The sequence below is a fragment of the Durio zibethinus genome, chromosome 19, assembly GCF_047325235.1.
Source record: "Durio zibethinus cultivar Kanyao isolate XHJ-2024 chromosome 19, ASM4732523v1, whole genome shotgun sequence".
Taxonomy (NCBI): Eukaryota; Viridiplantae; Streptophyta; class Magnoliopsida; order Malvales; family Malvaceae; genus Durio; species Durio zibethinus.
The window spans coordinates 10,488,595-10,560,683 of NC_143180.1; the positions used below are offsets into that span (position 1 = coordinate 10,488,595).

General features: G+C 28.7%; 1 pseudogene; it reads right to left on the bottom strand.

Moving 5' to 3' along the window:
- Positions 1-19,569: 19,569 nt before the first annotated feature.
- On the bottom strand, positions 19,570-33,140 carry LOC149513438 (serine carboxypeptidase-like 51; annotated as a pseudogene).
- Between the last annotated feature and the right edge of the window lie 38,949 nt (positions 33,141-72,089).

The window sequence follows — 72,089 nt, forward strand, 5'->3', positions numbered from 1 at the left end:
CGGGTCGGTAATTTTCTTTAACCACTTTATTTGTGTGCTCCAGTTTCTTTGCCACAAATAGTCATGGAACAAATGTTCAATCCCAACCATTCACAAAGCTATAAGAGAAAGAGAGTTAAGATGTATGATTCATTCCCAATAGCTTACGCTGAGCTTTTCACCTTACTGGCCAAAAATCATATGATCTATGTTGTTCTTACAAGACCCAAAAATCTTTTTTATCTGAAGTGGTATGATCCCAATGCTAAGTGTGAATTCCATGGTCAAAAGACATTCCATAGAAGATTGTACTACCTTCAAAGATATAGTTTAACCTTTGATTGATGTAGATCCCATTAAGTTTAAAAAATTGATTAGTGATCTTGATGATTGATAGTGGTGGAATTATGGGTAAATAATGCTAAATTTGAAACGCCAAGTAAGGAACTTTTGTTTCTGTAACTTTGAATGTTATCTCAAGAGCACCATTGGGAATATGAATTTTTTTAGGTTAAGTCTGTATGTTTGCATTGCATAAGTGGACATTGTGCATCATAGTGTTTTATCGATTTATATTATCATCTGAGGTCTTTTTATTTCCTTTAAGTTTTGGATATTGTAGGGTTTCTTTGAAAGAAAATAAGTAAAGAAGGGAAAAATGCTAGATGTGATTAAAGCCCCACATAGTTAAATCCTATAGTTATAGAAAAAGAAATGCCATAAAAAAAAGGAAAAAAAGTATAGACACCTTATTTCATCCAAGGTTTTTTTTAATTTAATTTTAAGATTTTAGTATTTTGTTTAGTTTAGGATTATTTATTTTGTTAATTAATTGATTTATGATTTAAAAAAAAAAAAAAAGAAAAGGGGAAAAGTTTGATTTGGTTTGAAGTCTAGTATTCTAATTGAAAAAGGGAATGTATTGATTTGAGAGGTAGACCTAGATTAAAAATCTAAAATTGACATTATTAGGAGATTGAAACTAAGAAAACCTTTTCTTATTGTGATTTGGATTGGAAGCCTATAAAAAGACCCCATTGGGATCAATTAGAAACAATTAAGAATCAATCAGAAAAATCAAGAGAGAAAGAGTAAAAAAAAATTAAAAGTATTTTTAGTATTTTTTGGTGCTTTGGATTTAGATAATTAGGATTTTCTTTTGGTAGTTTTATGTTGGGGAAATGAGTTAAGAAGAAACACAATTACAAAGGCCCACATCCTTTGGAAATAATTGTGGCTTAATCTTTGGTACTTACTTTTTTACTTGTCTTTTTCTTAAGTTCTAGTTATCTTTGTATTTTATCATAAGTGTCTATTTATTTATTTATTTTATTTATTTGACTATTTATGCATTTATTTATTTGTAAATATTTTTTTTTTAAAAAAGGAAACAAATAATTTATTAAATAAAATAAGAAAAACCTTACCAATATATTGGAGAGTTCAAATTTTCTCAAAAAAATGCTTAAATAAAAAGAATTTTACAAACATATTGGAAGATTCAATTTTTTAATAAATTGTTTTAATAAAACAAAAAGCCTTACCAACATATCAAAAGGCAATTTGATTTTTAAAATAAGGTTTTACTAACATATTGTAGAACTTTATTAATTTTTTATAAAAAATAAATTTCAAGAGAAAAAATAGTTTTCAATAAAGCCTTACCAACATATTGGAAGGCAATTTGATTTTTAAGATAAAATTTTACCAATATATTGAAAAACCTTATGATTTTTAAGTAAAAATTAATTTTTAGAAAAAAAAATAATTTTCATAAAATCCTACCAACATATTGGAAGATAATTTCTTACAGAAAATCTTACCAACATATTGAAAGATGTTTCTGAAAATAAAGAGTTTTTTTTACAAAATTATATTTTGAATCTCCAATAATGGAATCATTGTAAATAGCAATCTCTATGTAAATTCTTAAGTGAGAAATTCTTTTTAAATTTTACTAACATATTGGAGAATTTAGAAAAGATTTTCAATATCATGATTCCCACAAAAATATTAGTTATCACAAATAAAAAGCTTTTTACAAAAATTAAATGAATCTAACAATGGAGTATCTTTAAAGCAAGAAAAATAGTCTCCTTGAATACTCCTAAGGTAAAGGAATGTTCTTGAATTATTACTAACATATTAGAGTAATTTACGGATAATTTCTAATTTTAAATTGTTTGGTAAGTTTTTTAGGCTCTTGGATAACACATAATCAAGTTGGTACCATTTTTTGGGTGGGTGATGTGGTAGTGCTATAACCTTCCTCATACGTAACCAAACTCCTGAATCTAGTCTTGGTTTCATAGACATAAATCTTTCTTTTAAAGACACTTGAGTTAAACTTAGGATTTCTTTGTAAAATGGGACAAATTCAGTTAGGTGGTCAATCTCACCTAATTAAAAAAATTGGTGACGACTCTTTTTCTAGCAATAAGCCTATGGATCTATATGTTATGACAGTTTGACGACTCTACTAAGGATAGTTAAGAGTCAAGCCAATAAACTCATGTCATCCAAAGTGTAAGTTACAATTAAGAAAATTTTTTTTGAATGTTTTGTCTAAAATTAAGAATTTTTCTTTGAATGTTTTGTCTATTTATAATTGTATCTTATTCTGCCATTCACTTGCATCTACATAACATAAGTTTTACACTTAAACTGTATCCCATAGGAGAGAGTTAAGTACCTACACTCTAATGAGATTTTATATCTCTGCCCGGGCTAGTGAAACACTCTCACTTCAATTGAATCCTTTCCATTTGTAGCATATGATGGGCGATGATTAGGGTGCCTTACTAGTCTATAAAGGATAATGATGTAAGAAACAATTTGGGAACCTTTAGATTTAACTTAAACCACATGTGGTTAACCCTAAGAAACCAATCCTAGGTTAGAGCCATGTCCACTCATTGTTAGAATGTAACCCAAGTTAGAACACATGAAAGAACTTTGGTAGTGTCATTTGCATGAGTTTTGTGATAAAGTTAAAAGAGTTTGAGTTTTATTCACTTTTTTATGTGTTGTTATGCAACATTCATACATTTATTCATCCATGCATCATTGAATTTTTATGTATCTAGCATTTAATGCATGTAAGAATTTGGGAACCTTTAGATTTAACTTAAACCACATGTGGTTAACCCTAAGAAACCAATCCTAGGTTAGAGCCATGTCCACCTATTGTTAGAATGTAACCCAGGTTAGAACACATGAAAGAACTTTGATAGTGTCATTTGCATGAGTTTTGTGATAAAGTTAAAAGAGTTTGAGTTTTATTCACTATTTTATGTGTTGTTATACAGCATTCATACATTTATTCATCCATGCATCATTGAATTTTTATGTATCTAGCATTTAATGTATGCATTCATCAGTCATGCATCATTATGAGGCAAACATTAACTTATATATCCATCAATGCAGTCATTTGTTCATTCATGCATCATTATGAGACAAACATTAACTCATGCATCCATTTATGTAGTCATTTGTCAATCCATGCATCATTAAATTGTTATGTGAATGCATTTGTTTATCCATTCATGTATCATTGAATTGTTGTGTATCACATTCAATATGTGCATTCATTTATTCATTCATGCATATAGAAGAATGTTTTCAACAATTTAGGATGATTCCTAGCATCTAGTAATATATCATCTTAATTATGGTAAAAAGGTTCGAGGATAGGTCAATCTCCGTATCAAGCTAGAATTATGACAAAAAAACAAGCTCTTCACTTTTAAAATATGGAAAGGGCATAAGAAGAGATGAAAAGGCAATTAAAAGATATGGCTGAATTACTGAAGAATTTGAACAAAGAAAAAATAGTGGCTGAATAGATTGATGATTCAATACACCTACCTGGCTTTGGCATATATTCCAAATAGACATCTTAAGAGGCTTAATATCAAATGTCATTTACGAAAAGCTACCCCTACATGCATATTGACATGCTTATAATTGTTGCTCCTATTCACTTAGCTCTTATTTTTTATTCAACTCAAGTTCAAAATCTAGATAATCCAAAAGAATAAGAGACATTGAAACAAACATCATTTAAACTAAGAAAGGCTTTGAATCTTAATAAAAAATGGATCTTATTGAATAAAGCCTTCAAGTTATTGAAGGGATGGATTTTTATGGTTTAATGAATGCTGTTGAACTATGTTTAGTTCCTAATGTGGTCATTCCACCCAATTTTAAAGTTTCTAAATTTGAAAAGCATTATCAAACCGAATGCCTCATAATGCATGTCACTATGTACTGCCATAAGATGGTCGGATATGCACATGATGAAAAGTAGCTTATCCATATTTTTTAAGATAGCCTTATTATATCTACTTTAAGGTGGTATGTCCAATTGGATAGGTCTTGCATCTGTGGTTAGAAGGAACTAGCAAGGGTGTTCATCACACAATAAACATTATAGATTTAGCTCCAGATCGTTTGTCTTTACAAAGCATGAAAAAGAAAGGCACTGAAAGCTTTAAAGAATATGCTCAAAGGTGAAGGGACGTTGTTGCCCAAGTTCAACTACCACTCACTGATAAAGAAACCACGATTCTATTTGTCAATACTTTTAAAGCTCCATATTATGAAAAATGATTGAAAATGCTACTAAGAATTTTATAGATATGGTGATTTCTAGGGAGATGATAGAAAATGCAATTAAGAACAGCAAACTTAAAAGAAGTGGTATAAATGATGTAAAGAGAGATGATGCATCAAAGAAGAAGGAAGAAGATGCTCAAGTTGTGATTTATGAAGGGCAACAGGCTGGAGGCTTCACCCCATGTCAACCTTATTCCATATACCCACTTTCTTAAGCTTCTGTAAACAACCTCTCCCAAAATCCTTATCTTTGCCAACCTATGCAACAATTAGGCTTTTATGCAAATCCTTGTCCTCAAATAACAGTTACTCAATTTGCAATCTAATCAGAAAGCAAGCTAAAAAGGTCAAACAATAATCAAAAGAGAATTTCAATCCTAATTCTTGACCTCTTGCCTTTACTAATAAAGCACCAATTTCTCACCCATATGCCTTTAAAAACAACCCCAAATCCATCAATAAGAAATTATGATTTGAATAGTAGATATGATTATCACATTGGGGCAAATATATTTAATAAATATATTTTAAGTTTCACCCATTTCATAACAAGTGTATTTTAGGTATCAAGTTATTTAATTCTTTTTTTTCTTTGTGAGATCCATTTGAGACCAAAGGTAACTATGTGTTTTCTATTTTTCTATTTTATTTTTTTCTATTATTTTTCATTTTTATGTATTTAACAAATATTTGTTAAGATTTTTAGTTCTTTTTGTTTGATTCACTTGATACTAATGGAATGTCACATGTCAAGTCATTTACATTTTTTTCTCTTTTTCTTTTTTTTATAAATTTTTAAATTCATTTTTTCTTTTTTCTCCATTCAATATTTCATAAAATTTTTAATATTTTACATATTTTCAATGTTGGACCCATTTGATATTATATATTAAAAAATTATTTTTCTCATTTATTTTCTTTTTTCATTTGATAAGTTTTAAAGAATAGGATATTACGAAAGTGTCGATTTTACATCTAGATTTGATTTTTTTTCCTTTATTGTTTGTTGTCATTCATTTTACATTTGTTTTTTTTTTTAAATCCATAATATAAATTTTGTAAAAAAAAAAATTGATCATTTAGATATATGTGTTATATTAATAAAATTATTTTTTAATATTTAATATTTCAAAATTTTTTATTTTTCAACAATATTTTTTAAAAATTTATATATCTTTAAAATTAATATTTTAACGCTAGAGCCACCTTTTACCAATCTTTTTTTTTTGCTTTTAGCTTTTTATTATTATTTTTCTCTTTTTGGAAATTTTTATAAATATTTTTTAATGATTTTAAATTTATCTTTCTTTGAGATCCACTTGATATCAAGCCCATGCGACATGGTTTTTTTTAATTTTTTATTTATTTAATAAATATTTTAAAGATTTTAAATTTTTTTGTGTGATCAACTTGATACCAAATATATATATATATATGTATATATATAACATGTCAAATCATACGCTTTTTTATTTTTCTTTTTACTTTTTACTTTTTTTCATTTTTTAATAATTAATAAATATTTTTTATATTTTAAAATTTTTTAAAATGAGGCCAATTTAATATTATTGATTTTTTTCCTTTTATTAGTTGATAATTTTAAAAATGGCATTACCAATGTATCTTCATCACATTGAGATTTGATTTTTGTTTCTTTTTTGTTTCTTTTTTATCTTTTTTTTTATCTTTTTTATTTTTTAATCCACAATATAAATATATAATATATTAATAATTTAATTTTATATTTTGTATATATATTCTATTAATAAAATTATTATTTAATAATTTAATTTTATAAATTCACATACCATTCTCATTTTGGTTTCTTTTTTTTTTTCCATCATTTCTTTGTCTATACTTTAAATCTTGCATATGTATAGAGGTTTAATGGGGTGCCACATAACACTCCAATGTATTTCTTTTGTTTCTATCTTTTTTTTCTTTTTTATTTAATTTTTTCCTTTTCCTTTTTTTAATATTTAATCAGTATTTTTATATTTTTAAATTTTTATGTGTAAGATCCATTTGAATTATTGATTAAAATGTATATTTTCTTTTTTTATTCTTTTTTATGTGCGGAGATTGTATTTGATGGGTTTTGACTTGTCTAGATCTAATGGGTGCTTTTTTAATTTGGGATCAAATTTTTCGAAAATAAAAGTCAGGTTAGATGTGAGTTTAAGGTTTTTCGCCCCATCCAAACATATATAAGTATATGTTTATTATTTATTTTAATTATATATTTGTATTATATTAATAATAACTATTTAATACCTTAATTTAATAAATTCACGTGCCATTGCTATTTGGCTTTTTTTTTCCTTTTCTTCTGTTCTTTCTTTTTTTTTTAAGTTTATAACTTTTTTTATTGGATAAATTTTGAAATTAAAAAAAAAAGCATGGGATATAGGTATCGCAAAACAACCTATATTCCGAATATGCGTGAGTTTTTAAAAATCGAGATGAGATTGAGGTTTTTTCTTTTTTAAGATTAGAGTCATGCTGGGGGTGGGTTTAAGGTGTTTCGTCCTGCCCTAAATATATATAAATTATATTTTTAAATATTTATTTACTTTTCTATTTATATATGTATTATATTAATAAAATTATTATTTAATATCTTAATTTAATAAAAATAACATATTTATGCATAATTAAGATGTAATCCATTCATTATATAAATTTTACTAATTTTTATTTTTGTTTAATCCTTATTAAAGGTGCCAACGAGGCATTGTTAGAATTTTCCACAAGTGAGCTACTACTAATTGGTGATTTTAATTTAATAAAATCGGCTTATAGATTTAGTTCTAATACTAGACAAACATGAAAGCCTAATTAATTTAATATGATCACTTAAATGTGGATTATGCACATCTTACTAGGTCGGTGTGGTATGGCGGTTGTGTAGGTCTTTGACCCAATAAACCTTTAATGGGGAGGTTACTAGAGTTATTTAAATATATGGCTAAGGTCCCCTTTCATTTCATATATTCGATAACTATTCATTGAGAAACCGCTAACAAGAGAAGAGCAAAGAGGAAGACCATAGCCACTTTAGGGATCGTTTCTCTTTTGCAATTTCATGATAACTACTTAAATAGGTATGCCTAATCTCTTCGATTGATGTATGGTGTTCTAATTTTCACACAATGATCTTGGATTATTGCTTACATGTGGTATCAGAGTATGATGTGTGAAATTAGGACCCTAATTTCATGTTAATTTAATTGATTTTAGGTGGATTACTTGTTTAAGGCAAAATCTTAAGATTGCCACAATCCTACTTTCTAATATTGTTTTCCCAAAATTGATTTAGGGCTTTTGTTCTCTTCTACATGAAAACATCAAGGTTTAAGTCATCTTATAGGGAGAAACATCAAGGTTTAAAATTTTTTATTGAAGATTTGAATCAAATTTAAGATTTTATTAAAACCTTGATATTTTGTGTTTTAATCCAAATTGACACTTGATTATTGTTACCCATATGTTTTAAGATTGAAACATATGTTTTAATTGCATAAAATTTGAGTTTTCATTGATAAATTGAGAGGAAACCATAAATGGGTTATTTATGGGTTTTCCATCTAAAAACTTTGGCTCAAATTGATGTTGATTCATGGTGTTTTGATGCAATTTGAAGTATGGGCTTTGTAAATATATATGTTATTTAAAGTTTGGAAGATTCAATTGCATAAAAAAATCAAAGGAAACCATGAAAATTTAAAAAAAGCTTGAAACAGGTTAAATACGGGTTTAACAATCAAGTTTCTTTTGGTCAATTGATCTTGTTTTTGTAGTTTTTGTAATTTTTGATGCGGTTTTTCACATGGGTTTGATAAAACAATAGCTTAATTGAGTTTTAGAACCTTTAATTTCATGAAAAACACAAGAAAGCATCAAATTGACTTTAAAAAATAGAAATATATCCAAATCAAGTCAAATTTGACCCATTTGGGTCGAGTCAAACCATATAGATGAAGAAGATGAACATTGCCGAGTCATGAGTAGTATTAATTCTGAAATTTTATGCCTATTTATTTATATTTTATGCACATGAATTTTGTTATTTTTTTATAATAAAATATTTGGGCACGTTGTAATTCCATTGGAGGTATGTACTCTCCCTATATATTGTTTAAAATTTACATACTCTCAACCTAAAGTTATGTATATAATTGAATAAATTTAGTTAATTTTGTTTTTATTAATTTTTTGATATCCATTTAAAATGCAACATGCACTATTTTGAAAGGCAAGTTAGGTTTAAACTCTACAAGGTTTTAGTACAGCTAGTATCAAATTGGTAATTTATTACATAATTTCTTTTGATTATTAGATATTATTGAATTATTATTTATATGGATAATTGGAGTTTAAAATTATTACCTTGATTTTTTTCCCATGACTATGTTGACATTATGTCTCATCATTAATTTGAGAAATTTATATTGTGATGGATGATACATAAGAATAAATTATGGATTTAATATTGATTTATTAATGAATTTCAAGACACTTGGATTTTGAATGCAATAAATTAAATTTGATCTAGTGAAACACATTTGGTTTAATTATCTTATAAGAAGATATCATATTTATAATGATCCATCGAGATACACATTAATTATTAGTGTCTCACACAAGAATGATCAACTCTTTAAGTATTTAATGACCCAAAGAGATACATCATGGTTAAGTATCTCACGATGAGTGATCAAATTGCATACATTTAGTTAAGTATGCAAAATAAAGTTATGAGCAATCTAAATTTCTCAGTATGAAAATATACAATTGGTTAATGTGAATGTTTGGCTGCCAGAGTGGCTCACTCATTGAGACTTGAAAGATTTTTCATGTGCATGAACAGGAGTATTTTCAAATTACCTTATACAATCGCCTAACCAAAAAAGGTTATTATGCTTGGTAATTTAGAGTGGACATGAAGCATCATAGTTGAGAATATGCTGGTCTAAAAGGTTTGTCTACCCAAAAGGGATAGACTTTCAAAAAATTAGGATATTTTCCTGAGCATGCTGAAGCATTTAGTAGTTTAAGCAATAATGAAGGTTTAAACAAGATCATGAAAGGGATGAGTAATCATGAAAGTGTCTAATTGCATGTCACATTCTCTGCCCAAAGAGGAGTTTGCGATTATGCACTTGGACTTTTCAATTTAATTACAAATAACACATCATGGGCTAGTGCTATATGTATGGATTGTTGCTCATATGAGAAAAATTGCATTCTTTTGTCTTGAGTATTAAAGTTGATTTGGTGATAAAAATTAAGTTTCTCTAATTCAAAGTGATAAAAGTGATTTAGAGTCTAATTAAGTCATGGGTATTTTCTTGGACATAATCATTAAGTATTAAACATTTTGTTGATTATTGTCCAATTTTTATAATGTTGCATTTTGTGATTATAAAAATCTTTTACCTAAGACAATTTGTGAATCCCTTAAATATTATCTAGTCATATGAATCCATGAGAATGATTGTCACATGCATAATCAATAAGTTTGTTATATTATTTTGTTTCAATTTATCATCGTTTGATAAAGTGATTTTATGAAAGATCATGCTTATGCAACATGTGACGTGTGAAATTAAGTTTGGTTATTTTGAGAGCATGTGTTACGTGTGATAAATAAGTTTAGTATACTTATAATGTTTTAGTTTAATATATAACATAATTATGATTTGGAATTTTACACATTAAGTTTAAAGCCTGATAAAGTGCATAATGTGATATATATTTTTGAAACTCTTATTTTTCATGAATATATGAAACAGTATTATTGGTTATAATGATTTATGAAAGACATCAGATGTCATGCTAATCTACTACAGTAGTGGGAAAGTATTGTTGTTAAAAATTATGCAATTATATTATGAGAAATAACATGTGTTATAATTGCATAGTGAATTTATTTCACATAAATTGTCAGACTAGCTTTTAAAATCTTTTGCTTTTACAAAATACTTACTAAATCAAATATGCTCTCATAAGATATTAATTGTTTTATAATATTAATATTATAATATGTTAAGAGAGCAACAAGGTTATTTTTTAGCAAGTATTTGGAGCACGTTTTAGATATCATGAAATTTGGTAAACATTACTATAAAGATCTTGGATAATAAAAAATAAATGAGTTGTGAAAGCAAATAGATATGAATAAAAGTTCCAGTCTATAAAAGTAGACAAAATTAGTTTTGCAATTTTCAATATATTAAAAGTTTTGACTGAATGTGATATTGTTACAGCTTGCTAGGTTAATTAGCCTTAATGTTTTTTGTCACAACTCATATTTGGTAATATTGAAAATATTATATTCTTTACATGAACATGAGATTGGTTTATACCATAATCATTGTTTGTATATGTTTGTACAGAAAAAAAATGAATTGTTGACATTCATCATATACTATATATTGAGATTTATGGTATGAAAATTATAGATTTTGATTAATCTCATATATAAAGTATTTGCATTGGAAGATATTCTTCGTGGCCAATCAAATTTTTTATTTTGAAATTTCTTGTAGTCATGTTTGAAAGATTGAAATGTCATAATAAAGTATTATTAATTGTTAAGATAATTTACTTGGTAGTATGACATGCTAAGTATTTATATTGATTGAAAAGGTAATTATGGGCATGACTTGAAATTTTCAAGGTGTATAAAATGATAATGGGCATTCTAAGTTTTGATTTTTTAGTGATCTATAGAGGTACATTTAGATTAGTATCTTGCTTAGAATGATCATTGGTAAAAACAAACACAAGAACTATAATAATAATGAAATTTCTTATGTTGTTATGGATTGTCTCTGAGTTACTACATGTGATTACTTGCCTAAAATTGGTGATTATATGTTTATAATTTAGAGATAATTGTGAAACATTTTATGAAGTGAAAATATACATAAACCAAGAGAATTTATCTATCTAAAGGGGATATAATTTTGGAAGTCTTTGCATTTTTCATTATTTTAAAATGTGATCACACAAAGTTATGATATATTTTCTTTAAAAAAATGTCCAAGATTAAATTTATGATAGGGCACCTTGATTGTTTTGATAAAACTAGTAAAGATATTAACTTAATTAAAGTCTTATCTACTTAAATCATTGATTGGCCCTTGTACTCAATTTTAATATGTTAGGAAAGATGTCATCATAAGTTAATATCTGCCATGAGTGATAAGTTCTTGCATGTTTTATTCAACATAGTAAATGTATAAATTTTAATCACTTTAATTTATCAAATCATACATTTGTTGTTTAGTGTTTTATAATAGCCAAGAAGGTTAGCTTCCATGTAGGAAAGTTTTAGACCTTTTATGATATCTTATTTGTTTAAAGTAAAATTAAGAGTTGTTGAAATATAATTTTTTATTAATAAATATTTATTTTGGTTGTTTAACTCTCAATTGAGATATTGGTTTGATTATTTTGGTTACCATTATCAAACCTAACACTTATCAATTTTATAGGGCATATTGTTGTCATTTGTTGACAATGAGTTTTTTCTTTTGATGAACTCACACATGAGGGGGAGAATATTGTTTTACACTTCTCACACGTGTGAGAGTTTTGAGAAATGAAGTCATGTGCAAATAAGTAAACTATTTATTTTGTTTTTAATTGGTTCAGTTCCTTCCTTGATAATCATCCCCAAATTTTGTTGATTTAATTTTTAGAGAAAACAAGAATTTTAAAATCTTCTCTTGTTTCAATTCCCTTGTTTTGAATTATATATGAACTAATTTTTAAAGTTATTTTAAAGAATGATAATATAAAGGTTTTGACATTTTTTACAAAACTATTCTTTTAAAAGAAGTGAAAATTAGTGGGAGTTTTTTTGTATATATTTTAAAGTAGTAAGAACTCATAGATGCCCTAAAGTTTTTGTTTTAGAGATATCATATGTGTTAAGGTCAGTGGGAGTTAATAGGTTATTGATTAAGACATGCTTTAGATAGAAAAGATTGATAATTCAATGAATTCCAAATTTATTGAAAATGATCTCATGTTAAAACATTGAGATTTTATGTTGAATGAATGTATGAATATGAAATTTTGTTCATGATATGTTAGTAATTTGTAAGTGGTTTATTAAAGAGACATCATGAAAATCTAAGAATAATAGTGGTTATCACATTTGACATAAACGTAGACAATACATAATTTGTTAGGGCTCCATTTATTAAAATGCTTTTTATTATTATTCAAAGTTTAATTGGATCATGTTTGTGATTCATTGGATTGGTGGGAGTTATTGTGATTTGATTATATGATGACATATTTTCTCTATGCAAAGATAATGGGATTACTAAGCTCATAATATGGATATCTATAGGTATGGAAAATAGAACTTGTTAAGGTTTTGGGTTGATTATGGCAATTGATGCATTATAAATTTGCTTTTGAAACCATTATTGTTTTGAGTTTCTTTAAATAACCATTATAAATGCATTGGGTATGATTGCTAATTACCTAAAATATATAGATTGAAATGAATAAGTCCATGAGGTAGCATCAACTTAAGTAGACATAATTGTTTTATATATACATCATAGTTAATTTATATATACATTTATTATTGCATGTGCACATCTCATATTAACATGTCAAATTACAAAATCTTAAGACTTTGTATCTATTTAAGTATGACTTTAATGTCATCTAGGTATGTCTCATAAATGATACCAATAAGTAACCTCAAGGATAAAGAAGAGACATACAGGCACATCTAGATGCCATGAAGATTTCTTAGCAAGTTTATAGATATCAGCAAAAGGACTGACAATGAAAATAACACATTAAGATCACATTTAGGTGTTATTTTCCTGCTACACAACCACACTGAGATCCATTATCAATAAAGTTTTTGGTATTTATAACCATAGATTGGTCTTATGTCAATAAGGGGCATATTGGCTGCCATGATTCAATATTGGATAATTTTATTAGATAGGGTCATTAAGACGTTATCTCGAGGGCTAAATTGTTTCTAAAATTGTAGTCATATCAAAGTAAAGTAAATCAGCCTCGAGTCTTGTTTTTAAGTTAAGTTTTCTTAAAATCAAACAACCCAATTAATATTGACCAAGTGGAAGAATGTTAGAATTTTCCATAAATAGGCTACTATTAATTAACGATTTTAATTTAATAAAATTGACTGATGGATTTAGTCTTAATACAAGACAAACATGAGATCCCAATTAATTTAATGTGATCATCTAAATATGGGCTTTGCACATTTTACTGGATTGGTGTGGTATAGCAATTGTATAGGCCTTTGGCCTAGTAAACCTTTATAGGGAGGTTACTCGGGTTATTTAAATATAAGACTAAAGTCCCTTCTTCATTTCATATATTAGGTAACTATCAATTGAGAAACTGTTAACGAGAGAAGAACGAAGAGAAGACTATAGCCACTTTTAGGATCGTTTCACTTTCACGATTTCATGATAACTACCCAAACAAGTATACCTTATCTTTTCAATTAATGTATGGTGTTCTAATTTTCACATAATGATATTGGGTTAGTGCTTACAAGCACCTTACGTCATTTTTTTTTCTATTTTTTAGCTTTTCAACTTTTTTATATTTTTGATGGTTTTCACTTTAATTTAGATAAATTTTGTGAAAAACCGATGCCCTAATTAGGTTTTTTTTTTTACTTTTTTTGTTTTTTAATTAAATAAATTTTATAACAAAAAGATATGATGGATAGAGATGGCAAAACATTCGTATTCAATGGGTTTCAATTTGACCCAATTTGATAACATGGTGATTTTTTTTATTGGGTTTTTTACTTTTTTCATTTTTTTGTTTGTTTTTATTAGATGAATTTTTTAGAAGTAATGTCACTAGAGGTATTCACGTAACACCCCTATTTGTTTTTTTTATTTTCTTTTTTTTGTGTTTTTTATTAGATAAATTTTACAACAAAATAAGCTGGTTTATGTTTATAAAAGTTTTGAGGACCGTTAAATGAATTTTTTTTTAAATTTAAAATAGAGGCAATTGTCACTAATTTTTTTAAAGGTGTGATTGGCCACCTAAAAATTTATCTTTTCTAATAAAACAATAAAAACTAGTTTAAAGTTTATTAAAAAGATATTTTATTATAGGAAAATAGTGTTAGGTTCAGGGGTCAATTATGCATGAAAAAATATTAGAACCTTTACAGCATAACCCTAAATGAAACTTGAAATCCTAAACTAAACCTTGAAGCTTTAGTTGAAACCTTAAATAAAACCTTGAAACTATAAGTCTACCCAAAACCCTGAAACCATTATAAAATTTAAGGATTTGTATGAAAACTTCCCATGAAATAATTTATTCCCGAATGCTGCCTAAGTGATAGTGTGTTTAGGAAAATTTATTTCATTAATAATTTTCACATAATTCCATGTTTTAAAATAATAAAATTAGATAAAGAATAAAAATAAAATTAGATCTTAAATATAAATAGCCGCACCTAAACTCTACCTAGAGGTTGGAGAGTTCAGGTGATCTTTTTATATTTAAGAACCCAATTTCTAAATTCTCATCTTATCATCATTTGCTTATAATTCATTTTTAGATTAATGTTTGCATTCATTATGCATTTATATTTATTTTAATTATTGATGTTTAATATTAATTATATCATTCTTATTTTTACTGCATCAAAAGTTCTTTGAAAAATTTGTTTTAAAAAATTAATATAATAAAATTAAAATAGCATTTTGAGAAAGATAATTTTTAGTACTCTGCCTAGATGTTGGAGAGTTACTAATAATTATCATTTGCAAAGAATGTTGCTTTTACTTTTAAAGGAATTTTGTGGTGAATCTCAAATGGAAATGATTACTTTTGGATTTTGCCTAGATGTTGAAGAATTATAAGACATTTTTTTAATTTAAAGATTTTCACAATATTCCTATATAAAGATTTTTAATTATTTTTCTCTTTTTTTTAAGAAAAGGAAACTATTATTAAATCTTAAATGAAAACCATATTTATCCAAACCTATAGTTAGCATATGATTAATTCATACCAATTTTATGGGTGTTATAGGGGTGCTAATCCTTCCTCATGCATAACCGACTCTTGATCTCAATCTTGTTTTCACAGATCGAAAGCATCTTTTTAATAAATTTTAAATCCATTTTACTATTTTATTAAAAAAAAATTTTGTTTGGCTAATCATGCCTTAAAAAAAAAGATTAGTGACAACTCATTGTGTTTTCATGATTTTAAATTTTTATATCTAGAGATCGAGTTTTTAGACCAATACATTATGATAGCTTAACAACTCCACTGGGAACATTTTGAGAGTCAGGCCAAAAACTTTAATCATGCGCTATAAATAGTTTTGGATTTAATTGGTTTTATTTGATATTTAATTTAATTCCCTTTATTTTAAGTTTTAAAAAAATTAATAAAGTGCATGTTAGTTATTATCTTATTTTGATTTTGTTATTTGTAATTCATTTATGTTGTTTAGATTGATATACTACTTTGTAAATTTTTGCATATTCACTTATATACATAAGTTTTAAACTTGGGCTCTATTCTTATTAAGAGGAAGTGAAGTAGCAACATTATCATGAGGTGATAACTTTCATATTTATTAGTTAAACACTTTTACTCAGGTTGAACCCTTTCCATTTGTAGCTTGCAATGGGTGAGGTTTGGTGTGCCTTATTAGTCTGTAATGGATAATGATGTAAGGTATGATATGAGAACCTTTAGATGAATAAATCATGATCTATTATATCACAAGCCGTAGGAAGCCTACCTAAGGTAAAGCCATGTCGCCATTTTAGAAAATAATCAAAAGTTAGGACACTGTGTATATTCTGTTGTATTATATGGTTGTTATATTATTAGTATTATCTATTTGTTTTGGATTATTGATTCATTTTTATTTGTATAGTCTTTAACTTTGTTGCATACATTATATAGGCATTATATTTTAAGAGGGGATATTTGTTTTAGGTCAATCATTAGCAAAAGAAGAAGAAATGAATGATTAAGTGAAAAACACTTGAAAATGAAAGGATAAATGCCTCAAAATGAATCTTTCAAATGAAAGAATGATCATTTTTTCAAGCTATCTTTAAACACTTATTTTGGGCCTATTTATCCTTTTCTTTGGCAACCTTGAGCCTTGGCCTATGTTCAATCCTTAGAAAAGTCCATATTTGATCAAGTATGGATGCTTAAAGTTGAAGAGCTTCTTTGAGGAATTACCATAAAACCTGTGAACCATTTTTACCTTCCTTTACTAATTAATTTATTTTGGATAAGTTTGAATTCTTAAGTGCATGGTGTAGATAATCAAAAAAAGAAAAAAAAAGAAAAAAAGAGCAAAAAAAATGAATGATGAATGATAAATGTGGCTCAAGGGTGAAAACCCTACAAATGAACAGTCTAGAGCAAATCTTGAAAGCCTCAAAGTTATTCTTGATACTAACTAATAGCAAGCCAAACCTTTTTGAAAGATCTAAAGATATGAAGGTGCCAAAAGTTTGAGATGCATAAAGAGGAATTGATTTTGAAAAATTTAAGCCTTCTTTCCTTATCTTTAAATGACCTTCCAAAACTTTGAGCCCACCATAGCTGACCCTGACATCTATCAAAATGTCATATCTGAATGCTAAAAAAAGTGTCATACGTGTTTAATTTTCAAGGGATTCATGCTTTAGACAAACTTATATCCCATTTGTAAGCCTACAGTGAAAAATATACACCTTTTCTTTTATCTCTTTTAGGTGATGAAACCCTTTTTGATTGAACTAAAACCCTCACATATTGAATCATCCAATCTATTGGAAAGAAAATTTTCACCTTTTCCATTTCTAATAGGGAATGCCAACTTTCAAAGGACTCCTAAAGTCACATTTGTTTAGATATTTCATTGTCTTTGACTAAGAAATTTAATTATGTGGGATAAATTTTAATTTACCATTTTTGAGAAATTGTTGAATAACCAGTCACACTTTTTGTGAAAAAATTAAGGAATTCATGTTTGGTAAAAGAAAATCATTGAACAATGAGGACCTTTAGACTAGTTTGTATTCAAGAAAGAAAAAGGCTTTTTAAGAATAATGAATGTTGTTGAGAAAGAAAAAAAAAAAAGAAAAAAAATTCTTAAGTATAGTGGTGTGTCTTCTTGTTATGTCTAAACACATGTTACATATTGAGTGTTGCCTGTTACATGAAAGCGTGTTGAAAATGAAAAGAAAATCAAGAAAAACATGATGGAAAAATAATAAAAGGTAGAAATTAGTGAAAAGACCATGCAAAAATGGGTGGAGGAATAAAGAAAAGGACATGAGAAAATTGAAAAAAAGACCATTTTAGAAGGAAATTGAAATGCTAAAAAGAAATCAATAAAAACAAAATTTGAAAAATGAAAAATTTTGCATTTACATTTTCATGAAAAATCCTTTATCATGTAAAAAGAGTGTACATTTCCATCATGGTAAGGATTTTTACATCTACGTCCTCATATTTACATCATGAAGAAGGTCTTTACACCTGTATCATCGCAATACATTTGCATTGCTAAGGCAAAAATTTGCATTTGTATTGATCACTTGCATCAAGAGATTTTCCTTCATTAACACATCCCATCCTTTCCTCTTTCAATCAATCGATTTGAAATCTCCTACAATACACCAATCACCTTTAATCAAATTGACACATTCAGTAATTTCAGGCCAAAAGCTTTTCCTTCCTTTAACATCACAATAAGCATGAACATTGTAAATGACATAACTAAAATCAATTCTAACACAAAACCCAATCATAAACATCAAATTCCTATAGAGATCAAGTCATTCTTCTTAACCTCATCCTTATTTTAGAATTCCTAGAAGCCCTAGTAAAGTAGCAGTCACAACTGTTATCTGGTCATAGCTTTTGAATTACCCAATTTGAAAAGTCTTCCATTTTAGTCTTCTAAATAAAAGCCATGTTAGCCTTATTATCTGTTATCAACTTCTTCAAAATTCTCCACATTATAGAGCTACCTAAACCCCTAATGTTCCGTGATAATAACATCCTCATCTAAAAAAAAAAAAAAAACTTACTAATATGGAAAACACATCAAAAAACTTAAATGTTCAATATCACCCAACCCGTACTAAGTTAACAGTCCAATAGTTGATCATGTTCTTTAAGTTCCCTCAATTTGCTGATCTCAATGTCTTCTTCACAGCTTGCTAAACTCTTAACAACTTTCTTATTCCCTATGTTACTTTTGCCATGTCTCGTCTAACACTCTATGCCTGTTTTGAAAATCTCCATTTGATAGCAAGTCATTTGTAATCATACAATTGTTGTTCTTATGACTTATCAAAGCCTCTTTAATCCTCTCTTTCTTTCATTTTTTCTCACCTCTACATGATCTTAGTAAAATCTCTTCTTCGATATCCTCTAGGCTTTTATTTTTCTTGTCTTTCCTTCTATGATTTTTCCCAAGCCCTACCCCTTTTAGCAAAGTTAACCCCCATTATGAATGGGTTTTTGCTTGCATCTATTTATTTTACACCCATCACCAACAGGCTCAGAGGAAATCAAAATGTAGCCCACACCCTTTTCTTGATTTTGGACCTTTGAAAATCCACCTATGACATTGGTAGTGGGTCTTTTAATAAAACTTTGTTCCTTTACAGCAAGCCCACCATCATTCATAGGCCCAATCACTCTATTATTGTCAAAATTATTATTTAAACCTAGTGTACTCATAGACTTTTCAATTATACTTTTCGTGTCCAACCTGTAATCATCTATACTATCCTTGACTATTTCAGTAAAAACTAAAATATTAGCCTTGAGCCTTCCTTTTCCTATCTTAAGTCCTAAAAATAATTCTTCACCTAGCCCTCCATGATTCAAGTTGTAAGCCTTGAGCCTATTTTACACTACTATCAAGTTCCAAGATCAAATTGTTGGATTCTACAATACGACAACATCATCAGCTACATTCATTGCACCATCTTTGGCATCTTCAACCATGGAGTCTTGCAATTGTTCCTTTTCCATGTTATTAGAACTGTTGCCATAACCATTCTTAACCTAGTAGTTCAAAACATTGCCTATCTCACTATCTTTGTAGCTCTTGTAGTAGCAGTGAAATAGCAAGATAAATTTTTCACCTATTTCAATAACTTTGACTTGAAAAGACTTCACATTACATTTAAGATGAATGGTCTTATCAATCCTATTTATCTAATTAGTCCTTAACAACATAGCTCCCTTGCTAAACTCCTTGTACTAATGAAGCATTCTACCACCTACACTTAACATTTCCCTCAAACATTTGCATTATTTTTAACATCATAACATTTAAATTCGAGAACCTACCCATTAAACACAAAAATTATGGAGTCGCCACTAATCTTTTTTATCTATGTGTGATTGGCCACCTAAGTGAATTTATTCCTTTTAAGGTTATGCTAAACATAAACTAAAAATCTCTAAAAACAATGGGTTTTGGTTTACATTAACAGAATTAAGTTCAGGAGTCAATTATGTGCAGGGAAGGTTTTAGTAATCCATTACGCCTAAATTTGGTACCGCATTAGTCACATGTTATCTTATTTAAAGCCTTAATCAAAGATGATTTTTTGTCATGCAAATTAATCAATTCCAATCCTTTAATTTATTTACACAATAGGCTTATACAAAAATTCTATAAAAAATATTATAAGTCAAGCAACCATGCAAAATATATAATAAATCATGTAAAAATATCATGTAATAATATAAAATATCATAAAAAATTATCCTACAATAGTATTATCATGCAATAATATAAAATATCATGCAATAATTATCATGTAAATAATAATTAATCATAATCATGGAAATAAAAACTAACCATGCAAATAATTAATTATGCAACCATAAAAATAATCATGCAAATATATTTTTCAAAGTTTTTTTTTTTCATTGCCTTTTCCTTATCACATTATTTCAATCACACAATTAAATAATAATAAAAAAACCAAAATCAAAACAAAATCAAAATAAAAAATAAAACAAAAAAAGCAAAAACCTACAACAGTCAAATAGGTGGTTGGATCAGGAATTGTGAATTTGGGTTGGGTTTCTAGTAAAATAGCATAAAGGTCAAGGAAAAATCTTTTTTGTATGAAAAGGGTATCATTTTGCCTTTTGGTTAAAAGCCAAAATCCATTTTCACCTTTTTTTTTCTCCATTGTTGAGCTCTTTCTACCAAACTTGGTCTTTCCCTTCTTTTTTCTTTTCAAACATAGCCAAGCTAAAGTAATCAACAGCTGTTCAAACCCTAAAATCCACTGAGTTTCACTATCATGTTTCATCGAGTTCCACTGCTTGTCGGATGCCAAACCCAGAAAGAAACTCTTTTCCAATTTGCTTCATCTTTATCTTTTCTTTTCATTTCAAACCCAATAAGATCCTAGAAACTAGTGTTTACCTTTGTTTTTATCCCTGTTTGCGATTGCTTCAAGTGATCTTTAGCTCTGTTTCTGAATTGGGTATGTGTGGTTGGGTATGGGTCTTTTCTAGGTTGGTCAGGTGTAAGGTTCAAGTTTGCTTTTAGGTTTAATGGGTTGAAGCTCTCAGTTTGGTGAGATTTTCTAGGTTAATGAAAAGGCTTTTGGATTATGACTACTTCGTTAGTTGTCAAATTAGGTTTGTTTTATGAATTGCTTCTACATTTTTGGTCTTGAGACTTTGTGATTGATGATTTTTCTTTTGTGAGGCCAATTGTTGATTTTTCTGATTGTTGTATTACCTTTGTGTTGAGGCTCACTGCTGGCCGAATGTATTTTTTGGAACTTTATTACTGTTTGTTTTTGCCTCAATTGTTAATTGCTTCCAGCTTGTTATTGCTTCTTTGGTCGAGAATTCTTTGTTTTTGTTTGCTAGTTGATTCTAGAAATTGAGCTTCTTGCTTACTATTGAATGCTCCTATTAAGAAAATGGGGTCCAGTCCCATGTAAGTGATTTTGGACCAAGTAAAGGCCATGGGCCTTGATCTTTTATTTTACATAGAGCCCTAGCTACTTAATAAAAAAGAGGTGGGGTTGTTTTAGATGTGTGTCGAAAACCAAGCAGAGAAAGAAGAAAAGCCAGGAAAAGTAGAGAAAGAAAAAAGAGAAGGGAGAGTTAGTTAAACGGAAGTCGATCCGTGGTCCGATTGAGTTAGAACCTTGTCAGGAGGTTTATGATTCAGAGTTTTACATTCTGAACGGTGAAGATCGGGTTTAAAGCTCTCTAGGAACAAATCCATGGTGTATTTGTTGAGTCACTTATTTGGTGAGATTTCTCCAATTGTTTCTCTAGTTGTTGATTAGCTCTATTTTTAGCTAGAGAAGAACTTTGTATAACTATTATTTGATAGTGAAGATTTTTCTGGTGGCCCATGGTTTTTTTCCTCTACACTGGAGGGTTTTTCACGTAAATCTTGGTGTGCTTTATTTTTCCTGCGTATTTGATTATTGATTGTTGTCTATTGCTTTTGTATTGTTGTGATTATTGCTTCAGGCGCAATAAGTGGTATCAGAGCGAGGGTTATTTTGAGACATCGATACAGAAGCAACCCAGGATAGAAGTAAATTCTGTTTGAGATCATGGAGGGTGATACAGGTTCCATGATAAAATTGACAGCATCGAATTATTCAATTTGGAAGCCTATGATGGAGGATCATCTATACTGCAAAGATTTGTATGAACCAGTATTGGGTGATTCGGCTAAACCAGTAGATATGAAAGATGAAAGCTGGAAGAAGCTAGGTAGAAAGACGCTGGTTACAATAAAAAAATGGGTTGATATCAGCGTGTTCCATCATGTAGCGCAGGAGTCAGATGCTCACATTGTTTGGGAAAAATTGGTAGCATTGTATGAGAGAAAAATAGGTATGAATAAAGTTATGCTTGTTAAAAAGATTACAACTTTACAGTACAGGGATGGACGATCTGTTACAGAGCACTTGAGTGATTTTTAAGATATATTTAATCGGATGACTACTATGGAGCTTAAGATGGATGATGAAATAAAGGCGTTATTTCTTTTGGGTTCATTGCCAGACAGCTGGAATACTCTAGTTGTGACTGTTCTTAATTTAGCTCCTGATTATAAGGTGACATTGGAGATGGTAAAAGATAGTATGCTTAATGAAAAAGCAAGGCGAAAAGATGTAGACCTTGAGAATCAAGCTCTAGTCACAGAGAACATGGGTAGAAACATCGACAGAGGTCAGGACTCAAAAGGTCGTGGTAAGTCTAAACATAGATCCAAGTCTAGAGGTAAAGTGAAGTGTTTCCATTGTGATAAGGTGGGTCATATAAAACGAAACTATAGAATCTTAAAGTAAAAGCGAAAAAATGAGAAAGGCAAAAGTTCAGATGATGGCAATGTTACAGTAGTGAATTCAGATAGTGATTCAGTTACTTTGATTTGTACACATGGTGATTGTAATCATGTTAGTGATCTCGGCATTGAGTGGATAGTTGACATAGGAGCGGCATATCATTGTGTTCCTAAGAGAGAGTTGTTTACAACTTACAAAGTAGGAGACTTTGGTTGTACCAAGATGGGAAACAAGAGTGTATCGTAAATTGTTAGGATTGGTGATATTGTTGTACAAACTAGTACAGGCTGCATGTTGACTTTGAGGGATGTCAGACACATTCCAGATATGAGAATGAACTTGCTTGCTATTAATGTCCTTGATAAGGAGGGATATGAAAGTCGACAAAAGAATGGACAATTGAAGCTTCTCAAAGGATTTATGGTAGTTGCAAAGGGAAAACTATGCTGCACAATGTATAAGACATGGATGCAATTGAACGGTAACCAGGTAAATACCGTTGAAAATGATGCTTCAGCAAACTTATGGCACAGGAGGCTGGCACACATGAGTGAAAAAGGGTTACAGGTTTTGGCAAGGCAGTCTCTCATTCCCTTGACCAAAGGTATGTCTCTCGATTCATGTGATTATTATTTGTTTGGTAAGCATCATAGAGTTTCTTTTCATAAAAGTTCTCAGAGAAAAGAAAATAGATTGGAATTAATTTATTCTGATGTATGTGGTCCCATTGAAGTTGAGTTATTAGGTGGTAGCAGATATTTTGTTACTTTTATTAATGATGCTTCACGTAAGACTAGGGTGTATATATTGAAATACAAAAGTCAAGTACTACAGTATTTTTAAAAATTTCATGCCATGGTTGAAAGGATGACAGGGTTACCCTTGAAGTGTATTCGAATTGATAATGGTGGGGAATACACATCTAAAGGCTTTGAAGAGTATTGCTCAAAGCATGGGATCGGGCATGAGAGGACAGAACCTAGAACACCGCAGCATAATGGTATAGCTGAAAGAATGAATCACACCATTATGGAAAAAGTCAGATGTATGTTGAAGATGGCAAAATTACCAAAGCCATTCTGGGGTGAAGCAGTCAACACAGCTTGTTATTTACTTAACAAGTCATCATCAGTTTCTTTAGGCTTTGACATTCCAGAAAGAGTGTGGACAGGGAAAGATACTTCATACTCTCACTTGAAAGTTTTTGGGTGTAAAGCATTCATGTATGTGTCGAAAGAGCAGAGATCAAAGCTTGACAGTAAAGCTACACAGTATGTGTTTGTAGGATATGGTGATGAGGAATTTGGCTACAGGGTATGGGATCCAGTAAAGAGAAAGACAGTCAGAAGCAGGGATGTGGTCTTTCATGAAAAAGAAATCATAGCAGACTTTGAAAAAAATGAGAAGACTACACAGGTTACTATTGAGTGTGATGTTTCAACACCGACAGGGATTTCATAGGAAAGAGCCACAGATGGTGAAAATGAGCAAGAAACAGAACTTGGGGATATGAATGAGCCAGCTACAGTTGGTGATGAGCCAAATGCTATTAGTTTTGAGCAGGGGGAGCAATCCTCTCTACCTGAGTGTGTTGAACAGGGGGAGCTACCTTCGGCATCAAATGATGTAGAGTCTCAGCCCAAGATATCTATTAGAGAGCGTAGGCCATCTACCAAGTATCCAAGTTCAGATTTTATTTTAATTACCAGTGAAGGAGAGCCAGAAAGCTTTCAAGATGTGCAGGCTACTTCGGATAGAGAGCACTAGTTAAAAGCAATGAAAGAAGAGATGGAGTCATTGCGAAAGAATGGTACTTATGATCTTGTTAAACTTTCAACAGGGAAGAGCCCATTAAAGAATAAATGGGTGTTCAAGTTGAAAAAAGATGGTGACAAACTAGTGAGGTACAAAGCTCGATTGATAGTAAAAGGTTTTTCTCAAAAACCAGGCATCGATTTTGATGAGATTTTTGCTCCAGTTATAAAAATGAGTTCTATTCGAGTGGTACTGGGATTGGCAGCTAGTTTGAATCTTGAACTTGAGCAACTTAATGTTAAAATTGCATTTTTGCATGGTGATTTGTAGGAAGATATTTATATGAATCAGCCTGAGGGTTTTGAAGTGAAAGGGAAAGAGCACTTAGTTTACAAATTGAAGAAAAACTTGTATGGCTTGAAACAAGCTCCGCGACAGTGGTACAAGAAGTTTGATTCTTTTATGGTGAGTCATAGCTATAAAAGAACAGCAGTGGATTCTTGTGTGTATGTTAAACAATTTTCTAATAGTAACTTCATTATCCTATTATTATATGTTGATGATATGTTGATTGTAGGACAAGATGCTAGTATGGTTTGCAGGTTGAAAGAACAATTGTCTAAGTCCTTTGATATGAAGGATTTAGGTCCAGCAAAGCAGATTCTTGGTATGGATATTATCCAAGATAGGAGAGCTGGAAAGCTGTGGTTGTCATAGGAAAAGTATGTTAAACGAGTGCTTGGTAGATTCAACATGCAATATGCTAAATCAGTTAGCAGTTCACTTGCCAACCATTTTCATCTAAGTAAGAAATCTTGTCCAGTGTCTAAGGAAGAGCAACTAGCTATGTCTAGTATTCCTTATTCTTCTGCAGTCGGTTTTTTAATGTATCTTATGGTTTGTACAAGGCCTGACATTGCTCATGCAGTTGGTGTAGTGAGCAGATTTCTTTCTAATCCAGGAAAGGTTCACTAGGAAGCAGTGAAATGGATTTTTAGATATTTGAGGGGTACCTTAAAAATGTGCTTGACTTATGGAGTTTCACAACCAGTTCTAGAAGGGTTTACTGATGCTGACATGGCAGGCGATCTTGATGGTAGGAAATCTACTTTAGGGTATTTATTCACTTTTACAGGAGGAGCTGTATCTTGGCAATCTAAGTTGCAGAAGTGTATTGCTTTGTCAACTACAGAGGCTGAGTATATTGCAGCAACCGAAGCATGTAAAGAAGTGCTTTGGATGAAACATTTTCTTCTTGAATTGGGGTTGAATCAGAAAGAGTATGTGGTATTTTGTGATAGCTAGAGTACTTTAGATTTGAGTAAGAATATCATGTACCATACTAGAACAAAGCACATTGATGTTAGATATCATTGGTTACGTTCAGTGATTGAAGAATAGCAGATGTTATTGAAGAAAGTCCATACTGATAAGAATGTAGCAGATATGTTAACTAAGATACTTCCTAGGGAAAAGCTTAAGCTTTGCAGTAACTTGGCCGGAATGAGTTTCCTGGCCAAGGTAAATTCCAAATGAAACTGCTATGGTGATGAATCTCCTCCTAATGGGGCTAAAGGGGGAGATTGTTAGGAAAATGGGGTCCAGTCCCATGTAAGTGGTTTTGAACCAAGTAAAGGCCATGGGCCTTGATCTTTTATTTTACACAGAGCCCTAGCTACTTAATAAAAAAGAGGTGGGGTTGTTTTAGGTGTGTGTCGAAAACCAAGCAGAGAAAGAAGGAAAACTAGGAAAAGCAGAGAGAGAAAAAGAAGAAGGGAGAGTTGGTTAAACGGAAGTCGATCCGTGGTCCGATTGAGTTAGAACCTTGTCAGGAGATTTATGATTCAGAGTTCTACATTCTGAACGGTGAAGATCGGGTTTGAAGCTCTCTAGGAACAAATCCAGGGTGTATTTGTTGAGTCATTTATTTGGTGAGATTTCTCCAATTGTTTCTCTAGTTGTTGATTAGCTCTAGTTTTAGCTAGAGAAGAACTTTGTATAACTATTATTTGATAGTGAAGATTTTTCTGGTGGCCCGTGGTTTTTTTCCTCTACATTGGAAGGTTTTCCACGTAAATTTAGGTGTGCTTTATTTTTCTTGCATATTTGATTATTGATTGTTGTCTATTGCTTCTGTATTGTTGTGATTATTGCTTCAGGCACAACAGCTCCAACCTTTGATTACTTGAATTGTTTGTGCTCTTTGCTTAATTGTTACTGATTGCTTGGTTCTTCTCTAATCATCCCTTTGTGTTCAGATCAATGCTCTTTATATATGTATTCAATCCCTCTCGGATTGGAAAACTTTAAATTCCACTGAATCTAAGAAAATTTTCCTAAGATTCAATCTTGCATAATCTTCCATTTTTCCAACTCTTACCAAAATTAACCCATCGTTAAATTCCAAAATCTGAGATTGGATCCAAAGTCAAACAAATCCAAGATTTTTAGGAATTCCAATTCCTAGTTTTTCTTCTTTTTTTTTTACCTTTTTTATTTTTTGACCAAAATAACATTAAAATTAAAATTAAAATTAAAAATCAAAATTGAAATTTTTGGGTTTTTAATCCTTCGACCCAAAATTTTTGTATTAAGACCCAATTCATGATTGAAGTTCATTTTGGTATTAAAAAATTTTCCAAACAAAATGGGTTGTCTATAGTTGCTCCTCTTTGTGCTAGTATAAAAATGTATGCATTGTGGATATTTATTTTATAATTTTTTTAAAATGCTACCTTAGTGATAATGATTTTTTTAAGCAGGAATTTGCCTTAATACTTGAAATTTATAATTTCCCAAACTTGTGATGTATTGCAATTGTCTCTTAACTCATTGTGTAATTAAATGTATAAAATTATTCTTGATGAAATTTTGAGTAATAAAATGCTTGGTCTTAAAAATAGTCTTGAAATATATGTTATCCTGTGCTTAAATATTTGTTTAAAATTAAATCTTTGGCTCATGCTTGTGAATTTATGTATGATGAACTTCTTGAGTTTAATGAAATATACATTAATTATTGTTTCACCTATAGTCTTGATCAAGTATGTTTTTATGATTAATTTGTTCAACTTGACTTTGAAACTTATGTCTAAAATTATATGTTTTAAACTTGACTTAAGTTAATATAGCTTTACTTATGGTGCTTATTCTTTTAACTTAAGTCAATAATGATCATTGTCTATATTCGTGTTGACATATTTATCCTTTTGTGGTAAAAACTTATTAATTGTATATGAATGTTGAATATGTCTTCCTTGTGCTTGTTATATCTATACAACCTAAAAGGATTGATATTCATACATTAAAAACTTTAGCTTTAGAGTCACCATTGTGCTATTTAATGTTTAAGTAGTGATGGCTACCCGGCTTTGCCTGATTTGTTCCAGAATTAGTATTTGATTAAGTTTAAACTTAAACAAATATGTGTAGTGAACATGTTAGCCTTGAATTGATCCTTATTTTAAGATGACAAAACATTAAGCTAAATAAGTTTGATCAAGATTTTGAAAAAGATTTATTTAGTATACGTTCTTAAGTTTTATATTTTAACACTAAAATAAATAATATGTTTTTCAAAGTGTAAACAAACTTTTCTTTGTGTTTATATTTCTCAAACCAAATATATCTTTAAATATTATTTATTTGAGCTTAAATGAACGTCCAATTGTTGTTTTTAAAGTAAACTTATTTATTTTAGACTTAATGCAATTTTGAGAATATTAATTTTAAGAAATAAATTAACTTAAAAAAATTATTTTACAACAATAAAGTTTTTCAACATTGAATTTCTTTTATTTTTCTGTATTAATTCACAAAGTTTTAATATTTAAATTTCATATGGTTAGAAAGTTCTTTGAGTTTACTTTCTAGTGGAGCAAACAAAATCAAAATTCAAATTTTTTGAGAAAAAATTTTAAATTTTTACTAGACACTTTATAGTTGTCTAAAAACTGCACAAAGAGTAGATTTGAAAATTCACTATAATTTGTATACAATGAATTAGATAATGAATTTTATATGGATAGCAAGTCCTTTAAGTCTAGTTTCTAAATCTTTAAATGGTTTTTAATTTGGATTTGTATAACTCAAGATATGATTAAGTACGTGAGTAGAGTGCAAAATAGGAGACAACCACCTTACTAGACAGGATCAATCCCCTAAAAAAAGGATCGATTGGTTTTTTATCCAAAATAAAAATTTTGCTCCAGGTTTGAAAAGGGATTGATCACCCAAACTAGAGGATTGATCACTTAAAAAAGGGATCGATTGGTACCAAAAAGGAATCGATCCTCTATGCTCAAAAACATTTCAACAACTAGTTTTTTTTTTTTTTAGCTTCCAACGAGCATTTCTTCTTCCAAACCATCCCCAACGATTAATTCTTCAATTTCTTTATAAATTAGGCACTTCAACATACCAAGAAAGTTGATGAATTAAGAGAGTAAGAACAAACAAGTTATATTTTCCTTTTCTTAAAAAATCAAGAGTTGTTAGAGCTTTAAAATCTTATTTTTTGTATTTGTTGCATCCAAGCTATACTGTGTTGTTCATTCATTAAATTTTTTTGTACTTAATTAGGCAAACACTCAACCTTGAGAGGTATTTTAGTTTGCAAAAATTATTTGGCTTATCTTATAAGCAAAAGGTGAGGTATCCTCTTGATATTGTAAGGGTAGAAGTTGTTATCTAAACCTTAAAAAAAAGATATGGATTTAGTACAAGATATGTTTGTATCTTGTAAGAGTTTTTCTTCAATTAATGGATTGAAGCCTTGATGTAGACAACAAGAAGAGAAGATGTAAGTGCCTTGTAGAGAAGGACCGAACTTTTATAAATCTTTGTGTTTGATTTTTTTATCCCTATCTCTTTATTTTCATTGTTGATTATATTTACTTTTAGATATATAAATTATTGTCATTTGCATCATATTGTGATAATGATTTTAATTTTCTATTCAATTATTTTGAAATCATTGTTTGGGAAGAATTTGGAGAAATCCAATCTCACCTAGAAAGCTAACATAACATAAAGTAATCATTTAATACTAATTTAACATTGTTAATTGCTAATTCTAGAAGAATTGCAGACAAAAATTAAAAAAGTAAAGACAAAGACTTCTTCAAACAACTATTACAAAACTAGATGAGTTGTAAAGCTACGTAGAAAAATATTCTTTGACTAAGTATAATAAACTCATCTTTTCCACCTTTTAAGGTACATTTTTATCTTTAGCTTCTAAATTGTAAGGTACATTAAAATCCATAGATGATAAAATGAATAAAAAACTGATAAAAATATTAGATAACATATTTCAATATAGTAAGTTTTCACTTTAGTATAGGCTTTGATGAATGATTCAGATATCAAGATATCAGCATGTACAAAAATATAAAATGTTGAATGAGTTTGCCTAGTAGAATCATCAATTGTTACAAATTAAAAGTTTTAAAAAAATTTCTCAACCTTCAGTAAAAGGTAAATAAGTCATATATATAATATATGATATGTTTTTCAATGACAAATAACATATCTCAAATTAAACAAAAAGAAATAATGATAATATTGGCTAAAAATGTTTTAAAATATGGCATTGATTGTATAAAACTATTACTACTACTTTTTTACTTAAAAATATATCGATTGATGCAAACCCTAGCATTCAATAACTTGAACAACAACAAACATGTTAGCCATTGCAATAAGCCATTTTGGTTTCTCCAATAAAATGATGAAGTTGCATTGAACAACGTTGTCAAATATCCAATACCCAATTAAAGCAACAGGGAAATAGCACAGGGCCATAACTATATAGCCAACTATTACACCTTTGGCATGGGTCTCTTTGATGGCTTTTTAGGTGTAGATGGAATTGTAGCTTCTATCTCCAAGACCACATTGCACCCAGCATAGGCAAAAACAACATCTTTTAAGGCACTGAAGAAGTCAACAACTGTTTCTGTTATAGTATTAGCTTTGTAGCCATATTGCACATTTAGCTGAATACCCTTTTGCTATTGAAGCTCTCATCGCAATCGTAGAGTAACTGTATGTCAAGAAAATCACCAAATCTTGCATTAACATAATATTAGCCACTTTATTTATATGAAAGGATTTAATACCTTAAGGACATGACTGCAACTACCAATGAGACATAGCAATGGAATTGAAGTTGGGAAGGTGAAATAGCACAAAGTGAATAGAGGCAAAAATCATAATGAAATATGTTTGTTTTTATCTATTTACAGCTGTTGCTATAGACAGTGTCATGGAACTTCTTCCATGATTGTCCTATAGTAACCATGTAAACTATGCAAACACCAACCGAAAAAGAATATAGAGGATAATTGACAATCAGACATTTGCAACTATATAATTTAATTTTAGGTAACTTCTATAATCACTGAGTTATCCCTCTGATGTTTGAAGAAATAATGATGTCTTAAAACTTGATTGCAAAGTCATAATGTACTTACTATAAATAAATAAGGACAATTTAATGCCATACCACCGAATTTCTATAGGCATCAATTACTGACACAAATTGAATCCAAGTATTTGTTGTTTCAATATATTCACCATCTTTGAGTTGCACTCAAGCATATATGAAGCATAATAACACATGTTTATTGCTCTAATATCATATTCATCTGAACAACTAACAAATAGTAAATTGAGAAATGCATTTACAATTATTGTTTATAAGTCATAAATATAAATAGTTTCCAATTTAGAAGGTTTTTTGTTAACTAAAATCATACTCATTCATCTTCAAATAATTATTTATGTTTGATTTGGTACATTACAAACCTAAGAATATATCAGAAACTTTCTTAGCTTTCATTTCTTTCTCCAAAAAAAAAAAAAGTAGTACCAATTAAACTTCTTTAATGACCCAAAGTAAGAGCCACGGGTTTTTATTTCCAATCCATCATATGAGAAAAATCTAGTAGCACAACTTTTAAACTTCCTTGTTCCATATTTTACCAATTATCAATGAAAAACATTTTTTTAGTTCGTTTTTTCATCCTAAAAGGTAGTAGTTTTTTTTTTTTTTTGGTTTTACACTAACAAAAACTCCAACGAGAGATAGCTTACATGAAGATTTGCTTCAGCCATTTTTTTAATCTGTGTTGCTTTTCACATTTGCAATTGTTGCAGCCATTTATGCTTTTCCTAACTCTTAAGCTTTTTGTGACTTCAATTTAGCTTCTTTTTCCTACAATAACCAAGAACTAACAACTTGAGTTCATGATTTGTTACAATTGATTTTCCAAATGGGATTTTATTAGATAACATATACATTTAATTACAAACATTTGATTCTTGCAAAAAGAAAATCTCTAGACTTGTTTGATTTTTCTAAACCATTTTTGTCTAGTTGTGAAACATTCTTAAGAAAAGGCCTCAAAGAAAACTCTAGCATCTAGATTGAAGAAAATCTTAAGCTAATACCAATGAAGGCATTCAATTCAAAATTCATTGCCAGGTCGAATACATTATGGATTTAACAATTTAAATGAAGCTACTTACTACAAAATCCTTTTGGGAGATTCAACTATCTCCCAAGACAACTCTTATAGTCCAAAACTTCAAATGCACATCAATACGTAGTAGGAAATTCAATTTTCTATACAAAACAAAGTCTTTCTTTTCACTAAAAAAACGCAAAGTCAAGCATTTCCTCAAGCAGTTGTTTACCTCCAAGTTTTAGCTTTAATTTTCCAACTTCAATAAATTTTAGAAATGATAATCGGAAAATGACTACAAATTTTCCTCCATAAGACTCTAACGTAATATACAAAGGATTTTTCTAGAAGATTTCAACTGTATTAAACAATTTCATCAGCAAATTAGTTAAATCAATGGTTGATTCATTATCAGTTTTCGTCAACAATGTTGTATCCCCCATATAGTTGTATCCTATTCTAATTAGGTTGTCCTATATCACATTAAAATCATTAAATTCCATTAAAACTAAAAAAATTATAGATAAGCTTTTTTGGTACTGAGAATAAAGCAAAAATTTGAATTATGGCTAAGTAACTACAAACAAAAGATTTTCAATTTTTAACCAAGTTGAATTTGTTGGCTTTAAGTTGGTGTGCAATGGCCAAATCTTCTCAAAGTTTCCAATTCCAACACCTAAGGCACCAAATATTGAGAAGAAAACAAACATGGAAGCAATTTCAAGGTTGAAGCAGAACTAAAATTCAATCAGAACTAAAAAACTAAACTTTAGCTTTTCAAAATGAAACATTAAATAGAAATTTTAAACAATATTTGTCTCACATTTCAAGTAATGCCAAATTGATAAAGAAAGCTTACAAGTCCACCCATGTAGCCATAAATTATAGGCCATGGCTTGGAAGGTTGTTCAACTCTAGAAAGACTTTTATAAAGCCACCAAATTTATTGACATAAGATAATTGGCATTATAGTGTTAAGACTGCTGATTGTAGATGAACAAAAAGAAAGAAACATGCATGTAAGCAAAAAAGAAAAAAAAAAACAAAATCACCATCACTAGAATTTACCCCATAATTTTTATGAAATTTATAATTCAACTTAACATAGACAAATTCTAAACCAAACTTACTTTAAAATCAAAATAGCACAACAACTTACAGCAATAATCGAAGCAAAACCATAAACGTATTGTGGATCTCACATTTCAACTTGACATAAATAGTTCAAAAGGTTAAGTGCAAATGTCAAATGCTTAGATTTAAGGTCCATTCCAAAAAAGAAATCAGAATTATTATCATCATAATAGTTTGATTGGAGTTTGCATATAGATAAATAGAAATGACCATATATATTATATGCACACATAAAGAGCAAATATGATAATAAAAATTCAATTGCTTTAAGGTTCATAAAATATAAAGAAAAAAATCAAAAGAGGAAAAAATGATTTCTTCCTGGAGTCACAGAAGATTAAGGGTTAATTAAGTATCATCCTTGTTTGCTTTGAGTGCATATACATCGTTCGATCATAATCGGTTTTTGCAACCACTATCTTCCCCATTTTTTTACTTTACACCATCCATTCCCCATACAAAAACCAAACATGCAACAATAATTAAACAAAAAACACAAACCAATCTATAAAAAAACACAAACATGCATCATGGTGTAGAAAATAGAATCATTAACCTTGGCATTATAGTGGTGAGGTGAATATTCGCATAGTATAAAGGATCTATGCCAAACTTGTTAAACATCAAGCATGTTGCCAGCAAGGTAGCAAAGACTTTACGAATCTAGCATTGAAAACTTTTACAATAAAAAAAAACCCACATAACCACCAAAAAGATTGAAAGAAAAGAAAGAAATAACAAAATTACAACCATTGATCACAAATTAAAGTTTTACCTTGATGGTCAGATCAAGCGGGAAGACCTAGGCAACGCAGTTATGATTCAAAGCATGGTTTTGAGTGGAGTGATAAGTAGTACAAAAGAAAAGGGAACAAAGCTTGTAAGTGCTATTGATAAGAAGTGGTTGATGGACGTCAGAAAGGAAAGAGTCAAGGAGGTGATCAAAGGAAAGATCAAGGGAAAGAGGAGGAAAAAACTTAACGAGGGAAAGGAAACAGTCAAGAAGATGGTATATTTGAAAAAGGTAAAAAAAAATCTATTTTAAAAGGAAAGAGTTGAGAGATGGTCAACACGTGTTAGGTTTAACTATGATTGTCATCTAGGTGTTAAGCAAAGTAAATAGCAAAAAAAAAAGGGACAAATATCAAGGTCAAATCCCTTAAGGGATCCTTTTTATATAGGGTAGTATTTATATGATAAATGGCCTATAGCTTAAGTTAAGATTTGAAGGCATATTTTGTTTTGAAGGAATAGATCTCTTGTAATTTACAACTTGTACTTAATAAACAAATTTCTATTGCCTATGATAACTTAGAATATGAAAATTTTTTTCTAATAATTGGTATAATTTTTATCAATTAGTATTTTTTATGTTACTAATGAATATTTCTTGTTAAGAATTTTTTTAAGTCTATGCAAAGAGAACTTAAAATGAGCATGAATAAGACAACAATCTTTTTAAATTTCAAGTATGGCAAGCAAAGAATGTCATCTTCATTGATCAAGCCTAAATACCTTAAGAACTTGTTGAAAATTTTTGGAATGGAAAACCCAAAGCTAAATGAGCACAAAAACTAAACTTGATAAGAATTAAGGTAAATGTGTTGAATCTAAACTTTATAAGTCTATGATTGGTTCATTGCTTTATCTTATTACAAGTAGACCATGTATAATGTTTAGTATAAGCTTTAATATATGATTGTTTTGATATGTGCATAATATATACATTTATATATATATATATTATATTTTGATTACTTTGAATGCTTTTCATTAGAAATTATGTGCAAAAATATGATTTATGCTTGAATGGGTTAACATTTTACACAAATTAATCACCAAGCTACTTGATAAAGATTGCTTTAATACTTTTAAAAGCTTAGATTGATTAAATGCACTTTGATCAATATTCATGCTTAGCACTTTATTGCTTTGATAAGATTAATAGTTTTTGGCACATGAATATTTATTTAAGATAATCTTTTAACATTCCTATGAGTTGAATAGATTGATTTCTTGATCTTTAACTGTTTTGACTCATGGATTATGAACTTATGCTTTGAAATTTCTAAACATGTTCATTGATTTGTTGGAGATAAATTGTATCTTAGGAAAAATACCGTGTACCATGTTGTTTCTAAATGATTGTATCCTTGTGGGTATATTGCCATATGTGATTTGAAATATATTTGCATATGCTTGTATGATTTTGCTTGAAATATAATTTTTGAATTGTGCTTAAATGCTTTTATACACTAGTATGACATGATTTGAACCTTGCTTATGAATACTCAGCTTTTATTAAATTATGCATGAGATATATAGTTTATGTTGAGAATTCATTTGGATAGGACACATCTATGGAAGAATGGTTTTATCATAAGATACTATTAAGATACATTTTAAAATCTTCCATACATGTTTGAGATATGTTGCTTATTGAAAGCTAGACATCTAAACTAATGAGTTATGCTTATCATGCAAATATGTGTCTATGCTTGATATAGAATGTAAATATCTTAGGTTTAGATTCTAGCTTATATCATTAATGCAAAAGTTGTGTGGTTTAAATTGATCACCTTTTTTTTTATTAAATGGAATAAACCTTAGAATGCAATTTTGATTGAATTAAAATGATAACATTTTCTTTAACATTTGGTATGAGTTTGATTACATGCTCGCATGATATTGTCATTTCATTTTCTTAACACATTTTGCAATGACATGATTTGCACTACAAGATAGAAAGGCATTAGCAATGGAATTTTTCCTCACTAATGCTCTTTATTCCATTAGTAATCATTAAAAATCTATTAAAAAGTATGAAGTTGCTAAAAGTTTTTCGTCGGTAATGAGTTTTCTATTGCTAATATGAAATGCATTAGTGATGGAAATTTCTATCAATAAAACTAATTTTCATTTAAAATAATTTTAAAAAAATAAATGTAAATTTCCATTGATAATAATAATTAACAATGAAAAATTTCATTGCTAATTGAAATTTTATTTCAATTTTTTAAATATAATTATCAAATTTCATTGGTAAAATCTATTAGCAATGAAAAATTTCGTTGCTGAAAATGTTATTTTTTAAATTTTATAATTAAACCTATCGATGAAGGTTTTTACCAATAAAAATTTATGTCAGTAAACCTTATATTTTGGATCTAAGGATTGATCCTTCTCACAAAAAAAAAAGAAAAAGAAATCAATCTTTTTAGCATTTAGGTCATTTTTAAGGAAAAGATATATCATTTTGCGTAATAAAAATAATGAATACTAAATATAATGCATTTTTTTGTATAAAATTCTTTATTGTTTTGATAATCCAAAATGTTAGAACTTAGATTTAGCCCCAGGTATTACTACAATATCGCTTCACCCTTAAATGCTCATTATATTCAATACTAACATATAGACCTATATCCACATTACAACTAGACTCTAGTCAAACACTTAATTATCATGTGAATTGTAGAAATGTCAATAACCAATCACTAATATGTTATCATGCCAATCGTATTACATTCTACTAATAAAGTTATAGTTCATACTTCAGTTGCACTATCAAGATTTGTTGAGTTAGATGCCTTTGAGTTGCCATGACCAGTTCTTTTAATCTCCATGTATATAACCTGAACATTAAAATTTTCATAGAAACATGTTAACCATGTTTTGCAACAATGGCAAGAAATTATTATCAAATTTTCTAAGTTAATCCATATTTTATATGATAAGAAAAATATGATGTTTATATCAAAAAGCTATTTTGTGGCAACCTAAAAGTAAAATAGATACATGAACAAAAAGGTTATAGCACGTATCAAGGGTAGTGACACCAGATTATGTGATTAAATAAACAATTAGAATTTACAACCAACAAAGGCTAAAAAATGAAAAAGAAATCTTTTTTCTAGCAATGTCACTCACCTCTAGAGTAGAAAGAGAAGCATGTTGAAATCATATAAAAGAATGTAATACAAGAACATCCATAGCATTTAAAAAGGTCAAGAAAGAACTAAAGATGGATAGATGAAAAATAGTCAGAACTAGTGTCAAGATAATGCAAACAAAAGGTAAGTACTTTATATTTCAACATAGTCAAATGAAATCTTGAAACCATATAGCTCAATTTTGCAGACACCTAATTTAGTTTGGGAAGAATCCGATCAATTATAAAGCTCTTAAAATCTAACCTAGCTCAAATTTGACATTCCCTTAATTTTGATAAGTTCCTAAAATCAAAATTGGAACCAATTTGACCTAAATGTCTCTAGGTCAAATTTGGTCAAAATTAGTCAAAATCAGTCAAACTGGATTAAACTTGTATCAATTTTCAAACTTCGCAACAAAATGAGATCAATATGGCTTAAAAATGATTTTTGTGATTTTACTGCACTAAAAACCCTAATCACAGTACCGATAAGGCAAAATTATCAAAATACCCTTTAAGGGTATTTTCATAATTTGACTTTCACAAAGTTGGATTTTTGTGAAAACTTTCATATCGTGATTTTATAATATTTGATGTTTTTTGATACATTGAAAACTTTGATCGCATTTTGGGTGTGAAATTACTAAAATGCCATTTAGAGGTATTTTCATACTTTGACCTTTCCGAGCTTAGATTTTTGTGAAAAGCTCTAGATCATGATTTAATATTATTTGATGATTTTTGATGCATTAAAAACTTTGATTGCATCTCAAAAGGTATGAAATTACCAAACTATCTTTTAGGGTTTTTTTGTAATTTTACCTTTCGAGGTGATTTTTCACGAAAACTTTCAAATCATGATTTTATAATATTTGATTATTTTTGGTACATTAAAAACCTCGATCGCACCTCAAAAGGTTAAAATTACCAAAATGCCCTTTTAAGGGTATTTTCGTAATTTAATCTTTTCATAGTCAATTTACCACAAAACTTTCATATCATAATTTCATATTATTTGAGGATTTTAGGTACTTTAAAATCATAAAAATAAAAAAAAGGATTATATTTCTCCAAGAAGATTGCTTAGAAACTGAATACTTTGTAACAAAAGGTAAAATAGACTTTTCACTTGGTTCTAATAGTATTAAAATGCAACTTTTGATTGTAAACATTCTTGACCATGAGATAATCTTAGAGAGTTGGATCCAATGGTGAAAGGTGGCTTATTGCAATGCAAAACAAGGGAGAAAGGTTGACCATTAAATGAAGATTTGATCCAAGAGCTTGCATGCATTTAAGAAAAAATATTTTACTCTTCATAAGAGCTATAAATGAAAGTGGGAGAAAGAAAGAGGCAGCTAGGATTCACATAAAAATAGTAGAGAAAAAGAAAAAAATAGAAAAATTCTTGGACAGCTTTATGGAGGTCTAGTTTTTACTAGCATTTCCTTTGCATTTCATTGCATTCCATTTCATTTTCATATTGTTCATTATGTTTATCTTTCAATTTTTCTATTTTTCTGAAAAAAAAAATCCGTAATTTTTCATCGCTTTTAATCTAAGCTTGGTTCAAGAATTCATCCAACTAAATAATAGTTTGAACTGAAACTAAAAAGATTAAGTAACAAAAACCAAAAATCCACCATTTAAAGCCATTAGAGGTTCAGCCAATCTTACTTCTCCCATGGCCAAGCCTCTTTTTAGTTCCCTTTAAATGTTTCTAATAATATTTATGATGATTATATTGGTATTTTACTTGTTATTTGCATAAATTTTGTTTAGTTTAGTGATGTATGTTTGGTTTTTGGCTAATGTTCTTGTTTTTATGGTTTCCTTATATTTTAGTTGGTTATATGTTTGACAAAATTCCTTGCATGATAAAAATGTCATTATACTATGGTATTATGAAGTTTTGATGCATGATTTGAGTAAATAAAATTATGGAAGATTGTCGGAGTTCCCATGGAGTATTCAACCAAGCCATTCCCATGCTTGGCCAAAACTTGTTCTTTACATAATGGCCAAATGTTGCTTGATTCATCTTTGTTTGATTGTGTTCTTGCTTTGTTCTTCATGTTTTTTTATGTAATTGATCAATTTTTCATGAAATGAAAATGTTAGTTTAGCATATTTTTTAGTTTAGTTTAGTAGACTTTTTAGTCATGCATTTTACATGCACCAATATTTACACTTTTACCAATGACATTTTCGTTATTCATTTTTATCACATGATTTTTCAAAACCTAAACCACCTTCCAAACCTTAAACCACCCTGAAATCCTAGACCACCTTTTAAACTCTAAACTACCTATGAAACCCTAAACCACCCACCAAACCCTAAACCACCATGAAACCCCAAACCATCGTAAAACCTTAAACCACCATACAAACCCTAACCAAACCCTAAACAACCATCCAAACCCTAAACCACTACCCAAACCTTAAACCACCATCCAAACCCTCAACCATCATCTAAACCCTAACTTTAAACCCTAAACTTCAAACTATAACATAGACCCCAAACCAACCCAAACCCTAAATTGAACCCTAAACCTTAACCTAGACCCTAAACCTGCCTTAAACCCTAAAAACTTAAACCAGCCCTTAAACCTTAAAATCAACCCTTGATCCTATTCATGTATTTGCATTTTACTTTACTTTATTGTTACATGCATATTAAATTACTGTGCATTCATATTTATCATTGATATTCAATCATCATGCATCCATATTATTACTATATTCATGCATACATGCATCAATTTTATAAATAAAATTTCTTCAAAGAAAAATATTTTAAAATAGGATGATATCTCAAATAAATATAGCCTTTGAGATCTAGCCTAACTATAGGGAGACTCTTAATGACTATTATTTATGTGGGGTATTATATCAATTTTGAAGGACAAATTGAAAATCCTTAAGTTAGAAATATTTTTGAAACTCTACTTAAATATAGGAGAGCAAGAAAGATATGTCAATACTTTGGAAATTTTCCTTTGGATGCAAAAATAAATTGTTTTGTTTTTACAAAAAAAATAAAAATGTTTTGCCTTTAGAAAAAGATTTGTTTTTTTAGAATAAAAAGAAAGAAAGAGGAATTGATTTTAAACATTATAATAGGACTATTTTTACCAAAGTTTAAGAATGACATGTAGTTAATTGGTACTATCTTCGATGGGTGCTACGAAGGTGTTAATCATTTCCCACGCAAAATCAACTCTCAAACTCTAGATCTGATTTTGCATACCTTAAATTGTTCTTTTTATAAAACCTTTAAATCTTTTAAATGTTTTATTAAAAAGGGCAATATTTTTTTGATGGTCAATCACACCTTAAAAAGAGTATTAGTGGTGGCTCCTTGTTTTATTTTTATCAAAAATTACTTTTTAGTTCTTTTGTTTTTCAAATTCCCCATCATCTGACATTCGGGTTCTTTTTTATCCCAAAATGTCATGAAAAGTTTACTAAACAAATTATCTTTTGGAATTGAAAATCAGAAGGAACTTACCTATAATTTAATAAAATCTCATAAAAGCCATGTACACTCTGATTTCCATTGAAAGCCAGCAAAGACTGTGGAGTATTATCAACACTAAAGAAAGAATTCATATGTTGATTCTGCAATAATTTCAGTAAATAATGCAATGAATAATTAAGCATAAGAAAAGTGAATAGATATCTAATGACATTGAGTAAAGGGGTGTAAGAGATACACCAAAGTTTTCTTTTAGTTTAAGAATCCTCTTTAGAAACATAATCATTTAGGAGATGAATAAATGAGAACACTATCCTTTAGGTTGTGAGTTTCTAAGAGTGCTTAGCTGTAATTGGAAATATTTCGAAATTTATTTTAGGATTTTATATCACAAGTTAAATATTATCGATTTCAACTTGAAAGTGCGGATACTTATGTAGCAGCATGCATGAGTGAAAATAAGGAACTAAAATGAAAATGGAAAGAGAAATAAGAATATAACATATTCAGATCAAAGCTCTTTAATTATTTTTTAGGAATCTAAAACTTGTTTTATATTAAGTAGTTAACAAGTCCATAATAAAAGCAGGCAAAGCAAGACCAACTTATCGACAGAAGTATCAAATTGATGGTTTGGTTTTTTATGTCTCAAAATGTTGCACCAAAAGGCATCTCATCTTTCAATTTTTGAAAGCTTTACGACATCTTTGCTAGCCATTTATTCTATTTGAGAATGGCAAAGCAAAGAAAAAGAAAGTATGAAAATTAATAAATCATGAAAATTAATCAAAATGGATGTATAAATGACCAACATATGAGTTGATGAATATATTTTCCAATTAAAATAATACTATAGTACTTACTAGCTATTCCAAAAGGAATTGTATATGCAACTATATATGCTTCTTATTCATCTTTTTGCAAGTGGAAACTTGACATGATTTTGCATGTGTTTAAGATAATTAATTACTATAAATGGTGAAAAAGAAGAAAATAATGAAAACTTTATTATAATAACTTGTGTATTACAATGAGGCTTAAAGCTTATTTATACAGAGGTAAAATGTTACAAAATAAAAAATACAATAAACAAAAATAATGACTAAATCAATTCCTATAATCAGCTAAATCAATATATAATATTCTTTAAATCAATATCAAATCAATCTAGAATATTACTAGAATAATATCATCAATCTAGAATATTACCAGAATATTACTAGAATATCATTGACACCCCTTCGCACAAACTCAAGATGCTAATGTCAAGGCCAACTTGAGTTTGGAAACTTGGACAAGAAATTGACCAGGTGGATGTGATTTGGTGAAGATATCTATTTTTTTATCAGCACTGGTAATAGGAATAAGTCAAAGAGTTTGAGTAAGCAAATGGTGACGAATGAAGTGATGGTCAATTTCAATATGTTTAGTATGCTCATAACAAACATCATTACAAGCTATGTGAATGACACTTTGATTTTCACAAAATATAGGAGTACAAAAGTAGTGAGAAACACCCATATCATGAAGTAACCATCATAACCATAGAAGTTTTGATATGGCATCTGCAAGAGCTTGATACTTAGCTTTAGTACTAGAGTGGACACCACAGTTTATTTTTTACTTCGTCAAGAGATAAGAGAAAAACCAAGAAAAAAATAGTAGCTTGTTGTACAACGATGATCAGTAGGATCTCCTCCCTAATCAACATAACAATAACAATGCAAGTCCAGAGAGGAACTAGAGAAAAAATGCAAACTATGGAACATAGTACCCTTAACATATCATACGATCTAATGGACAGTAGCAAAATGAGTAGATTGAGGAGTAAACAGAAATTGACTAACTAAATGAACAACAAAGGCAATGTCTAGATGAGTAACTATCAAGTATACAAGACTAGCCACCAAGTTCGATACAAAAAAGGTTCTGGAAGTGGTGTACCATTAGAAAGAGAAAGCTTCAAATTACGTTCAAGTGGTGATGATGCAATCTTGCTATCAGTTAAACCTGTTCAAGCAATAAGATCATAAACATACTTTTTTAAAGACAAATATAAGCCAATAGAATAACTAGTGATTTTAAGGTCCAAAAAATAACTCAAGGGACTAAGATCTTTCATCTCAAACTTAGAATGAAGAAAAGTCTTCAGATTTTGAATACCATTTGCATCATTATCGTAATGATCATGTCTTCACATAAAGTAAGAGAAAAGTAGTACCAGTTTTAGTAGTTTGAGTAAAAATGGTATAATCATGATTACTAGATGCAAAACGAAGTTGTGTAACAATGGTACTAAACTTCAAGAACTAAGCTCTAGAGGCTTGCTTAAGACCATATAGAGTATGTCAAAGATGACAGACCATGTTAGAAGGTATAGATGAATCAAAAAATGGCTTCATATAGACTTTCTCAATGAGATCACCATTCAATAAGGCATTTTTAACATCCATTTGAAATGTTGGCCACTTTATAGCTATAGTAATAGCTAATAGTGAATGAACAGATGTGAGACGTGTAATTAGGGTAAAAGTCTTTTTATAGTCAATGCCATATTCTTGTGTAAATCCTTGAGTAATAAGATGAGCTTTAAAATGTTCAACTAGCCCATTAGATCCAGTTTTGATCATGTAGACCCACTTATAATCAACACTGACTTATCAGAAGGTTATTCAATAATTTTTCAAGAGCCTAAAGCTCCTCTACCATTGCTTGCTGCCATATAGGATTAGAGATAACTTCACAAAAATTGTAAGGTTCATGTAACATGGCTAAAGCATAATAACAGTGAAAATCATAAAGTTGAATGTTGGGCTCTCTTACTTGGGTAGAACGACAAAGTGAAGGTAGTATGTATGGTGAAAGAACAACTGCATTAATCAAAACCTAAGTTGGATAAGTCATAATAGGAGTGAAAAAAGATGGATCACTGTTTGAGTCAAAAGTACCTATAATAGTCTCTTTATTTAAAGAAAAATCAAAAGATGAAACTGCAAAAATACATAGAGAAAAACATGATGAATGTAATAAGGACACACTAGTGAACTTTTTATGTTCTTAAAAAACTACATTTCTTAAGATACGAAGATGTTTAGACACTGGATCATAACACTTATACCCCTTGTGTTCTATACCATAACCTAAAAAATAACATAGTCTGGCACTAGGTTCAAGTTTAGTCCTTTCATGAGTAGGAAGTAAAATAAGGCAAGCACGTCCAAAAACTTTAAAAGAATGGTAATCAAGTACCTTATTGTATAGACACTCATAAGGAGACCATGTACCTAAGACTAGTGTAGGAACATGATTAATAGTGTAAATAGCAGTGAGAGTAGTTTCACCCAAAAAATGTTTAAAAAGGGAAGAGAAAATGAGAAGGGCACAAATTGTGTCAAGAATATGACAGTATTTTCTTTGAGCTCAACCATTTTGTTGTAAAGTATATGGGTAAGAACTATGAGAACGAGTCTAATCATCTTTTAACAAGTTACGAAACTCAATTTTTGTATATTCAGCAACATTGTTAGACATAAAAATTTTTATTTTTCCAAAAAACTAAGTTTGTATCATATTATTGAATTCATAAAAATGGATAAAAGTTTATTTTTTTGTTTAAATAAATATATCCAAGTATAATGAGAGAAATCATCAATAAATATAACAAAGTAATGTGAACCTTCTAAGGTTGGTGTAGAAGCTAGACTCCAAATATCAGAATAGACTAAATAAAAAAGAACAGATGAAATAGAATCACTTTTATTAAAAGGTAAAGCACTTTGCTTTCTAAGTTGGCAAGACAAACAATAAAAAATATCATGAGAAACATTACCTAAGACACCAGTGGAAGCAAGTGACTTTATTCGAAAAATATGCATGTTCTAGCCTAGAATGCCATAAATTTAAAGAAACTAAAGAGTTAGTTGTTTGAGATGTAGCAGTAGTAAGCAAATGTTGTGGAATTTTCAAAGTTTCAAGCTTAAACAATGTTCCAACCTTACGCCCTGTCCCAACTTTCTAACCTGTTTGAGGATCCTACACAATACAACCATATCATTGTGAAAAATGTAAATCAAGACCAAGGTCACAAAGTTGGGCAATAGAAAGCAAATTTAAAACAAGATTAGGAACAAGGTAAGTGTCAAATATATATAGTTTTAAGGTTTCAATGTTACCAATATGGCTTGCTTTTAAGATAGATCTATTTGATGTTTTAATGATTGGACCATTAGGTACAGTTATCTTACTTTTAAACAAAAAAAGGTCAGCAGTCATATTATTTTCATAGGCAGTATCAAACAACTAAACGTTACCTATTATGGTAGCAATCATGATAAGAACATGAGATTGAGATAATACTTGATTGAACAAAGTTTGAAGATCAGTGATAGAGATTGTAATGGTCTCAAAAGAAGACTCAGAAGTATTTGGTTCAGTGGTTGTTGCCACAACAGTCTTATTATTTTGAGGATCATAATTAGACTACCGTTATAATGATATTTAGCTCTACATTTCTAAATAGGATAATTAGTTATCCCACATCGTGAACAAGACTTGTGAAAAATAGAACTAGTACTTTTCTAAAGAGTAGCAGTAACAATAGTATCAACACTATGAGTCTGATTTATACCCAATCAAGTTTCCTTATATATAAATTCTATAAGAGCATTATCCATAGTTGCTAAATGATGTCAGTGCAAAAGTGAAGACCTGGTATTCTCAAATTCATCTCGAAGTGCTATTAGAAATTGAGTAAGATGAATTTGACTTCGATTAGTAATAAAATTACTAGCATCACTTTCATCTTTGAATTTTAGTTCAAAATTTTCAAGCATGTTCGATAAATGTTTTATTTTATAATGAAAATGATCAATCGATTGACCTAATTCTTGATGAAAGCGAGAGAAAATGGTCAAAATATGACATTGATAAGTAAGGGTAGTAGAACTGTACCAAATGACAAAAAAATCCCAATCATCTTTAGCAAAGGTACATTAATAAAAGAAACAGTAGTATTAGTGAACCATGTCAAAATTCAATGATTCTTACTTTCCCATTCCTCTAGTCGATTTACAAATTTATCATCGGATTCTTCTTTTTTGCTTTTTGGTGCTTTGTGTTTTCGATAACAACAAGCCATAATTTTATTCCCTTTAGATAACTACACTTTGCCATAGCCCACCTATTGTAGTTATTTTCATCAAAGATAATTGAAATTGGTTGTATATTTTCTTGTTGAATACCTGCTATTAAGCTTTTGAAAAAAATGAAATAGAGATTTGGAGAGTTATGAGTATTGTTATAAAAGATAAATCTTGAAGATGAGAAAAAAAACCCAAAAAAAATTGAAACGTGGAAGCAAAAATGAAGTTAGAAATGAGAATAAACCAAGGATGATAATAAGCAAATATTGGTTATTCCAAGGTGATTCACCTTTAGAATGAACCATGAAATTGCTCTGATAACATGAAAAAGAAAAAAATGATGAAAATTTTATTGTAATAACTTGTGTATTACAATGAGGCTTAAAGTCTATTTATATAAAGGTAAAATGTTACAAAATAAAAAATACAATAAATAAAAATAATAACTAAATCAATTCCTATAATAAGCTAAATCAATATCTAATATTCTCTAAATTAATATCAAATCAATTTAGAATATTATTGGAATATTACTAGAATAATATTATCAATCTAGAATATTACCAAAATATTACTATAATATTATTGACAGTTGGCATAGTTTAATTGTAACCATACATGAATGTATGAAGTTTGTTCTATCGATTGTTATCTTTTTCTAAAAGAGTTTTGATTCAATAGTTGAATATCATTTCATATCCAATGAAATTTTTTCATATATAAAAAAAGCAAAAAATTCTAACCATATTTTAGTTAATTCCGAAATCAACTTAAATCACAATTTCCTATCTGTATTAAAGAAATGTTGCTAAAATGAGGGCATAGAGGAAGGTTAATTGAGCCTAATACAAATGCAAACTACATTTTAAGAAAAATACAAATTTCTAAATCAAGCAACCCCAGTTCTACCAAATTATGAATTGTATCCTATAATTGAACTCCAAGCACTTCGTTTGGCTTCATTAATCAATGCTACTTAATTATGGAAACTAAAGTTAAGAAATATAACTAAAGTAGTATTGGGATATGTAAATGTACATGATCTGATGCACTACTATCTCCCCATTGAAGCTTTTGTAAGCCCCACGCCTGAAATGACATGTATATATTATATCCATAGTGTTTTTCTTTGGGCATTTGATTGTCATTAGTGGCTAGCGGGTCTTAGTTTGGTGGGAGAAATGTAGCAATAGCCTTTCATTCTGTAACAATCTAACCTTTCATTGTGCAATGAATCAATTCAGTAGCCTAAAAAGGCAAGAAATATGAATGGAGAGACAAGTTATTTTATCATATCACCAGCAAGGAAATCCCTTGAATATATATATATATATGTGTGTGTGTGTGTGTGTGTGTGTGTGAACTAGAAGAGAAAGCTAAAGTCATACAGATCTGGGGTGAATGTATCACCCTAAGTGAGAAAAAGAGAAAACAAATTTAGTTTTGTAAATGGTGCAGATACAAAGCTGAATGATAGAAGCACTAAAAAATAGCCTATTTAGCATGTAATATTGGCAATGTTCCAATTTAGCCATTTAATTTCAGTAGGAAATAGGTCTCGAAGAGGAAGAGCCAAATGCACATGCCCCCACCCCTACTCACCCACAAAAAAGAGGCAGCACCTAGTCATTGTATAGCCTTCATTCATAAATAAAAGCAAACATTTTATAAACAACTTCAATTTATGCACCTGTGAAAGCAACATTTGAGAATTCCAACCAGAATAGCAACCAAAACATTGAACAAAAGAAAAAGAATTGAGTTTATATAATTACGACCAAAAGCAAGTTTTTAGAAAATAAAAGAAGAATTTATATTTGATATATTGTCAATGTATAAATTCCATACATAATCAGTAAATCAAATAATACAACTTTAATGAATAAATATTAACTCTTAAAATAAATATATAAAAATTAAATTTTTTTTTTAAATTTACTTATTAATAAAATGATATCATCTTATTTACTTTATTAATAAGATAATATCATTCAATTCATTGATTTATATAATAACAATGCATCAAATATCTATATATATATATATATATATGTATATATTAAAAGCTTATCCTCAACATATATTAAGGGTAGAACTAAGCAATGTAAGACAAAATAATTAAGGGGTATCTTTGTGTAGGAAGCTTCGAAGCTTCAGGACAAGCTTGAAGGGGGATTTTTGGTTGGGCTGCCTGAAACATGAGTTTTGTGGGTGGATAAAAAACACCATTTGATCCGAAACAAAAAAGAAGTAAAAAACCCTAATTAAATCATCTAAATGCCCAGTATGCAGCTGCATTGGTATCCATTCCTTAAACCTCATCCTAATGGAGAAGCATATTAGCAATTCCCTTATTAACCAGAAACTTGCTGCCCGTTTCAGAGCAAACAAGAGCATTTCCCTCCACATGAAGCTCCAAGAGAGCATGGTGGAACTTTCTCGAAAACTTTAGGTCCGAATCTAAAACTGACGGCTCAAGTGCATCCTCAGACATGACATCTCTTCTTTGTAATTTTTCTAAATTGTTTAAATACTAGATGATATTCTCTTAGTTGTAATCTTCTGAAATTATATTTTATTATATGGGTGTTCCCTTTAGATTTATTTTGACAATAATAAAATATTAGTCTTTGTTGATTTGAGAAATTTCAGATGCTTTATGCCTAAAATTCAATATGATGTTATGCATTTCATTACCTACGCTCTATTTGGAGGGTGTTCAGTACTGGGCAGAGAAGGGTATTTCTAGGTTCACTGTGTTTAAATATCGAGTGAGGCGCCTTGAAAGGGAGTCAACATTAGTGACTAGCCAGGTTTACCATCTGTTATATTTTTTTATGGCTAAGTGCTCAAAATATGTCATTTATCTTTGGCCAGAATGTTATTCTTTGAAGATGATGCTGATTGTTCTGGTATGCTTTCCCTGTAAATTAAATTTTTACATGGTGACTTTACCCCAGTTTTGACCGAAGGTACACATTCTTCAATTCTGATCTCATAATCCTGTGTTTATGTATTTGAAGTCTTGAACCATTGAGTGGATAGACGTTTGCCCAGGCTTTCTATGTTCCTACATTCAAGTTGACAGTTTTTCGGCATAACAAAAGACTGATATGAGTTCATTAAAGGAAGAGGCAGTCAACTTCAAGAAACTTAGGAGGTCTAGATGGTCAATTTATTATTGAATTTGATATGAAAGTAGTAGGCTTTAAACGTCGAATTAAAAGTCTTATAAGGAGTTTACAGACAAAATGCACTTTGCTGCACGAGAAATCCAGTTCAGTTGCGTCAATTCTCACTTGGCATGCACGGATCCTGATGGGCCAACAAAGTCGAAACTCAACAATCAATCTTCAGAGGTAAATGCCGAAATATACAGTTGAAGTTGCTATACATCGAACAAATGGCTTTTCATTGCTGATAACTTTTTAAGTATGTTTATTCACTAAAATTCCTTTATCTTTTTTCAAGTTTAGGGTTATGGTTTTTTTTTCCCAGTTGATAGTCACTACTTTTGTTAACATTCACTTTACGTTTTTTTAGGAGATTATAAGAACTGAGCTTAAAGCAGAAACGTTGTTGACAAGTTTGTTGAGGGAAAAACTATACTCAAGAGAGTTTGAAGTAAAACAGTTGCAAGTTGAGCTGGCAGCAGCTGTGAAAGGTAATGACATCATCAGATGTGAAGTACTAAATGCAATGGACAACACTCCCTGCCTCACCCACCGATTGAAGAATTTTGAATTAGAGGTAACTTTTGACGTTTAAATGTCATAGGTTTTTTTCTACATGTATGCTTGAAATTCTTTCTTCTAATTTATAGGTGAATAGTAGGTATAAACAAGTAACTACCTACTGAATTAGGCTTCCTTCCATATTTGACATAAAGTTTCTTGCTTTTGACTTATTTGCATATTTGGAAATCTTATAGTACTTATAACTGAAAACAGCTAAGCTGTTAGCTTCAATATCTTCTAATGGAACTTACAATCACCAATCTTTATCACATACTACTCTAGGAAAAGCAAATGATCAGTGGGTGTTGCGTAATGTGTGTTGGGTGGGGTAAGGGAGGATGACATGTCGTTTATACATTTTTTTATCCACTGTCTATTAGTGGAAATTGTTACAAAGAAGTCAAAAACAGAAATGAAGCATAGACAAAAAAAAAAAAAAAAAGCAGCAGTTGCGAGAAAGTAAAGGATACCTAGCAGCAGTGCATCCCTGTGATTGCTTAATGTTTGTGCTGCACTCCAGTTTAGGTGTTTTTGATACTTTGAAGTTTGAACCAGTATTTTGTCTTATGTATTTGTTGTTATTATGTCATTTTTTTTTGGTACGATTATTATGTCATTAGCATTCACAAAAGGATACCGTTCTAAAAGCTTATAAAGCATTTTTCTCTAATTATTTTTATTCTTTAATTACGTTTTAATTTGAACATATACTAAAGAAAGACGAGAAAATAAGCTGCCTTCAGAATGACTGACAGGAATCAATGAAAGAGATGGGTGGGTCAACAAAGTCGAAACTCAACAATCAATCTTCAGAGGTAAATGCCAAAATATATAGTTGAAGCTGCTATACATTGAATAAATGGTTTTTCATTGCTAATTACTTTTAAGAATGTTTATTCACTAAAATTCCTTTTGTTTATTCATTAAATTTCTTTTATTTTTTTCAAGTATAAGTTTATGGGTCTTTTTCAAGTTGATACTTACTGCTTTCGTTAACATTCACTTTACACTTTTCTAGGAGATTATAGGAACTGTGCTTAAAGCAGAAACGTTGCTGACAAGTTTTTTGAGGGAATAACTATACTCAAAAGAGTTTGAAGTAGAACCGTTGCAAGCTGAGCTGGCAGCAGCTGTGAGAGGTAATGACATCCTCAGATGTGAAGTACAAAATGCAATGGACAACATTTCCTGCCTCACCCATAGATTGAAGGATCTTGATCGCAGATAACTTTTGACATTTGAATGTTATAGGTTTTTTCTGCATGTATGCATGAAATTCTTTCTTCTAATTTGCAGGTAAATAGTAGCTATAAACAAGTAAATACCTACTGAAATAGGCTTCTTTCCATATTTGACATTTAGTTTCTTGCTTTTGACTTATTTGCATATTTGGAAATCCTGTAGTACTTACAACTGAAAACAGCTAAGCTGTTAGCTTCAATATCTTCTAAGGGAACTTACAATCACCAATCTTTATCACATACTGCTCTAGGAAAAGCAAATGATCATTGGGTGTTGCGTATATGTGTGTTGGGTGGGGTAAGGGAGGATGAGATATCGTTTATACTTTTTTTTTTTTTTGATCTACTATCCATTAGTGAAAATTTTTACAAAGAAATAAAAAACAGAAATGAAGTATAGGAACAAAAAAAAAAAAAAAAAAAACAGTTGGGAGAAAGTAAAGGATATCTATCAGGGAAATTGAATTATTTTAGTGGCAAGTTTAGGTGTCTCAGAGTTTGATATGAGTGCATCTCTGTAGCTGCATGATGTTTGTGCTGCAGTCCGATTTCTGTGTTTGTGCTCCAAGTCAGTAGCAGGTTGTAGTATTTTCGAGCACGCAGCATAGCACAGGCCTGCCAGCTAGCAAATGCATAAAAGAAAGCATCTTGTATAGATAACCTGACCTTGAATCAGTAAATTCATGTCTGTACATCTCTAAATCAAGTTCAACTCTGCATCACTGTCCTTCAAATCATGGACTTGTAAATATATATATATATATATATATATACACACAAATAGGTTTTCCTTTTTCTGGAAAAAGCATAAAGATTGACAGGAGCATATTTTACAAGTAGAAGTAAGCATCTTTAAATAAAACCAAATCAAATGAAAGAACAAAATACAAAATATTAATTAAAAAACAAAAAAAAATCCCAAAATTGGACGTCGTTTAAGGGAGGAATCGGGGGCCAAAACAGAAGGGGTTTCTGGAGAAAAGGGCGGCAAAGGCGGCGACGCGACAGGGCAGCTAAAAATGAAGGGCAAGGGGACGAATGAGGTAGGAATTATGGGATGGATCTAATCAGATCTGACGAAGATAGTCGCCAGGAGTCTGGTGGAAAGGCATTGGGTGTCAGCTGTGGGCGTCAAGCGGCGGGTGAGGGGGATCGAAGCCGGGTGGATAGGAAGGTGTCGCGGGAGGCAAGGGGGTCGGGGAGAGAGAAGAAAAATGAGGGGAAGGAGAGAGGAAAAGAGGAAGAAGATTAGAGAGAATTTAGGCCTTTTAAAGTGCAGATAAAAAACTTTCTAAAATAAATTAAAATAAGTTCTTTTTAAAAAAATAATTAAACAATTAACAACGGAAATTTTAGGGCATTCATGAAGAAATTTTGGCTGTTATCGTCGAAATTAAATGGCATTAGTGACGAACTTTCATCATTAATTTCATAGATAATATTGATGTCATTCCCATAATTTGGAACCAACAACTAGCCGCGGAATTAACTACAAAATCAATTTTCCTAAGTAATTTTCTGTTAATTTCGTTGCTAAAAGTAAATTTGTCAGTAATGGGTCCACAATACTTTCTTTTAGCAATGAAAAGTTTTTGAATATAATTTTTTATCGTTAAAAAGCTATTTTCTTGTAATGTTATGAGACATGCATATTAAATTATTATTTTTTCTCATAATTATCATGTAGTGAATTTGAGATATTGTGCTAAAATACTAAAATTAAATACATTGAAATATTTATACTCTTATGCTTGAACACATATATTTAAATTTTATTTTCTATATTACGCTTGAATACATCGATTATTTATGCTTGAAAATATGCTAAAGTTATTTGCTTTTAAAAATTATCCTATGCCATGAATTGTTCTCCTTTTTGTTATGATTAAAAGGGAGAAAAATATTTAATGGATAAATTTGCTTTGTTATCTATACGTGTGCTAAATAAATATATTTGCTTTGTCATATATGTATTTGATAATAGATTATGAGTGTTGGATAATATTGACTATGAGTGTTGGATTAGGTTAAAAAATGCATTAGTTGAGATGGAGTTTCGTTAGAAAATATGTATGATTTAAGGGAGAGTTTTTCAAAAATGGCTTTCAAATTTTTAATATGTTTCAAAAGAAGTTTTGTATTAAGCAAATTTATCTTTAAAAGAGAAATATTGTTAACCTTAAATTGATATTTACTTTAAAATGACAAAATATTAAGTTACATAAGCTTGAATAAAATTTTGAAAAAAAGTTTATTTAGTACATGTTCTCAAATTATTTTTATACTAAATAAATAATATGCTTTTCAAAGTTATGTTTGATTTGAAAAATATCTTAGAAAAATACTTTAGAAGTTTGGTCTTAAAGTTTATATTAAAAATATAAATTTCCAAGATTGACAGTTATTTGTAAAATGATTTTCAAAGTTTTAAAAAATATTTTTTTATGTTTTTGTATTTCTCAAGCCAAAACTATATTTGAATATTATTTATTTGAGATTAAAAGAAAGTCAAATTGTTATTTTTGAAATGAACATATTCATTTTGGACTCAATACAATTTTGATAACATTAACTTGAGAAAAATGTTATGTAGAAACAAGGTTTTCCAACATTTATTTTTGTTTTATTTTTCTATATTAACTTATAAAGTTTTAATATTTGAATTATTCATGGTTGGAAACCTTTTTTAGTTTACTTTCTAATTGATGAAACAAAATCAAAACCCAAATTAAACAAAAAAAGATTTTAAATTTTTACTAGAGACTATATAAGTTCTCTGACAACTACACAAGAGGTAGTTTCAAAATTTTACTTTAATTCATATTCATTGAATCAAATGTTAAACTTTATATTTATAGAAAGCCCCTTAAGTCTAGGTTACAAATCTTCAAATGGATCTTGATTTGGAATTATATAACTTAAACTATGATCAAATTAGTAGGTAGAATGCAAAATAAGATTTAATTTAAGGTAATTGATTGCAATATTCATCCAAAATCACCTCAAATTGAAAATCAGCATGACCTGATCAATCACTTATAAAAATGGTTCATGATTCAATAGATGGCCTAATGGATCTGATAGATCCCCTCGCTCCTTACAGCTTCACATAGCTACTTTTTTTTTTCAAGAGAACAAACTAATATTTCTTCACTAAATCAATTCCGAATGGCAATACAAAATTTTCATCTATAAAAGGGACTCTTCAAACACCATTGAAGACAAGGGAGAATGTTCAAAGATCATTCAATCTAAATCCTTTAAGAACTAAAGAGTTTTTAGAGCTTCAATTCTATATCTTTTTGTATTAGCTGTATTTAAGCCATATTAGCTTTCTTTGTACCTAAAATTAGGCAAATACTTAACTTTTGAGAGCTATTCCATAGTTTGTAAATTTTTTTTATTTTCAAGGGGATTTTTGAGTCAATGGGTGAGGTATCCTTTTAAGGAATATTGAAAGGATTTGGTAGAATCCTAGAAAAGGTAAAGGTTACTATCTTGACCTTGAAAGATATGGATTGTATTTTATAAGAGAATTTTCCATTAATGGGTTGTGTTTGACTAGGATAGCTAAGAGATATGACTTAGCTGTCTCTAAAAAAAGACCAAACCTTTTATAAATTTTTGTATTTGATTTCTCTCTCATACCTTTTTTTAATTTCATTGTTGTTTATATTTGTTTTAAGTTAATTAATTGTTGTTTATTTCATCAATTTTCATTAAAGATTTGATTTTAATTTTCAATTCATTTTAATTGAAATTCAATTTTAAGAAAAATTTTGGAGACAATCCAATTCACCCTTGCTTAAATTGTTAACTACACTTGACCAAATAACTAATTTAGAGAGTTTAAGGAGATCTAGTAGCTTGCTGGAATGGTTCCTCACTGAGCGAAATTTGAACAAAATAGAATATTTTTTATAATTAAGTTTTGTTATTTTGTTATTTTGTTATTTTATTATTTTCAAATTTCCTTAATTTTTTTTTTACATTTTTCTATTTTTTTCTTTTATTTTCTTGCACTTTTCCTCTTTCTTGGTTATATTCCATGATTTTTTTTCCACAAAAAAGATGGATACGATATATTGTGAAACTAAGAGGATGGAAGAAATATGCCTAAAAGTAGGAGACAAGATATGAAAAAGGGAGAGCAGCTCAATTTAGTTTGTGTTTTGTTTTTTCTCTGCTTTCTTCTTTGATAAACTACATGTGCTTTTTTTTTTCCTTATGATTTTGAAGTTCTTTGTTGCATGTTTTTGCCTTTGGTAATTAATTCAAAAATTTTTATATTTTTTGTATGCTTTCCTCTTTAATACTTATTTATTTAGTTTTATGTGTTGTATGTGCTTTGTTTAAGCCTTTTGTTCAATATTTGTTTACTTTTTAAGCTGACTTTGTTCGTTTGGTTTTTCAGGTTGTTCTCCATTTGGTAGAATTCTCATGTTATTGGTGATTCTATTTTTTCTATTTTGGTTTTAAAGTTGAAATTATTGGATTTTCTCTTTTAATGATGTTTATTCTCTTTAGGTTTGTACTTTTAATCAATTAATCTAAAGTAAAATTCTCTGCAAACCACTCAAGCTTAAACTCAGTTATGGAATTTGATTTGTTTTTTAATTAGTCTGTAATTATCTTTACCTTATATAGTGGAAGGATTGTAACTTTTGTAAATTAAGAAGTAAAAAAGTGATTAAAAGACACTTTTTATAGGAATGTCAAATTTTGATTTTAATCAAATTAATTGATTGAATTTATTTAATTTGGTTAATCGGTTGATTATCGAATTAATTTTAATCAGTTATCAAAAGTGATTTTAGTGAAATTTTGGTTTTCGATTAATTTGATTTGAGAACCAAATTAGTTGAAATTTTAACCATAATATAATAAAACTCAAGTATAGAACTAAAAATATATGAAATAAATCATTCTATTTTAGCAATTGTTAAAATTTTTAGCTTAGGGCATTAGTATTTAAATATTTTGATGGATAATTTTATTTAATTTGTTTCAAATATAGAAAATTAAGAGTTTAAATATAATTTAACTTAAACATATTTATTATTCGACTAATTGAAAAATTAACTGAATCGATCAATTTAATTTGATCGATTAATTTTTGAAACTAACATATTCAGTTCGATTAATAAAAATTAAATAACATAATTTTGTTAATTCACTTTTGGATAACGCGATTCAAAATTAATTGAATCGACCAATGAGAATCCTAATTTTTTTTAGATTGATGTGCTAAAACACATTCTTTATAATATAATTATGATTTTTGTCTTGTTATTGTAGCTCGTATAATTCTTGGATTTGGGCACTAACCTGTAACTAGTACCACACAAGTTAATTTTATATTGTCTGGGTTTGCTTGATTTGTAACGTTCTCAAGGTTGGATTAGAAAAAGTTACTAGGAACTATGTATCGCTAAGACATTGAACAAATTGGTTTCATCGTTCCAAGCTATTAATATTTTTAATTATTATTTTTAATTTAAAAATTCAAACTAGATCTTTAAATAATATTCATACACATAATTATCATTCAATAAAAGTTTAAAATTAAAAAAGTATGATCCTAATGGAAATTAGCTTTATTTGATTATATAAAATCAAATAGAGTTAATAACATCCGTAGTAACTAAACTTCGATCCAAATTCTATTTTGGTTTCTAATCATTAAAAAGTTTTAATCGAATATCTAATTACCCAAAGTCATTTTATTTTGGTCTTTTTATCAATAAAACTATCTAAATTGATAGTAAATAATAACTAACACCATGTAATGATATCAGGTAAGATCTCACTTGGAAAAGAAATGATCAAATAGAAAACTTTGAAAGTTGAAGGATCAAAGATGATATTATCTCAAAATTTTATATTATATATATATATATATATTATATTGAATTTAAAATTATATTTTTATATTTTTTGTAGTATAATTTATTAGCTATATGTTTTATTCTTAATAAAAAATATATTTTTAAAAATAAAAATTATGTTAAAAGTTCAATTTTTTTTAAAAAATTCAGTATTATTTTAAAAACAAAAAATGTATTGTCTATTAAAAATATTTTTTATTCATAAATCATAAAAAATATTATTTTCTATCCTATATATATATTTAAAAGTATTAACTATCTATTATTTTCCTTTTTCTAATATATTTTATAAAAATAATAAATGAAAAAACATATTTTCATAAATTTTAAATATATTTTTATAAAAATTATAATTTAAAGTATTTTTTAATTTTTATTATGATATTATTTATCAATAAAATAATATTTTTAATAGAAAATAGATTTTTAAAAAATTAAAATTAAGTTAAAAATAAAAATTATATTTTTATATTTTTTTTGGTGTAATATAACTTATTAGTTATATTTTTGTTTTAAATAGAAAATAGATGTTTAAAACTTAAATTTAAGTTAAAATTTTCAAATTCTTTTTATAAAAAATTCAATATATATTTTAAAAAAACTATTTTCTATTAAAATATCATTTTACTCATAAATTATAATAAAAAAATATTATTTTCTATCTAAAAAATTTATTTTTATAAAATATTAAATATCTTCAATTTTCCTCTTTTAAATATATTTTATAAAATATGTTTTACAAAAAAAAAAAAATTGTTTTGGATTTAATTTTTATTTTATATGAATATAAAGTTTTTAACAAAAAATAGATTCAAATTAGATTTTTTGAATAGAAAATAAATTTTTTAGTAGAATAATAAATGGATTTTATAAAATGATATGTAATTTTAAAAAATTATTTTGAAATATTTTTATAAGATATGTATGAAATATAAAAAATTTTGAGATAGTTTCGTTCTTGATTCCTAAACTTTGTAAGAATTTTATTTTGAGCCCTTTTTACCACGCAAGTTCCAATTGACATCAACACATTGTGCTAATTAGCATTTATCGTCAATTTAGATGGATCTATAAATGGAAGCACCAACGTAGGATAACTTTAGGTAATTGAGAATCTAATTAGAACTTTTTAAAGATTAAAGACCAAAATAAAATTTAAATCAAAGTTTAAAGACTACAATTGCTAATAATCCAATAAAATATATATGCAATAATGTTAAAAATTAAGAGATAATTGATTTTCAATTAATCAATTATATGTTTTTGAAAAAAATTCAAATTTGTGGATAAATATATAAATAATAATTATTTAAAATTTAAATATTTTACATTTTTTTAAATAAAATAAAATTGTGATCTGAGTGTAGTCGAGGCAATTTTCTAGTATGGTATAAAAATAAAGATAAATAGATTCTTGATTTAAGTTTAAAACCCAACCAAACCCAATTAAACCAATTAAGAATAAAAAATCTAAAAGCAAATTTCAAGACATAAAAGTGATTCAAAACACTTCCAAGAAAATAGGCTATCCATAATTGTCTTTCATTGTGCATTTGTTGTGAAAAAAAAATTATGCAAAGACATAGACATCTAACATCCGAATTTAGCTTAGCTAAACATTTAGAGATTCACAACTGAAAAAATGCTAAATGTCAAATATTTAAAATTTGACAATACGTTAAAACTCAAAGATTCATAAATGAAAATTCTATTATTAGCAATTTGAAATTAAAAAATTCGTAATTTGAATATAAGCTAAAATGCATAAACTAGTAATTTAAAATTCAAAACTTCACAATTTGAATTAAAATTTGAAGATTCACATTTGAAAGTTAAACATTCACATTTTAATTAAAATTTAAAATTTCACATTTCTAATTCGAGATTCACATTTAATCAAACTTCAAAGATTCACATATGAAATTTATGATTCGCATTTGAATTAAAATTAAGAGATTCACATATGAAACTCAAAGATTCTTATTGGAATTAAAATATGGAGATTCTCATTTGAATTAAAATTCAGAGATTCACATATGGAATTCAAGGATTTGCATTTAAACTAATATTCATAGAGCCATATACGAAATTCAAATATTTGTATTTTAAAGTTTAGAGATTCACACCTAAAAAATATTAGAATTTTTACCTAGAGGGTTTGAAGGTAATTACTTAGAGGTTTTTAGAGGTTATGCACAGAAGTCTTAAAATTTATTCTTATCTTGTAAAAAACTCCTCCTACAACGCTAAGCAACTTAAAATGAAAACCATAACATATTCTTTTCATATATCAGCTTAACTAAGTTTAAATCTTGTCTCACTAATTTAGCTTGGGCTTAATATCTTTTTATGCCAATTTCACTAGGCTTAAAGATTTTCTCATCCTGTGCTTGTTAAACTACACTGCAATCTTATCATGTGCCAGCTAAAGTGAGCTTAAAAATTTTTATCGTGTGCCAATTAAACTATGCTTAAATCTTATCATATAAAAAATTCTCAACATGCTCTCCTCTTTTTTTTTTTTTTAGAAAAAATCCTTTTTGTTTTCATTGTCTCAAATATAAAATCTCTTTTATTTCTTTCTTTAACTCAAAATTTACACATATGCATATGTCATGTCTTAAAAATGGTGTAAATGCAAATGTGTCCTACTCAAGATGCAAATGCAAACATTTACCTCACAAATATAAATGCAAATATTTCCCACCAAAATGCAAATGCAAATGTCTATTGCAATGACTCTTATGTAAATATTATTCTCCAAGATAAAAAGCAAATGTCTTATTTTAGATATGCAAATGCAATGGCTTAAAATTTTTTTTTCTTTCATTTTTTTAATATATTCACAAATCTCAATTGGCAAATGCAATAAACGATGCAAACATTTATAAATGAACACTACAAGAGTGCAAATGCTCACTACAACTAATACAAATGCAAATGCAAAATCCAAACAATGATTTATATGCGTACTAAGTGATGTAGATGGATGGTCCACGCAGTGTATTCTTTTTTCCCAAAAAAATTTTTACTCATTTTGAATTGGAACTCTTGTCCCCTATTTCTCATTCACCATAGTAAATATCAAAACATTATTAAAATTCAAGGATCTTTCTATTTAGATTTGAACATGTTTCAAAATTTCTTAAAAAATCACATTAACATTTGAAGGAAATTATTTATTAATATATAGAGTTAAAATAACAAAATTTTTAAAATTTTAATTCCCTAAATCTAAAATCAATCAACAAGATCATACAAACACACAACACATATAAGCTACATGGGTTTTGGCTATGGTGTGCACCTTATGCATTGAAATTACTTTGCTTCAAGTTGGTGATTTTCCAAGTTGTTTCCTAAGCAACAAAGCTACCTAAACATGCACACTCTAATGGTAATCCACACGAACACTTGTGATAAAACCTTCTCTAAGGTAAGGAAGAACACAAACCACACTCTAGCTAGTGAATTTTTACAAAGCCTCTTATTTTTCTCTCAAGTTTTTGCTTAGAGTTGCTCTTAGCTTATTTTGCATCAAATATGCCTTGTGTCTTGCAAAAGGGGTGGCTAATGTTCATTTTATAGAGGGACATTCGATTACATTAGGTTAATGCAAGACATGAATATTTTTATAAATATCCCATGCTTGACAAAATACACTAAACAAAGATAGTCTCTCTCTCTCTCTCTCTTGTTTTATTTCCTTTATCTTTTGGTCATACCAAAACCAAATTAAGTCTAACTTAATTTGTTCCAATTTTAATCTTTCACAATTATCCTATTGTGTGTGACCCATTAGGTTCTTTAACATGCTGGCAATAAACATAAGCATTGTTAGCCTTTACATTAGGCTATGGATGAATCAAACTTTTTGACTTTATCACTAATTAGCCAATCTTACGTTTATAGATTATTCTCAATGCTACCTACATTGTCATGACAACTAATTGCTAAAGAAAATTCAATATGGCTTAACAACCTATCTATGAGTGGTCTTAATGTATAATTAATATTTTTTCATCACATTGTATCTTAGTTTAAATATTGAGTATAGTTTAGTGTCTACTCAATCTTGCATGTTCAGTCTTGTCTTTGACATTTGTTAGGTTTTTAGGTGAGATGGTGATCTAAGAGGAGGGTGAATTGGATCTTTCCAAATTCTTCCCAAACAATGGATTTCAATATAATTGAATAAGGAATTAAAACAATAAGCACTTTAATGAAAATATGATGCAATCAACAATAATTAATTAACTTGAAGCAAATATAAACAATAATAAATGTAAGGAGATACGGATAAAGAAATCAAGCATAATGGTTTTTAGAGGTTTGGTCCTTTTCCACAAAGTGCCTAAGTCTTCTCTTCTTAGTTGTCTACATCAAGGCTTCAATCCACTAGTTAAAGAAAAATTCTTATAAGATACAAACCTATCTTGTACTAAATCTTTATCTTTATCTTTTTCTTAAGGCCTAGAGCAATCTCTACCTTTTTAATATTAAAAGACTACCTCACCTTTTGCTTACAAGATAACCCAAATGATTTTTGCAAACTAAAATAGCTCTCAAGGTTGAGTGTTTGCCTAATAAAGTACAAAGAAATTTGATGAATGAACAACAACAATAATTTGGCTACAACAAATACAAAGATATAGACTTTAAAGCTCTAAAACTCTTAATTTTTTTAAGAGAATGAATATATGACTTATTTGATCTTACTCTCTTGATTCATCAGCTTCTTGATGTGTTGGAATGTCCAATTTATAAAATAAAATGAGGAAATACTATTAGGAATTCTTGGGAAACGTAAAACCATGGTTTCTTCCTTTAAAACTAGTCATTAGAGCTTGTTTAAGATGAAGTGATCGATTGGTATTGATAGGGGATTGATTGGTTCTTGAATTTCACTCAATTTTTTACCATTACAGCTAAAGGGATCGATTGCTTTTGCTACCCAATCAATTGGATTAGCCGGGTTTTGTATTCCTAGTGATTCCAGATGAACATTGTTTTTGGTAGTCTCTTATTTTGCACTCTACTCACTAATTTAATCATATCTTGAGTTATACAAGTCCAAATCAAGAACTGTTTGAAGATTTAGAAACTAGGCTTAAGGAGCTTTTTATCCGTATAAAATTTATCATCTAATTCAATGTTTGAAAATTATAGTGAATTTTCAAATCTACCTCTTCTATAGTTTTTAGACAATTGCATAATGTCTAGTAAAAATTTAAAATCTTTTCTTATAAAATTTGGATTTTGATTTTGTTTAATCCATTAGAAAGTAAACTCAAAGGACTTTCTAACCATATAAAATTCAAATATTAACACTTTGTGAATTAATACAAAAAAAAAAAAAAAACAAGTTCAATGTTGGAAAACTTTGTTCTTGTAAAACAACTTTCTCAAGTTAATCTATTTCTCGAAAGAAATATTATCAAAATTGTATTGTATCCAAAATGAATAAGTTCACTTTAAAAACAACAATTAAACTTTCGTTTAAGCTCAAATAAATAATGTTTAAAGATAGTTTTGATTTGAGAAATAAGAAAACATAAAGAAATGTTTGTTTAAACTTTGAAAATCATATTATTTATTTAGTACCAAAATAATAAAACTTAAGAACATGTACTAAATAAATTATTTTCAAAATCTTGATCAAGCTTATTTAGCTTAATGTTTTGTCATTTCAAAATAAGGATCAATTCAAAGCTAACAATAGTTTTGAGGATCAAGCATTTATCACTGCACACTATTGGGGTTTAGGTTTTTAATGGCATTTTTTTCAACATTTAACGGCGTTTATAAATGCCACTAAAAGACTTGCGGTGTTTACAAGAAATGCCAGTCAGAGTGACAGCTATACACACGTCGAGAAAAATAGCAACGTTTTCTATAAAATATCACTATATTAACGGCGTTTGTATCTGGAAAATGCCGTTATATTAGTGGCATTTGTATAAAAAAAATATCGATGTTTTAGCGACACTTTTATTTTTGAAATGCTGCTAATTTAGTGATGTTTTCATCAGAAAAAAATGTTGCTAATAAGGTAGCATTTATATAATAAGATGCCATAAAATTAACGACGTTTGAATCATAAAAATGTTGCTAATTTTAGTGGCGTTTTATGGTACAAACACCACTAAATTATTCATTTAGCGGCATTCTTGAATGCAAATGCCACGAAATTAAGAAATTTAATTTTTTTAAATAAAAAATTTCTTCTAATATTTATTATTTTCATTAACAAGAAATGTTAAAAGAAATAAAAATGAACTTAAATTTAGAAACTAAAATTAATAAATACTTAATTCACGTTCAAATATGCATCTAATTGACATAAAATTTAATAATTAGTATAATAACATTCAATTTTTTTAATACATTAACAAAAAAAATTAAAATGTATGAAATTAATGACTGTATAGATTTGGAAGACTGCCAATTGATGAAGGAATTTTTTCACATTGGTCACTAACATGCTTAAGAACCTACTGAATAATACCGTACAATTTTTAACACTTCATAGTAAGCTATTTTTATATTAAAAATTATAAATATTTACTAAATATAATACTTGAGTTGGTGGACCACTGAGATCAGCTCCTGAAAATTATTGCACAAAATTCATAAGATGATCGAATCAATCATACAACTGCTGAAATTTTGCACGCTCTTGCTCCATTCTAGCACGTTCTTCTTTAATTTTGGCATGCTCCTGTTCTTTTTCTGCTTTCATTTGCTAGAAACATTGTTGCATAGTTTGCAACTCCTCTCTCAATATTGAAATATCTTGCAAAGACTGACTTATTGAGAATGTAAATTACTGAGAGCTACGTCCATAGTAGGTAGATGGTATTGGACCCAATCCAAGGCCTCGAACCAGTCCATGCCTTTCTTTTCCAACAACTTCTATGAATATATGATTTTCCAATTCTTGCATGTTGATAGAACATTAGATGCTACTTCAATTTCAACACCCATTTTCTCTTTTGCTTTCTCTTGTAAATTAGTCATATACAACTATCAAGGTTAATGATTAATTCATAATATGTTAAAAAAAGTAAATATTTACTTTCTGTTAAAATAAATGTTACAAATTATCACAATTTCTTGTGTTTAACATTCATGTTAGATCCGTCTTTTTTTATGTGTGTTAAGTGAAAAAGTCGCACACATCCAATTTTACCACCTATTTCAATCTCTTATAAAAAAACATATGTTGTTGTTAAATACATATCAACCATAACTTATTCATGCATATCAAGCTTGTCAATCAAGTTTAAAAATTTTGAATAATTTTAATATCATGTATTTAATCTATCTAATTTGTTAAAATATAAATACAATCGTAAATTTATATTTTGGGCCTTAACAACACAATAGTCTTAAACAGACACAAACAATAAAAGCACTTTGGCCATTTAGATATATCGATCATGGAAACCAAGTTCAATTATTTGGATAAGTTTAATATCATGGATTGAAGCCATACAAATTGTTCAAAGCCATCCAAAAGTTTATAATGTATTTTTGCATTTTAAAGGCAAAAATAGTCCCAAATAGACATAAATGACAACTTTTTCACACATATCAACCATATAAACCAAGTTCAATCAATTGGACAAGTTTAATATCAAGTATTAAAGCTATCCAAACTATTAAAATAGAACAAATACAAAAAATTTGTATTTTTACCTAAATAGACGTAAACAATAACTTTTTCATACATATCAACCGTGGTAACTAAGTTTAATACTTTCGATAAGTTTAATATCATGTATTGAAACTATCAAAACTATTAAAACAGAGTAATAAATGTTAATTTCCATATTTACCTTTTAACAGCACAAAAAGTTCTTTTATTGGAATAAGTTTAAAATCATAAACTTACTATTTCTTTTTGCTTTCTTGCAAAACTTTTTGATCCACTTATTTGGCTATATTTTTGTTGCTTTCTGCTACCAATCCCAATCTGTTCTCTTTCCTATCATAAAAAATAATTATGTATGTGGTAGAAATATAAATATTACCAACTTTAGGCATAAAACACTTTCATTGTTTCATTCTACTATACAAAGTTATAAATTAGTACCTCTCATTTTCTTGAGAACCAAAATCTAACTAATTGTTCATATTGCCAACTAATCACATTATGGGGTAGATTTTCCATTGCCGCCTCTACAGTATTATTTTGATCAAAATACTTATTCTTCAAATTATGCTTATAGTCTTTCCATTTCTTTCCTAATGACTTAAGCACAAATAAAGTTGGTATTTCAAGTACAAATCTTAACTGTAATAATACAATAAGAAAAGTATGCCTAGAAATCCAGCCAATAGTTGAGCCTATTCACCAATTGGTTGCCTATCAGAGTTTGCAACCATTATAATATGCTCGTTCGGAGGTAGTGCAAATAATTCCTTCAAAGTTATCTGGTCTCTGGTTCTCCATTGACCATTGTTATCAACTGTAAATAATAAAAAATCAATTACTAAAATGCCATTGCTTTAATCATTATAATCTAATTCTAAATATGGGGTATATGATACCTGCATTTAAATTTAAAGCATAATCAATTTATGGGATACTATCTAAACCTGAACCTTCTGTATTGTCAGATCTAATAATAGTTGAAGGGTTAGAAGTGACTGAGTTAGAACCAACAATATGTTTATTCCCCTCTAAAGGATTCAGTCTATAGCCAATATCAATAAGTGTCGTAGACGGTTCTGAACTAATATCTTTTATATGTATTCCTTTCAATCTACTCCTCCGCATTGTAGCTTACCTTTATCATAAAAGCAAATATATAAAAGATATTAGTTTTAAAGATATGTAAAGACATTGAGAAGTTAAGAAATCATAACCTATGATATATAAAGAACATATCGCTTTAATTAAATTAAAAGATAATGTATGATTTAGAATACAATAAATATACAATAGCAAATGCGACATTAATTACATATAAGCATTTACTACATTATGTCTTAAACACTCGAATTAAAAAATATAGATGATCCATCATGGTTCATAAATGTCTTCATTAACATTTTCGCGGACCCACTGAGTATAGGTACTAGAGATATTTTCATCCAAGTTTTGTTCAGTAAAAAGATAATATTCAGTTCCATGTTTAACATCATCTCTGATATCTAACCCCATATCAAATAAGTCTATAGGTGTGTTTCAAAGAACAACAAACCAACCCAATTCTTTGGGATCTTCAAAATAAAAAACTTGTTTGACTTGAGATGAAAAAATATAAGATTCATCGATGAGCTGTTGTCCAGTGTGAATTAATCAAGAAAAATTCACAAGTGTAAATCCATATTGATATTTCTTAATACCCCTCGCATTATTCACATCAACCCAATCATACCGAAATAAGACCGCTTTCCACTTGCCATAATAATCCAACTCAATGATATCATTAATCATGCCATAATAGTCAACATTTCCCTTTAAAAGGTTTGTGTCCTAGCAATAGCATAGCTAGTAGTTGTTGAAGTAACAACAACTCCTAAATTTTGTGTACTTCTAAATCTCTCATAGGATTTAGTGTGAAATCTCAATCCATTGATGATAAACCCTTTGTATCATTTCACAATCTTGTTTGGACCTTGTGAAAGACATTTCACCTCTTCACTAACAAGCTTTCCACTCCAAACTTATAAAAGTGGAATAAATATATATGTTATTAATGTTAGTTATACCATAAGCATTCTATGTAGCTTTCTCATAATGGGAAGTATGGCATTACTTATAGTTGCCCTTAACCATTCATGAAAGTTTTCGGTGAACAACTTATCAAGCTCTTAAGGCTTTGATCATTAATAATGTGCATGAGCGCTTAAATTATTTCTATAGTAACTACAAAACATCATGATAAAGTATTAATAATAAGAAAAATACAATAATCTATGCTTAATGGAATGAATTATTTCCTTGCAAGAAAACTTACGTATGAAATGATTCAATTGAGTCATGATGGAAAAGAACATATCGATGTGCATGTGTCTAAGATTTATCATCTAACTCCACCATATCAGCTTTGCCTATTGGTTGTCCAAAACTTTCAAAAAGATAAGTGTAGGCAAAGTCAATATGCTGCATACCAACATTTTTCGATGGTCTATTAAATCTTGTTTCAACATCACCCAAATAACAAGAAAAAATGTCATACATTCTTTTGCTAAATATCCTTCAGCAATAGAACCTTTCGGATAGTGTTTATTGCGACAATAAGACTTTAACCTCCCAAAAACCTATCACATAAAACTTTAGTCATATAACTTTTTAACTAGAGTGGCATGATCATCAATAACAACCTAATCAATCTATTAACAAATAATACCTTTCGATAGGATACATCCATCGATAATAAATTGACCCATCGACTTATGCTTCATATGGAAGGTGGATAACCAAATGCATCATAATAGTGAAAAAGTTTGGACGAAAAATCTTCTGTAAATGGCATAAAGTAATCGTGGCTCGATCTTGAAATTTGTCAAGCTCTTCCACATTCATACATTTCCCACGTAGAGATTTAAATATGTTACTCAATTCAATTACCATAGAAGTGACTTGCTTTGACATTGATGAACGTAAATCAATTGAAAGTAAGTTATGCATAAAAATGTGATAATCATGTGACTTTAATGAAAAAAGTTTTTGCTTCTTCAAATTCACACATATTGATATATTTGACGCATAGCCATCCAAAACTTTGCAAAACACATCTTTCTCAACTTTAGAAATCCCAAAACAGGTAGGAGACAATCGATATTTGCCATAAGAAAGCAACTTCAGATGAAGGTCAAGGTGAATCCCCATATCAACTAGGTCAAGCCAACTCTTTAAGGCATCTATTAATCATTTATTCATATTGAAAATTATCTCGATAAAATTTTCGCAAACATTCTTCTCTATGTGCATCAAATCAAGGTATAATGTAATAATTATATTCCTAATAAGGCAATTCAAAAATTATACTTTTTTTTCTACAACTCAAACTCATTGGGGTAATTTTCTTCATCGTTTTCTTCATCACTTTGAACATTAAGATCACCAACTTGAGTATCAATATCATCGACTTGTGTAATATGAGGCCAAACACCTTTAAAGATGTCTCTCACTCTTTTTTTTTTTATAGAGTCATTTTTTCATAAGTGAAATTGATATCTTTTAACTTTGATAAAATATTAGATCCGTTAATTGGTAAAGGCGATCTCTTAAACTCTTTAGTTCCATCAAAGACATGTTTTTGGAATCTAAATCAATGATTATCATCTAACCATCAACAATGTCCCATATAACAGAACTTCTTACCATTAGGTAACCACTTCAAACATGTTTGTGCAACACAACATGGACAAGCATAATGATATTTTATACTCCAACAAGATAAATTCGCATAAGCAGAAAAATCATTTATAGTCCATAATAAAATAGCATGCATATTGAAGTTCTCTTTTTTTGAGGCATCATAGGTCTTAACTCTTTCCCATAATTGCTTTAACTCTTTAATAAAAAGTTATAAGTAGATGTCTATATCATTACCCGAACCTTTTTTTCTTAGGAATTATCATAGACAATATAAATGACTATTCTTCATAGCAATCCATGGTGGTAAATTATAAGGAATCAATACAATTAGCCAAGTACTATAAGAAGTACTCATCATTTTAAACTGGTTGAATCCATTAGATGCTAGTCCAAGCATAACATTTCGAGGATCAGATGCAAAGTTTGGAAACCTAGAATGAAATGATTTTCATGCCAAAAAATCTATAGGATAACTTAATGATCCATTATTCATTCACTTCTCATGATGCCACCTCATTGAATCTGCAGTTTTAAAAGACATGAAGAGTTGTTGAAGTTTTGGTATTAATGAAAAATAACGTAAAATCTTAACATGTTTTTTTTAACATAGATCTCATCACCATCCTCATTGAACCTTTCATCGGAGTTTTTGTCCACCCAACGAGAAATATCACACAAATGATAAAATTTTTGATTTTTTTTATCACCAAAATACAACATGTAGTCATTGGGATAACTATAAATTTTTTTTATATTTAAGACCTAAATCCTTGATCATCTTCTTTGATTCCTTATAAGATTCAGGGATTTTTGTAAAAAAAAAACATTTCTTTTATAAACTCTAATAATAAAGTCAAAAAGTTTCCTGTCTATACATATAAGCATTTCAAGTGAAAAAGAGAACACAGAAAGATAACCTTGAATGCTTCAATCCCTTATAAAGTTTTTCATTCATATCCTCAAGCAACCTATAAAACTTTGATGCTTCTTCTTTAGGTTGTTGGTCACCTACACTAATCCCAAGTTCCCCAAATTCATTCATTTCAACATTGGACTGATTAAATCCATCATTTTGAAGAGACAGATTACAAAAATATTGGTTATCAATGTTAAAAGCATCTCATAACATGCCTTTAATGTCATCTACTATAAAAGGATCATGTTGTGTTAAGGAGCCCTTAAAGTTGAAGGAACTCTAATGAAAGACCTTGACGGTACAAACTCTCCATGAAAATACCAATTAACATATCATGAGACAAATCCAATACAAATTAAATGTTCGAAAACAACTTCACGCATTTGCCAATCGATATTAGTACATTTCACACATGGGCATAATATCATATTTTCTTCACTTGTATTCTCAAATGCAAAATTAAAAAAATTTTCCACTCCATCTTTATACTCTTAACTTAATCTTAACTTTTGCATCCAACTCTTATCCATTTAGTACTTGCTACATTATCAAACCAAATGTATATAAATAATTTATATGAAAATGAATATGTAAAATACTTAAGTTTACTATATTTTAAATAAAAGATAATAACAAGACCAATACTTACAGAAGACCAGAACTCCTTGTTGTGAAGTATTTTCTCAGCTGCCGATATAAAGCATTTAAAACTCTATTGCTAACCCATAGAGTATTTGTAGTTGGGGTTGAAATAAGGTAAAACAGGTTTAAAGGAAACCTAGAAAAAGAAGAAAATGAAAGGGAAAAGGAATTGGATGACGGGTTCTAAACAGGTATTTAAAGATGATGGATTTTGAAGAAAATTTTTAAACTAAAAAGAATATCGTGAATTGCAAAAGCTGAAAAAATAGTAGAATGAAGTAAAGCTAAAGTAAATAACTAATGAATAGTCGAAATAGGGTTTTAAAAGGAAAAGCTTGAATACTAAAAGCTAAAGGAAAAAGAAAGTAAATCGTAGTTGGTCTGGAAAGAAAAATTGTAGAATAATGAAGAAAAAGCTTAAAGTTGGTGATTGGATGTACTAAGTTTAGGGACAATATAATTGGACCAGATTATTGAAGGCGTTTACTAAGAAAAATGCCTTCAATATTTTCCTCTTAAATATTTTTTGCGTATATTATAGGCGCCTACAATATTCCCATAGTAAAATTTTAAGGTGATTATTAAAGGCATGCCCAAAAAATACTTTCACTAATTCCTCTAATTTTTATGGTGTATTTATTAAAGGCATTTTTCAGTAGAAAATGCCTTTAATATTATATTACTAAAATTTTATGAGGTTATTGAAGGTGTTTATTTGAGAAAAATGCCTTCACTAATTCATTATAATTTTTAAAGAAAATTATTAAAGGTATTTTTTGCATTATACTTCTTCAATAATTTTTGTACAAAATTATTGAAATTGTTTTTTTGAGAATAAATGCCTTTAATAATTTTCTATTAAAATTTGTTTGGGATTATTAAAGGTGTCTTGTAGCAAAAAATGCCTTTAATATTCCACTATTAAAAATTGTTTGGGACTATTAAAAGCGTTTTGTAGCAGAAAATGCCTTTAACATTCCACTACTAAAATTTAAGGGGTTATTGAAGGTGTTTTGGAGAATAAACACTTTCAATAATTTTCTATTAAAAATTATTAAGGATTATTAAAGGCATCTTATAGTAGAAAATGCTTTCAATATTCCATTATTAAAAATTTTTTGGGATTATTAAAGGCATCTTATAGCAAAAATGCCTTCAATATTCCACTACTAAAATTTTAAGGAGTTATTAAAGTCATTTTTTGGTATAAAATGCCTTCAATAATTTTAAGGGGATTATTGAAGGAATTTATTAAAGGCATTTTTTACATTATACGCATTCAATAATTTTCTATTTAAAATTGTTTAGGATTATTAAAGGCGTTTTGTGGCAGAAAACACCTTAAATATTCCACTACTAAAATTTTAAGGGGTAATTGAAGCCATTTATTTGAGAAAAACATATTCACTAATTCATTCTGATTTTTGAAGGAATTTATTAAATGAATTTTTTGCATTATATGCCTTCAATAATTTTTGTATAGAATTATTGAAGGCGTTTCTTGAGAATAAACACATTCAATAATTTCTTCTTAAAAATTGTTTGAGATTATTAAAAGTGTCTTGTAGTAAAAAATGCCTTCAACATTTCACTATTAAAAATTGTTTTGGATTATTAAAGACGTTTTGCAGTAGAAAACACCTTCAATATTCCATTACTAAAATTTTAAGATGTTATTGAAGGCGTTTTTTGGTATAAAACGCCTTCAATAATTTTAAAGGGATTATTGAAGGCATTTTTCCAAGAAAAATGCCTTCACTAATTTGCTCTAATTTTTTGAAAGAATTTATTGAAGGCATTTTTTGCATAATACACCTTTAATAATTCCCTCTATTCTTATCACGAAAATGTCAGTAAAGGTAGTTTTCTACTAAAAATGCCTTTAATAATTTTAAAAGGATTATCGAAGGCATTTTTTGAGGAAAAATGCCTTTAATAATTTCCTTTGAAATTTTTTTTTGGGGTTATTAAAGGCATTTTTTAGTAAAAAAAACCTTCAATAATCTCCTAGTAAAATTTTAAAGGGATTATTGAAAGTGTTTTTTTTTCCAGAAAAACACATTCACTTATAGTTTTATAGTCATTCTCCTATCTTGAACATCGGAATCACAAACTGTTAGTACAGAGAATGATTAAAAGCTACATTAATAAACCAAACCAAACCCATAAACATATTTCTATTAGACTTTTGATTTCTTTATCTCTATTGTCACCATCGACCTTCAACAACTCAATGGCGTGCGCCTCTTTGTTTACCGATGTCTTTATTTTTTTGTTTACTGTATTATTTATATTACTCAATAGAGGTATTTCTTTCGGTTCTTTACTATTTACATATGCATATATACTTTTATTCATTTCACCATAACCATTATCATCCAAACACTAGAGTCATTGCATGTATGTTGTTTCTGTGTAGTTTTCTTTAAATATTGTGGTTTGT